The 67,135-nt window shown below is 46.3% G+C and overlaps 1 protein-coding gene across 1 annotated transcript; it reads left to right on the top strand.

The window, feature by feature from the left end:
• The first annotated feature begins 10,931 nt into the window (after positions 1-10,931).
• Positions 10,932-19,672, top strand: NRM (nurim). Its single transcript, XM_075316887.1, has 2 exons — positions 10,932-11,017; positions 17,664-19,672. Exon 2 carries the CDS (start codon positions 17,773-17,775, stop codon positions 18,634-18,636), a length of 864 nt encoding a protein of 287 aa, XP_075173002.1. The 5' UTR covers positions 10,932-11,017; positions 17,664-17,772; the 3' UTR covers positions 18,637-19,672.
• Positions 19,673-67,135: the final 47,463 nt, after the last annotated feature.

Below are 67,135 nucleotides of genomic sequence, written 5' to 3'. Positions count from 1 at the left end.
GCAGTGCCCTCTACACACAGCAGTGCCCTCTACACACAGCAGTGCCCTCTACAGACAGCAGTGCCCTCTACAGACAGCAGTGTCCTCTACAGACAGCAGTGCCCTCTACAGACAGCAGTGCCCTCTACAGACAGCAGTGCCCACTACAGACAGCAGTGTCCTCTACAGACAGCAGTGTCCTCTACAGACAGCAGTGTCCTCTACAGACAGCAGTGCCCTCTACAGACAGCAGTGTCCTCTACAGACAGCAGTGTCCTCTACAGACAGCAGTGTCCTCTACACACAGCAGTGCCCTCTACAGACAGCAGTGCCCTCTACAGACAGCAGTGTCCTCTACAGACAGCAGTGTCCTCTACACACAGCAGTGCCCTCTACAGACAGCAGTACCCTCTACAGACAGCAGTGCCCTCTACACACAGCAGTGTCCTCTACAGACAGCAGTGCCCTCTACAGACAGCAGTACCTGCTACAGACAGCAGTGCCCTTTACAGACAGCAGTGCCCTCTACAGACAGCAGTGCCCTCTACAGACAGCAGTACCTGCTACAGACAGCAGTGCCGTCTACAGACAGCAGTGTCCTCTACAGACAGCAGTGTCCTCTACAGACAGCAGTGCCCTCTACAGACAGCAGTGCCCTCTACAGACAGCAGTGTCCTCTACAGACAGCAGTGCCCTCTACAGACAGCAGTGCCCTCTACAGACAGCAGTGCCCTCTACAGACAGCAGTGTCCTCTACAGACAGCAGTGCCCTCTACAGACAGCAGTGCCCTCTACAGACAGCAGTGCCCTCTACAGACAGCAGTGTCCTCTACAGACAGCAGTGCCCTCTACAGACAGCAGTGCCCTCTACAGACAGCAGTGCCCTCTACAGACAGCAGTGCCCACTACAGACAGCAGTGTCCTCTACAGACAGCAGTGCCACTTACGTACAGCAGTGTCCTCTACAGACAGCAGTGCCACCTACGTACAGCAGTGTCCTCTACACACAGCAGTGTCCTCTACACACAGCAGTGCCCTCTACACACAGCAGTGCCATCTACACACAGCAGTGCCATCTACAGACAGCAGTGTCCTCTACAGACAGCAGTGTCCTCTACAGACAGCAGTGCCCTCTACAGACAGCAGTGCCCTCTACAGACAGCAGTGCCCTCTACAGACAGCAGTGCCCTCTACAGACAGCAGTGTCCTCTACAGACAGCAGTGTCCTCTACAGACAGCAGTGCCCTCTACAGACAGCAGTGCCCTCTACAGACAGCAGTGCCCTCTACAGACAGCAGTGCCGTCTACAGACAGCAGTGTCCTCTACAGACAGCAGTGTCCTCTACAGACAGCAGTGCCCTCTACAGACAGCAGTGTCCTCTACAGACAGCAGTGCCCTCTACAGACAGCAGTGTCCTCTACAGACAGCAGTGCCCTCTACAGACAGCAGTGCCCTCTACAGACAGCAGTGTCCTCTACAGACAGCAGTGCCCTCTACAGACAGCAGTGCCCTCTACAGACAGCAGTGCCCTCTACAGACAGCAGTGCCCACTACAGACAGCAGTGTCCTCTACAGACAGCAGTGCCATCTACAGACAGCAGTGCCCTCTACAGACAGCAGTGTCATCTACAGACAGCAGTGCCCTCTACAGACAGCAGTGCCCTCTACAGACAGCAGTGCCCTCTACAGACAGCAGTGCCCACTACAGACAGCAGTGTCCTCTACAGACAGCAGTGCCATCTACAGACAGCAGTGCCCTCTACAGACAGCAGTGCCCTCTACAGACAGCAGTGTCCTCTACAGACAGCAGTGCCCTCTACAGACAGCAGTGCCCTCTACAGACAGCAGTGCCCTCTACAGACAGCAGTATCCTCTACAGACAGCAGTGTCCTCTACAGACAGCAGTGTCCTCTACAGACAGCAGTATCCTCTACAGACAACAGTGTCCTCTACAGACAGCAGTATCCTCTACAGACAGCAGTATCCTCTACAGACAGCAGTGTCCTCTACAGACAGCAGTATCCTCTACAGACAGCAGTGTCCTCTACAGACAGCAGTATCCTCTACAGACAGCAGTATCCTCTACAGACAGCAGTGTCCTCTACAGACAGCAGTGCCCTCTACAGACAGCAGTACCTGCTACAGACAGCAGTGCCCTTTACAGACAGCAGTGCCCTCTACAGACAGCAGTACCTGCTACAGACAGCAGTGCCATCTACAGACAGCAGTGCCCTTTACAGACAGCAGTGCCCTCTACAGACAGCAGTGCCCTCTACAGACAGCAGTGTCCTCTACAGACAGCAGTGCCCTCTACAGACAGCAGTGCGCACTACAGACAGCAGTGTCCTCTACAGACAGCAGTGTCATCTACAGACAGCAGTGCCCTCTACAGACAGCAGTGTCATCTACAGACAGCAGTGCGCACTACAGACAGCAGTGTCCTCTACAGACAGCAGTGTCCTCTACAGACAGCAGTGCCCTCTACAGACAGCAGTGCCCTCTACACACAGCAGTGTCCTCTACAGACAGCAGTGCCATCTACAGACAGCAGTGCCCTCTACAGACAGCAGTGTCCTCTACAGACAGCAGTGCCCTCTACAGACAGCAGTGCGCACTACAGACAGCAGTGTCCTCTACAGACAGCAGTGTCATCTACAGACAGCAGTGTCATCTACAGACAGCAGTGCCCTCTACAGACAGCAGTGTCATCTACAGACAGCAGTGCGCACTACAGACAGCAGTGTCCTCTACAGACAGCAGTGCCCTCTACAGACAGCAGTGCCCTCTACAGACAGCAGTGCCCTCTACAGACAGCAGTGCCCACTACAGACAGCAGTGTCCTCTACAGACAGCAGTGCCCTCTACAGACAGCAGTGCCCTCTACAGACAGCAGTGTCCTCTACAGACAGCAGTGCCCTCTACAGACAGCAGTGCCCTCTACAGACAGCAGTATCCTCTACAGACAACAGTGTCCTCTACAGACAGCAGTGTCCTCTACAGACAGCAGTGCCCTCTACAGACAGCAGTACCTGCTACAGACAGCAGTGCCCTTTACAGACAGCAGTGCCCTCTACAGACAGCAGTGCCCTCTACAGACAGCAGTACCTGCTACAGACAGCAGTGCCCTTTACAGACAGCAGTGCCCTCTACAGACAGCAGTACCTGCTACAGACAGCAGTGCCATCTACAGACAGCAGTGCCCTTTACAGACAGCAGTGCCCTCTACAGACAGCAGTGCCCTCTACAGACAGCAGTGTCCTCTACAGACAGCAGTGCCCTCTACAGACAGCAGTGCGCACTACAGACAGCAGTGTCCTCTACAGACAGCAGTGTCATCTACAGACAGCAGTGCCCTCTACAGACAGCAGTGTCATCTACAGACAGCAGTGCGCACTACAGACAGCAGTGCCCTCTACAGACAGCAGTGCCCTCTACAGACAGCAGTGCCCTCTACAGACAGCAGTGCCCTCTACAGACAGCAGTGTCCTCTACACACAGCAGTGCCCTCTACAGACAGCAGTGCCACCTACGTACAGCAGTGCCCTCTACACACAGCAGTGCCCTCTACAGACAGCAGTGCCACCTACGTACAGCAGTGCCCTCTACAGACAGCAGTGCCCTCTACAGACAGCAGTGCCACCTACGTACAGCAGTGCCCTCTACAGACAGCAGTGCCCTCTACACACAGCAGTGCCCTCTACACACAGCAGTGCCCTCTACACACAGCAGTGCCCTCTACAGACAGCAGTGTCCTCTACACACAGCAGTGCCCTCTACAGACAGCAGTGCCCTCTACACACAGCAGTGCCCTCTACACACAGCAGTGCCACCTACGTACAGCAGTGCCCTCTACACACAGCAGTGCCCTCTACACACAGCAGTGCCCTCTACACACAGCAGTGCCCTCTACACACAGCAGTGCCCTCTACAGACAGCAGTGCCCTCTACACACAGCAGTGCCCTCTACACACAGCAGTGCCATCTACGTACAGCAGTGCCCTCTACAGACAGCAGTGTCCTCTACAGACAGCAGTGCCACCTACGTACAGCAGTGTCCTCTACAGACAGCAGTGCCCTCTACAGACAGCAGTGTCCTCTACAGACAGCAGTGTCCTCTACAGACAGCAGTGCCCTCTACACACAGCAGTGCCCTCTACACACAGCAGTGCCCTCTACAGACAGCAGTGCCCTCTACACACAGCAGTGCCCTCTACAGACAGCAGTGCCCTCTACAGACAGCAGTGCCCTCTACACACAGCAGTGCCCTCTACACACAGCAGTGCCCTCTACAGACAGCAGTGCCCTCTACACACAGCAGTGTCCTCTACACACAGCAGTGCCCTCTACACACAGCAGTGCCCTCTACACACAGCAGTGCCCTCTACACACAGCAGTGCCATCTACGTACAGCAGTGCCCTCTACAGACAGCAGTGTCCTCTACAGACAGCAGTGTCCTCTACACACAGCAGTGCCCTCTACACACAGCAGTGCCCTCTACACACAGCAGTGCCATCTACGTACAGCAGTGCCCTCTACAGACAGCAGTGTCCTCTACAGACAGCAGTGCCCTCTACAGACAGCAGTGCCCTCTACAGACAGCAGTGTCCTCTACAGACAGCAGTGCCACCTACGTACAGCAGTGTCCTCTACAGACAGCAGTGCCCTCTACAGACAGCAGTGCCCTCTACAGACAGCAGTGTCCTCTACAGACAGCAGTGTCCTCTACAGACAGCAGTGCCCTCTACAGACAGCAGTGCCCTCTACAGACAGCAGTGCCCTCTACACACAGCAGTGCCCTCTACACACAGCAGTGCCCTCTACACACAGCAGTGCCATCTACGTACAGCAGTGCCCTCTACAGACAGCAGTGTCCTCTACAGACAGCAGTGCCCTCTACAGACAGCAGTGCCCTCTACAGACAGCAGTGCCCTCTACAGACAGCAGTGCCCACTACAGACAGCAGTGTCCTCTACAGACAGCAGTGTCCTCTACAGACAGCAGTGCCCTCTACAGACAGCAGTGCCCTCTACACACAGCAGTGCCCTCTACAGACAGCAGTGCCCTCTACAGACAGCAGTGCCCTCTACAGACAGCAGTGTCCTCTACAGACAGCAGTGTCCTCTACAGACAGCAGTGTCCTCTACAGACAGCAGTGCCCTCTACAGACAGCAGTGCCCTCTACACACAGCAGTGCCCTCTACAAAGCAGTGCCCTCTACACACAGCAGTGTCCTCTACAGACAGCAGTGCCCTCTACAGACAGCAGTACCTGCTACAGACAGCAGTGCCCTTTACAGACAGCAGTGCCCTCTACAGACAGCAGTGCCCTCTACAGACAGCAGTACCTGCTACAGACAGCAGTGCCATCTACAGACAGCAGTGCCATCTACAGACAGCAGTGCCATCTACAGACAGCAGTGTCCTCTACAGACAGCAGTGTCCTCTACAGACAGCAGTGCCCTCTACAGACAGCAGTGTCCTCTACAGACAGCAGTGCCCTCTACAGACAGCAGTGCCCTCAACAGACAGCAGTGCCCTCTACAGACAGCAGTGCCCTCTACAGACAGCAGTGTCCTCTACAGACAGCAGTGCCCTCTACAGACAGCAGTGCCCTCTACAGACAGCAGTGCCCTCTACAGACAGCAGTGCCCACTACAGACAGCAGTGTCCTCTACAGACAGCAGTGCCATCTACAGACAGCAGTGCCCTCTACAGACAGCAGTGCCCTCTACAGACAGCAGTGTCCTCTACAGACAGCAGTGCCCTCTACAGACAGCAGTGCCCTCTACAGACAGCAGTGCCCTCTACAGACAGCAGTGCCCACTACAGACAGCAGTGTCCTCTACAGACAGCAGTGCCACCTACGTACAGCAGTGTCCTCTACAGACAGCAGTGCCACCTACGTACAGCAGTGTCCTCTACACACAGCAGTGTCCTCTACACACAGCAGTGCCCTCTACACACAGCAGTGCCATCTACACACAGCAGTGCCATCTACAGACAGCAGTGTCCTCTACAGACAGCAGTGTCCTCTACAGACAGCAGTGCCCTCTACAGACAGCAGTGCCCTCTACAGACAGCAGTGCCCTCTACAGACAGCAGTGCCCACTACAGACAGCAGTGTCCTCTACAGACAGCAGTGTCCTCTACAGACAGCAGTGCCCTCTACAGACAGCAGTGCCTTCTACAGACAGCAGTGTCCTCTACAGACAGCAGTGCCCTCTACAGACAGCAGTGCCCTCTACACACAGCAGTGTCCTCTACAGACAGCAGTGTCCTCTACAGACAGCAGTGCCCTCTACAGACAGCAGTGCCCTCTACAGACAGCAGTACCTGCTACAGACAGCAGTGCCCTTTACAGACAGCAGTGCCCTCTACAGACAGCAGTGCCCTCTACAGACAGCAGTACCTGCTACAGACAGCAGTGCCGTCTACAGACAGCAGTGTCCTCTACAGACAGCAGTGTCCTCTACAGACAGCAGTGCCCTCTACAGACAGCAGTGTCCTCTACAGACAGCAGTGCCCTCTACAGACAGCAGTGCCCTCTACAGACAGCAGTGCCCTCTACAGACAGCAGTGTCCTCTACAGACAGCAGTGCCCTCTACAGACAGCAGTGCCCTCTACAGACAGCAGTGCCCTCTACAGACAGCAGTGCCCACTACAGACAGCAGTGTCCTCTACAGACAGCAGTGCCATCTACAGACAGCAGTGCCCTCTACAGACAGCAGTGTCCTCTACAGACAGCAGTGCCCTCTACAGACAGCAGTGCCCTCTACAGACAGCAGTATCCTCTACAGACAACAGTGTCCTCTACAGACAGCAGTGTCCTCTACAGACAGCAGTGCCCTCTACAGACAGCAGTACCTGCTACAGACAGCAGTGCCCTTTACAGACAGCAGTGCCCTCTACAGACAGCAGTGCCCTCTACAGACAGCAGTGTCCTCTACAGACAGCAGTGCCCTCTACAGACAGCAGTGCGCACTACAGACAGCAGTGTCCTCTACAGACAGCAGTGTCATCTACAGACAGCAGTGCCCTCTACAGACAGCAGTGTCATCTACAGACAGCAGTGCGCACTACAGACAGCAGTGTCCTCTACAGACAGCAGTGTCCTCTACAGACAGCAGTGCCCTCTACAGACAGCAGTGCCCTCTACACACAGCAGTGTCCTCTACAGACAGCAGTGCCATCTACAGACAGCAGTGCCCTCTACAGACAGCAGTGTCCTCTACAGACAGCAGTGCCCTCTACAGACAGCAGTGCGCACTACAGACAGCAGTGTCCTCTACAGACAGCAGTGTCATCTACAGACAGCAGTGCCCTCTACAGACAGCAGTGTCATCTACAGACAGCAGTGCGCACTACAGACAGCAGTGTCCTCTACAGACAGCAGTGTCCTCTACAGACAGCAGTGCCCTCTACAGACAGCAGTGCCCTCTACAGACAGCAGTGCCCACTACAGACAGCAGTGTCCTCTACAGACAGCAGTGCCATCTACAGACAGCAGTGCCCTCTACAGACAGCAGTGTCCTCTACAGACAGCAGTGCCCTCTACAGACAGCAGTGCCCTCTACAGACAGCAGTATCCTCTACAGACAACAGTGTCCTCTACAGACAGCAGTGTCCTCTACAGACAGCAGTGCCCTCTACAGACAGCAGTACCTGCTACAGACAGCAGTGCCCTTTACAGACAGCAGTGCCCTCTACAGACAGCAGTGCCCTCTACAGACAGCAGTACCTGCTACAGACAGCAGTGCCCTTTACAGACAGCAGTGCCCTCTACAGACAGCAGTACCTGCTACAGACAGCAGTGCCATCTACAGACAGCAGTGCCCTTTACAGACAGCAGTGCCCTCTACAGACAGCAGTGCCCTCTACAGACAGCAGTGTCCTCTACAGACAGCAGTGCCCTCTACAGACAGCAGTGTCCTCTACAGACAGCAGTGTCATCTACAGACAGCAGTGCGCACTACAGACAGCAGTGTCCTCTACAGACAGCAGTGTCATCTACAGACAGCAGTGCCCTCTACAGACAGCAGTGTCATCTACAGACAGCAGTGCCCTCTACAGACAGCAGTGTCCTCTACAGACAGCAGTGTCCTCTACAGACAGCAGTGCCCTCTACAGACAGCAGTGCCCTCTACAGACAGCAGTGTCCTCTACAGACAGCAGTGTCCTCTACAGACAGCAGTTGACTGGTTGTTCTGTGAGATTTGATTGGTTGTTCTGTGAGATGACAGCTGCACTTTGATACTGTCTGCTGAGCTGTGTATCTAATCCTATCCTGTGTGATACTGTCTGCTGAGCTGTGTATCTAATCCTATCCTGTGTGATACTGTCTGCTGAGCCATGTATCTAATCCTATCCTGTGTGATACTGTCTGCTGAGCCATGTATCTAATCCTATCCTGTGTGATACTGTCTGCTGAGCCATGTATCTAATCCTATCCTGTGTGATACTGTCTGCTGAGCCATGTATCTAATCCTATCCTGTGTGATACTGTCTGCTGAGCTGTGTATCTAATCCTCTCCTGTGTGATACCGTCTGCTGAGCCATGTATCTAATCCTATCCTGTGATACTGTCTGCTGAGCCATGTATCTAATCCTATCCTGTGTGATACTGTCTGCTAAGCTGTGTATCTAATCCTCTCCTGTGTGATACAGTTTGCTGAGCTGGGTATCTAATTCTATCCCGTGTGATACTGTCTGCTGAGCTGTGTATCTAATCCTATCCCGTGTGATACTGTCTGCTGAGCTGTGTCTCTAATCCTCTCCTGTGTGATACCGTCTGCTGAGCTGTGTATCTAATCCTCTCCTGTGTGATACTGTCTGCTGAGCTGTTTCTAATCCCATCCTGTGTGATACTGTCTGCTGAGCTGTGTATCTAATCCTTTCCTGTGTGATACTGTCTGCTGAGCTGTGTATCTAATCCTATCATGTGGTATACTGTCTGCTGAGCTGTGTATCTAATCCTATCCTGAGTGATACTGTCTGCTGAGCTGTGTATCTAATCCTATCCTGTGTGATACTGTCTGCTGAGCCGTATATCTAATCTTCTCCTGTGTGATACTGTCTGCTGAGCTGTGTATCTAATCCTATCATGTGGTATACTGTCTGCTGAGCTGTGTATCTAATCCTATCCTGTGTAATACTGTCTGCTGAGCCGTATATCTAATCTTCTCCTGTGTTATACTGTCTGCTGAGCTGTGTATCTAATCCTATCCTCTGTGATGCTGTCTGCTGAGCTGTGTATCTAATCCTATCATGTGTTATACTGTATGCTGAGCTGTGTATCTAATCCTATCCTGTGTGATACTGTATGCTGAGCTGTGTATCTAATCCTATCCTGAGTGATACTGTCTGCTGAGCTGTGTATCTAATCCTCTCCTGTGTGATACTGTCTGCTGAGCTGTGCATCTAATCCTCTCCTGTGTGATACTGTCTGCTGAGCTGTGCATCTAATCCTCTCCTGTGTGATACTGTCTGTGAAGCCGTGTATCTAATCCTCTCCTGTGTGACTGTCTGTGAAGCCGTGTATCTAATCCTCTCCTGTGTTATACCGCCTGCTGAGCCATGTATCTAATCCTATCCTGAGTGATACTGTCTGCTGAGCTGTGTATCTAATCCTCTCCTGTGTGATACTGTCTGCTGAGCCATGTATCTAATCCTATCCTGAGTGATACTGTCAGCTGAGCCATGTATCTAATCCTATCCTGAGTGATACTGTCTGTGAAGCCGTGTACCTAATCCTCTCCTGTGTGATACTGTCTGCTGAGCTGTGTATCTAATCCTCTCCTATGTGATACTGTCTGCTGAGCTGTGTATCTAATCCTCTCCTGTGTGATGTCTGCTGAGCTGTGTATCTAATCCTCTCCTGTGTGATACTGTCTGCTGAGCTGTGTATCTAATCCTGTCCTGTGTGATACTGTCTGCTGAGCTGTGTATCTAATCCTCCCCTGTGTGATACTGTCTGCTGAGCCGTGTATCTAATCCTCTCCTGTGTGATACTGTCTGCTGAGCTGTGTATCTAATCCTCTCCTATGTGATACTGTCTGCTGAGCTGTGTATCTAATCCTCTCCTGTGTGATACTGTCTGCTGAGCCGTGTATCTAATCCTCTCCTGTGTGATACTGTCTGCTGAGCTGTGTATCTAATCCTCTCCTATGTGATACTGTCTGCTGAGCTGTGTATCTAATCCTCTCCTGTGTGATACTGTCTGCTGAGCTGTGTATCTAATCCTCTCCTGTGTGATACTGTCTGCTGAGCTGTGTATCTAATCCTCTCCTGTGTGATACTGTCTGCTGAGCTGTGTATCTAATCCTGTCCTGTGTGATACTGTCTGCTGAGCTGTGTATCTAATCCTCCCCTGTGTGATACTGTCTGCTGAGCCGTGTATCTAATCCTCTCCTGTGTGATACTGTCTGCTGAGCTGTGTATCTAATCCTCTCCTATGTGATACTGTCTGCTGAGCTGTGTATCTAATCCTCTCCTGTGTGATACTGTCTGCTGAGCCGTGTATCTAATCCTCTCCTGTGTGATACTGTCTGCTGAGCTGTGTATCTAATCCTCTCCTATGTGATACTGTCTGCTGAGCTGTGTATCTAATCCTCTCCTGTGTGATACTGTCTGCTGAGCTGTGTACCTAATCTAATGTGTGTCACACGGACGTGCGTGTGGCGTCCGATTTTCTCTCGCGCCCATAGACTTGCATTGGAGAGTCTCACTGACATAGGCGGCCATACTCGGAAGTGCTGCCATTTTTCCCTCAGCCATGCGATTTCTGTCACATTGCGCTCGTCCGTCTTCTTCACCAGAGGAGAGGGACCTACAACGCACGGATCTACATGTATTGCCATGGTTTCCGCAGTGTGAGCTCCCCCTACAGGCCGCTCAGGTACTTTTGTCCCTCTGCAGCTTCCGTACCTACTGTGACTCCTAAGCAGAGGTGCATTGTGGGTGGTGGAAGGAAGCCTCATTTTGCAGATTATTTTGGGCGGGAGACGCCGTCTCCTTCATCTTCTCCATTAGCAGCGCTGGTAAGAAACAGCCGAGTGTGACAGGCACCATGCCACATTGTATAAGGAGGCAGCGCAGCCGGAGGATGGGGGTGTAGTGCTCTATGCGACAAGTATCACTCAGCAGACAGTATCACACAGGAGAGGATTAGATACACGGCTCAGCAGGCAGTATCACACAGGAGAGGATTAGATACACAGCTCAGCAGACAGTATCACACAGGATAGGATTAGATACACAGCTCAGCACAGTATCACACAGGAGAGGATTAGATACACAGCTCAGCAGACACTATCACACAGGAGAGGATTAGATACACAGCTCAGCAGACAGTATCACACAGGAGAGGATTAGATACACAGCTCAGCAGACAGTATCACACAGGAGAGGATTAGATACACAGCTCAGCAGACAGTATCACACAGGAGAGGATTAGATACACAGCTCAGCAGACAGTATCACACAGGATAGGATTAGATACACGGCTCAGCAGACAGTATCACACAGGAGAGGATTAGATACACAGCTCAGTAGACAGTATCACACAGGATAGGATTAAATACACGGCTCAGCAGACAGTATCACACAGGAGAGGATTAGATACACAGCTCAGCAGACACTATCACACAGGAGAGGATTAGATACACAGCTCAGCAGACAGTATCACACAGGAGAGGATTAGATACACAGCTCAGCAGACAGTATCACACAGAGGATTAGATACACAGCTCAGCAGACAGTATCACACAGGAGAGGAATAGATAGACGGCTCAGCAGACAGTATCACACAGAGGATTAGATACACAGCTCAGCAGACAGTATCACACAGGAGAGGAATAGATAGACGGCTCAGCAGACAGTATCACACAGGAGAGGATTAGATACACAGCTCAGCAGACAGTATCACACAGGAGAGGATTAGATACACAGCTCAGCAGACAGTATCACACAGGAGAGGAATAGATACACAGCTCAGTAGACAGTATCACACAGGATAGGATTAAATACACGGCTCAGCAGACAGTATCACACAGGAGAGGATTAGATACACAGCTCAGCAGACACTATCACACAGGAGAGGATTAGATACACAGCTCAGCAGACACTATCACACAGGAGAGGATTAGATACACAGCTCAGCAGACACTATCACACAGGAGAGGATTAGATACACAGCTCAGCAGACAGTATCACACAGGAGAGGATTAGATACACAGCTCAGCAGACAGTATCACACAGAGGATTAGATACACAGCTCAGCAGACAGTATCACACAGGAGAGGAATAGATAGACGGCTCAGCAGACAGTATCACACAGGAGAGGATTAGATACACAGCTCAGCAGACAGTATCACACAGGAGAGGATTAGATACACAGCTCAGCAGACAGTATCACACAGGAGAGGAATAGATACACGGCTTAGCAGACAGTATCACCCAGAAGAGGATTAGATAAACGGCTCAGCAGACAGTATCACACAGAGGATTAGATACACAGCTCAGCAGACAGTATCACACAGGAGAGGAATAGATAGACGGCTCAGCAGACAGTATCACACAGGAGAGGATTAGATACACAGCTCAGCAGGCAGTATCACACAGAGGATTAGATACACAGCTCAGCAGACAGTATCACACAGGAGAGAAATAGATACACAGCTCAGCAGACAGTATCACACAGGACAGAAATAGATACACGGCTCAGCAGACAGTATCACTCAGAAGAGGATTAGATACACGGCTCAGCAGGCAGTATCACACAGGAGAGGATTAGATACACAGCTCAGCAGACAGTATCACACAGGATTAGATACACAGCTCAGCAGACAGTATCACACAGGAGAGGAATAGATACACGGCTCAGCAGACAGTATCACCCAGAAGAGGATAAGATACACAGCTCAGCAGACAGTATCACACAGGAGAGGATTAGATACACAGCTCAGCAGACACTATCACACAGGAGAGGATTAGATACACAGCTCAGCAGACAGTATCACACAGGAGAGGATTAGATACACAGCTCAGTAGACAGTATCACACAGGATAGGATTAAATACACGGCTCAGCAGACAGTATCACACAGGAGAGGATTAGATACACAGCTCAGCAGACAGTATCACACAGGAGAGGAATAGATACACGGCTTAGCAGACAGTATCACCCAGAAGAGGATTAGATAAACGGCTCAGCAGACAGTATCACACAGAGGATTAGATACACAGCTCAGCAGACAGTATCACACAGGAGAGGAATAGATAGACGGCTCAGCAGACAGTATCACACAGGAGAGGATTAGATACACAGCTCAGCAGACAGTATCACACAGGAGAGGAATAGATACACGGCTTAGCAGACAGTATCACCCAGAAGAGGATTAGATAAACGGCTCAGCAGACAGTATCACACAGAGGATTAGATACACAGCTCAGCAGACAGTATCACACAGGAGAGGAATAGATAGACGGCTCAGCAGACAGTATCACACAGGAGAGGATTAGATACACAGCTCAGCAGGCAGTATCACACAGAGGATTAGATACACAGCTCAGCAGACAGTATCACACAGGAGAGAAATAGATACACAGCTCAGCAGACAGTATCACACAGGACAGAAATAGATACACGGCTCAGCAGACAGTATCACTCAGAAGAGGATTAGATACACGGCTCAGCAGGCAGTATCACACAGGAGAGGATTAGATACACAGCTCAGCAGACAGTATCACACAGGATTAGATACACAGCTCAGCAGACAGTATCACACAGGAGAGGAATAGATACACGGCTCAGCAGACAGTATCACCCAGAAGAGGATAAGATACACAGCTCAGCAGACAGTATCACACAGGAGAGGATTAGATACACAGCTCAGCAGACACTATCACACAGGAGAGGATTAGATACACAGCTCAGCAGACAGTATCACACAGGAGAGGATTAGATACACAGCTCAGTAGACAGTATCACACAGGATAGGATTAAATACACGGCTCAGCAGACAGTATCACACAGGAGAGGATTAGATACACAGCTCAGCAGACAGTATCACACAGGAGAGGAATAGATACACGGCTTAGCAGACAGTATCACCCAGAAGAGGATTAGATAAACGGCTCAGCAGACAGTATCACACAGAGGATTAGATACACAGCTCAGCAGACAGTATCACACAGGAGAGGAATAGATAGACGGCTCAGCAGACAGTATCACACAGGAGAGGATTAGATACACAGCTCAGCAGGCAGTATCACACAGAGGATTAGATACACAGCTCAGCAGACAGTATCACACAGGAGAGAAATAGATACACAGCTCAGCAGACAGTATCACACAGGACAGAAATAGATACACGGCTCAGCAGACAGTATCACTCAGAAGAGGATTAGATACACGGCTCAGCAGGCAGTATCACACAGGAGAGGATTAGATACACAGCTCAGCAGACAGTATCACACAGGAGAGGAATAGATACACGGCTCAGCAGACAGTATCACCCAGAAGAGGATAAGATACACAGCTCAGCAGACAGTATCACACAGGAGAGGATTAGATACACAGCTCAGCAGACACTATCACACAGGAGAGGATTAGATACACAGCTCAGCAGACAGTATCACACAGGAGAGGATTAGATACACAGCTCAGTAGACAGTATCACACAGGATAGGATTAAATACACGGCTCAGCAGACAGTATCACACAGGAGAGGATTAGATACACAGCTCAGCAGACACTATCACACAGGAGAGGATTAGATACACAGCTCAGCAGACAGTATCACACAGGAGAGGATTAGATACACAGCTCAGCAGACAGTATCACACAGAGGATTAGATACACAGCTCAGCAGACAGTATCACACAGGAGAGGAATAGATAGACGGCTCAGCAGACAGTATCACACAGGAGAGGATTAGATACACAGCTCAGCAGGCAGTATCACACAGAGGATTAGATACACAGCTCAGCAGACAGTATCACACAGGAGAGGAATAGATACACGGCTTAGCAGACAGTATCACCCAGAAGAGGATAAGATACACAGCTCAGCAGACAGTATCACACAGGAGAGGATTAGATACACGGCTTAGCAGACAGTATCACACAGAAGAGGATTAGATAAACTGCTCAGCAGACAGTATCACACAGAGGATTAGATACACAGCTCAGCAGACAGTATCACACAGGAGAGGAATAGATAGACGGCTCAGCAGACAGTATCACACAGGAGAGGATTAGATACACAGCTCAGCAGGCAGTATCACACAGGATTAGATACACAGCTCAGCAGACAGTATCACACAGGAGAGAAATAGATACACAGCTCAGCAGACAGTATCACACAGGACAGAAATAGATACACGGCTCAGCAGACAGTATCACTCAGAAGAGGATTAGATACACGGCTCAGCAGGCAGTATCACACAGGAGAGGATTAGATACACAGCTCAGCAGACAGTATCACACAGGAGAGGAATAGATACACGGCTCAGCAGACAGTATCACCCAGAAGAGGATAAGATACACAGCTCAGCAGACAGAATCACACAGGAGAGGATTAGATACACAGCTCAGCAGACAGTATCACACAGGAGAGGATTAGATACACGGCTTAGCAGACAGTATCACACAGAAGAGGATTAGATACACGGCTCAGCAGACAGTATCACACAGAGGATTAGATACACAGCTCAGCAGACAGTATCACACAGGAGAGGAATAGATACACGGCTCAGCAGGCAGTATCACACAGAAGAGGATTAGATACACGGCTCAGCAGGCAGTATCACACAGAGGATTAGATACACGGCTCAGCAGGCAGTATCACACAGAAGAGGATTAGATACACGGCTCAGCAGGCAGTATCACACAGAGGATTAGATACACAGCTCAGCAGACAGTATCACACAGGAGAGGAATAGATACACGGCTCAGCAGACAGTATCACACAGGAGAGGATTAGATACACGGCTCAGCAGGCAGTATCACACAGGAGAGGATTAGATACACGGCTTAGCAGACAGTATCACACAGAAGAGGATTAGATACACGGCTCAGCAGACAGTATCACACAGGAGAGGATTAGATACACGGCTCAGCAGACAGTATCACACAGGAGAGGATTAGATACACGGCTCAGCAGACAGTATCACACAGAAGAGGATTAGATACACGGCTCAGCAGACAGTATCACACAGGAGAGGATTAGATACACGGCTCAGCAGACAGTATCACACAGGAGAGGATTAGATACACGGCTCAGCAGACAGTATCACACAGAAGAGGATTAGATACACAGCTCAGCAGATGGTATCACACAGAAGGGGATTAGATACAAGGCTCAGCAGACAGTATCACACAGCATAGGATTAGATGCACAGCTCAGCAGACGGTATCACACAGAAGGGGATTAGATACACGGCTCAGCAGACAGTATCACACAGGAGAGGATTAGATACACAGCTCAGCAGACAGTATCACACAGGAGAGGATTAGATACACAGCTCAGCAGACAGTATCACACAGGAGAGGATTAGATACACAGCTCAGCAGACAGTATCACACGGAAGAGGATTAGATACACAGCTCAGCAGACGGTATCACACAGAAGGGGATTAGATACACGGCTCAGCAGACAGTATCACACAGGAGAGGATTAGATACACAGCTCAGCAGACGGTATCACACAGAAGGGGATTAGATACACGGCTCAGCAGACAGTATCACACAGGAGAGGATTAGATACTCGGCTCAGCAGACAGTATCACACAGGAGAGGATTAGATACACAGCTCAGCAGACAGTATCACACAGGAGAGGATTAGATACACAGCTCAGCAGACAGTATCACACAGGAGAGGATTAGATACACAGCTCAGCAGACGGTATCACACAGAAGGGGATTAGATACACAGCTCAGCAGACAGTATCACACAGGAGAGGATTAGATACACAGCTCAGCAGACAGTATCACACAGGAGAGGATTAGATACACGGCCCCCCGAACCTATAAATGCAGTCTGTGCATCTCTGTGGGAGTAAAATATAAAATAGTGACAGTGAGGCTATGATCACATTTCCATTGTTTTGCTTCCGTCGTGTTTGAGATATGAACTGACGCAACGGATGTGTTATTTTATAGGATTCCGTTCACAGGAATCCTGTGGAAAAACTGATCCGTCGCGTCCGTTACATCCGCTGTGCGTCCGTTTTTTGACGGATCTTTCGTGATCCGTTTGTGTTTGGGACAGCCCAGTGGGTGTGCCAGACATGCTGGGCATGCTCAGTAGAGCACGACGGAATCCAGCACCATAGACAGCCATTACAGCTTGTGACGGATGGCGACGGACACCTGCGGGACACCTGATGAGCGGCGTTCATTATTGACCGCAGCATCTAGGAGGTTAAACGGCTGTGATCGGAGATGCATGTGATCGCTGACCTTGTAAGTTTTCATTTTGTCGGCTCTTCGCTGCGGTTTTTCCGCCGGTCAGTGATCGGGACGGGTGGTCTTTGGATGGTCACAAGGCTATGGACAGTCTGCTGCCTAGGAATTGGGCAATGGGAGGTGTACGGAACGGCAGCCTTTGCTGGGGGTCTGCTGCCATAACTCGAGGTAAAGGAAATTTTTGTGTTAATTGCATTCCTTTCTTATTCTCTCCTAGTTGGCCCACCCCGAAAAAACCCCAAGTTGAGGGGGTCTCTGCCTCCGCAGGGCAGTGAGGAGTGAACCCTGATGACATCCAGCCAAGCACTTCGGAGTCTACCTGAAATATGAAAATGTCGTCACTGGCCCAAGTCTCCCAGCCGGATTCCCCGGTGCCATCGAAGCCGACCTGTGTAGCCCTGGGCACAGCCTCCGTCCTCTGCTTTGTGGCCGGGTTTGGTACCGGGGCTGAGTTTGTCCGTTTTCTATCGTTCGGGGCCATTTTTAAGAACCTCAGCGGTGGGCTGGAGGACGAGCACCGCATGTTGTGGCGGGATGCCGTCGGTGACGCCGCGTTCCTGCGATCCCTTGGGATAAACGTCGCCTTGCTGGTTTTATTCGTCATCCAGCACAGCCTCATGGCCTGGCCTCTGGTAAAGGAGGCCGTTTTGAAAGTTTTCGGTGTTCTGCAAAGATCCATGTACATCCTGTGCACCGCGGCGTCCCTCCAGATCATGATGCGCTACTGGCAGCACTCCCCCCGCGGACCCTACCTCTGGAACGTCACCACCGCCCCCTGGAGCGCCTGGCTGCCCCTGCTCTGTGCCCTCCTCCATACCATATCATGGCTCCTCATATTCAGCGTCCTGCTGATCTTCGACTATGCGGAACTGATGGGGGTGAAGCAGGTGTATTACCACTGCCTGGGCATGGGCGACCCCCTGTCTCACAAGTCACCCCGCGTTGCCCGTCTCTATGCCCACCTCCGGCACCCCATCTACCTGGAGTTACTGGTCATCCTCTGGGCCGTGCCCTCCCTGCCTCCGGATCGCCTGCTCCTCTCCTCCGCCCTCACCCTTTACTTGACCCTGGTTCACCGCCTGGATGTGCAGGATTACAGCTACCTCCGCTCCCAGCTAGAAAAGAAGTTCACGCTCTTCTCTCGAGAAGAAGCCAGCGCGCAGCAAAGCGCCTCATGGAAAAATGACTGAATGTGAGCGGTTGTACCAGTGCGGCATGCTAGAGGACGGTCACTTAAGGCTGGCAATTACGAGATCGCCTTTACCTATCCAGCTACAAGTCCTATCCAGAGCAGCATTCACAATTCTGCCAGCTTCCTTGTTCCGAACTCTCGTGTCCGTCCTAGCGGCTCCTACTGGTTCAGTGTTAGCATAGAGAAATATAGATTAATGATTTTAAGGGAATCTTCACTTATGAGCTTTCCAGAAGCCAGACCAAAATAAGGCGCCACTCACATCAGCGGTATTTTGCAGGAAAGCCAAATGCATTTCAGTTCCATTCATTACAATGGAATTGCAGCAAGATGCGGTCACATGCGGTTGTGTGCATTGCCCGTGACCGCATCTTGCCGCGATTCCATAGGAAATGAATGGAGCTGAAAGGCATTTGTGCCAGATCCGGCTTTCCGGCAAAATACCGCTGATCAACTTGATGCAAAAGTACAGAAATGGAGACCGACGTACGTGGAAGAAGAGCGGACACTTATGGTCGATGGTGGAGCAGGGTCGGCGCCATCCATCGACTTCTATGGACTTCTAGCTCCCAGCAGAGGCAGACATTATATTTTTCTAACTTTTCATTTTAGCAATTTTGCGGCTTTATGCAGCAGCCGGACACTGGGGAGGGCAAAATTGGTATTTTTTAGCAAGTTTTATGGATTTTTTTTTTAATCCAAACCTTGCTGCACCCATGCTTTTTATTATGTAGTTTTTTGGGGGGTTTTTTGCAAATTTTATTTGTCTGCAACACTGCAGTTGCAGGAGAGCGTGCAAAATGTGGTATTAGATATATGACCTGGTGGAAAGGTGACAGCTTGCATTTATGGTACAGCACCATCAATTGCTTTATGCAGCAGCCTGACACTAGGGAGAGCAAAATTGGTATTTTTTTTTAGCAAGTTTTATGGATATTTTTTTTTTTTTTTTTTAATCCAAACCTTGCTGCACCCATGCTTTTTTATGTAGGTGCATCTGCATTGTTATTTTATTAAATTTTTTTAAAAGCTTTGATCATTTTTATTTTTTTTATTTGCAAATTTTATTTGTCTGAATCACTGCGGTTGCAGGAGAGCGTGCAAAATGTGGTATTAGATATGACATGGCGGATTGGTGACAGTTTGCATTTATGGTACAGCAACATCCATTGCCTCTTCACTGATCCTTCTCATCTGCTGTAGAGAATGTGACCGCTGCAGCCGATCACTGGTGTCATGAGAGATGGCAGCATTATCAGTGCATAGCCGCTGAGGCAAGTGATTGGCTGCAGCGGTGACAGCTGTATTCAGATGGATATGTGAATGCAATTTAGGTCACTCTACCACTAAGAACCACATTAAAATATTGATGTAACCAGATGCTTCCGTAATTTTAGTCTGTCCATGATGGATGTACAGTGCCTGCCAGATGCCGCTGTATATACGAGGAACCTAATCTGTGCCCCGTACACACAGTGCGGCTAATCACGTACCGCAGCGGAGGAAGAATAAATAACTTTAAAAATAGTTAAAAAAAAATTAATAAAAATAAAAAACAAATGTTGAAACCCTCCCCTCACCCCTCCACAATTGTAACCAATACAAAAATTAATATTCAGACTCCCCAAATGTGTTCAGGTCCAGTCGGAGATGGACAGAATCGTAGGTGCCTTCTGTTAACCCCTTAATGACTACCAATATGCCTTTTCGTGGTGGCCATTAAAGGGAAAAAATAGCAACATAAAGAGGAATAAAAATCCTCCAAAAATTGAGCAATTACTTACAGCAAAGAAGGGCAGCAGATGTAAACTGCCCAGGCCAAAAACAAATACTCTAGTTTTCTGCTTGGGCGGTTTACATCTGCTGCCCTTCTTTGCTGGGCCATAATCTTTAGAGATGCCTTTTTAATTGTGCTGAGGATTAAGTGTATAGCGCCGCCCAGTGGGCAAAAATGCTGCAGGTAACAGCTGACTATGTATGACAGCTGACAACGTGGAGCATCAGCAACAACCGGTATTGGATCCGATTTGAATCTGATTAACCTCCTATTAAATGCTGCTTTCACTAATGACAGAGGCGTCTAAGTGGTTAAAAGTCCTCCTTTAACATCATTGCCCTTCCACCATTGTAATTGTGGGTGGCCATGGTACCCCAAGGTCATTAGATGATATATAGGTATGGTGGCTGTTAGACCCTGCTTATAGATGTGTCTAACAGGCTGTGTCCGTGTAGAACTGACTGGTCTCTGGCACTGCAGTACACAAATGCTTGAGACCAGCGACCGAAGTAAAAGATATTCTTGTCCCACACTTTAAGTGAAAAGTAAAAAAAAGAAAAGTGAAATAAAACATGTAAATAGAAAAAACATAAGCGCACACATCACAAAAACCTGTTTTGCCACTAAATACGCAGCTTTATTGTTGACACAAACAAAAAAAAAAAAGTTCACGTAATTGGTATTTGCCGCATCCAGAATGAACCCAACTATAAAACTGTTGTTTATTTCGTACGGTGAAAACCACAAACAAAATTAAGAGGAAACGCCCCAAAAAAGTAGGGTTTTTTTTTTTATCATATTCACACACAAAATTGAATAAAAAGTGAAATTTAAAAACAAAAATGGGACACATGAAAACGCCAAATGGCCGGCAAAAAAATGAGCCCTAATATATGGCACAATCGGTAAAAAATAACTGACAGCTCTCAGAATGTAGCAATGCAAGAACAAACTAAAGTAGCAAAGCATAAAAAGCTAAAGTCTTGTATCGCTGTCACCATAGTGACCCGAACAATAAAACGTCATCGCTTTTACTGCGTGGTGAACCACACACAAAAATTATATTATATATATACCGTATTTTTCAGACTATAAGACGCACCCTGGTTTTAGAGGAGGAAAATAGGAAAATAAAATTTTAACCAAAAAATGTGGTCATGACACACTGTTAGGCTATGTCCGCACGTTGCGTCGGAGAACCTGCAGTTTATTCTGCACGTTTTCCTTCCCTTGGTTTTTGACCAAATGGCTTTTGACCATTTTTTAGCGCAAAAAACGCATGCGTTTTTACCGCGTTTTTAGTGCGTTTTTAGCGCTTTTTACCTGCGTTTGCACCTGCGTTTCTGCAGATGCGTTTTTGAGATCAAGACACTGAGAAATAAAGTTGAACTAGTCAAAAAGAATGAAAAAAGAGAAAAAAAAGTATAAAATTAACTTGTAATAAAATTATATGGGAAATTAACAATTTTAATGTAATAATAGTGGTTATGCACATTTTAACAGAAAAATAGCTAAAGTTTATTATTTATTTACATTTAAATTTTCGGTTATTGTGTGTGTGTAAAGGAACATTAGAACCCATTAATTTTTGGCCAGAAAAGCATGCGTTTTTGGAGCCAAAAACGCAGTTTAAAAGCAGATAAAAAGCATGAAAAACGCAGGAATTGTGATTTTGGTTGCTTTTTGCCATTTCTCATTGACTCCAATGTTAAGGAAACGCTGCAGAAATGGCAAAAACAACTGACATGCTGCTTCTTTTTCAGCATGGTTTTTGACCACAAATATGCAAATTAAACGCTGCAGAAAAAAAAGCAATGTGCAGATAGGATTTCTGCTTTTCCCATAGACTTTGCTGGAAATCAAAAACGCATGCGTTTTTGCCCAAAAACGCTGCTGCCAAAAACGCTGCAGAAACGCGGTAAAAAACGCAACGTGCGAACATAGCCTTATGGGGCGAGGAAATGCTGCTGACACGGTTATGGGGGTAATGTCCCCAAATTTTCTACTAAGGTACTCCATTCTGGTAAGGATCCTCCTGCTCATATACCCCCATCCATCCTGCTATATACCCCCCATCCTGCTCATAATATACCCCCATCCATCCTGCTATATACCCCCCATCCTGCTCATAATATACCCCCATCCATCCTGCTCATAATATACCCCCATCCATCCTGCTCATAATATACCCCCATCCATCCTGCTCATATACCCCCATCCTGCTCATAATATACCCCCATTCTGGTATATGGCCTGCATCCTGTGGCACAGTAAAAAAAAAAAATAAACGCTTATACTCACCTTACCTCATTCCCTGCAGCACGGATCATCTTCCTCTCTGTCTCAGCTGCAGCGCCGCTGAGTGCAGCCGTCACCATGTGTGGAGCCGTCCCCCTGCAGCATCGCGATGTCTTCCTGTCTGTGCTGGTCAGCTGATCTGTATGCAGATGCTAGTGGTGCGCACAGCGATGACGTCATCGCTGTGCTCGCCGCTCACTATACAGATCACCTGATCGGCACAGACAGGAAGACATCGCGATGCTGCAGGGGGACGGCGCCACACACGGTGACAGGTGAGTACACTGATTCACTGCACCCCGCGCTGATAATGATGCACGGGGGGCAGTGAATACAGCCAAGCATGATCAATCCAGGCTGTAGTTGCCAGGGGTGATCATGCGGGCCGGCTGTTAATTATGCGCGCACCCCCCCCCCCCGCCCATCATCCCGCCCACCTATCAGCGCTGAGATGATGTGCGGGAGGATGGGTGTGCATATGAAATGAGCGGGGTCACGGCAGCCTGCTCGTGCCCCCGATGACCCGCACCACCCTCATTACCCACAGCCACATTCAGACCATAAGACACACCCCTTCCTTTCCCCCAACATTTGGGGGGAAAAAGTACGTGTTATGGTCCGAAAAATACGGTATATGTATATCTAATATATAAAGCGGACTGTATGTGTGTCCGCTAAAGGAATCCGCACCGTCGCATTTACAATTATGAAATTTTGCACAGATGCCTCGTGGCTCAGGGAATGGCATAGACTATGTTTGGAAGGGTAAATTTAACCCCGCGCTTTAGTTACTCAATAAAAATCCTGCCTCCATTAAAGTCAATGGAACTTCGAGCTATAGGAGCTGTAATTGATTTGCTATAGGAAGAAAATAAATTGTTAGTATAAGAAGCTTATGTGTGAGGTAATAAGATGTCAGTGGGGAGACGGATAGAGACAGACAGACAGACAGGGAAAGAGACAGACACAGAGATCAAGAGAGACAGACAGACTGATACAGGGACACAGAGACTGGGAGAGAGACAGAGCGACAGTTACTATCCTGGGTAGTAGAGCTAGCATGTAATAAATTGATGGTTTTGTTTATTTTTTGTCTGAAAGATCTAAGTGATCAAAAGTACAATTTACCGCCAAAAAAAAATCTTCAACTCATGAAGCAAGAAAAAAATCCATATTGCTCTGTTCACCAAAAAGGTTCTATAATACAATGAGATATATATATTAATCTATATATATATCTTTTTTTATAAAAGTATTTTGAGCATGTGATAGTAGCAAAACATAAAAAACCTATATAAATCTGGTATTACTGGACTCACACTGACCTGAGGAATAAAGCCGTGCAAAAATTAAAATAACTTCTAGTACTGCTATCGGTTTGTTAATTTTACCTCCCAAAATCGGAGTAAGGCTCATTTTATCCTGTGCTCTCTGCTGAGCGCTTACATCAGGGTTTCCATTTAAATCCCTCAAAAATGTGATTCAGACAAATATCTCCACGGAAGCACAGACGATAATGAGACGGATGGAGACACTTTGGACTTAGTTTGGTCTTTGTTTTGTTCCCGTTAAGCGATGTCCCATTACTTTAGGCGTCTGGTCGATCATAGTTCCATGCACGCCTAAAAAGATGGACACCAGCGAAACACACGCCACGTGAGAAAACCAGAATCGCTGGAATATGTTGAAGCGTTGCAGACTTATTACCACGTAAAGTGACACTGATCAGATTTCCAAACTTGGGCTCGGCCACTAAGGTCAAAATTGTCTCTGTAATTAAGGTGTTAAAATAAGAAACACCCCATTATGCTCATGAAATCAGTAGAAACGGACAAAAAGGAATTTCAATTTAAATTTTCTCAATATCAACTAATCAGACTTTTTGAAGTTTTGTCCCCCCCCCACCCCTCCCCAAAAAAAAGCAAACTATTGAAAATATGTACAAAACTGATGGTTCCCCTTTGAAAAGATTGAAAACAATTTGACCGTTGCGACATGTGAAACAAAGGCATGTCCTGTAAATACCAGACTTGTAATCAGTCAGTTGCATATTTACAGGCTGAAAAGTAGTCCTTGTGCTGTTTGGGATCATGGTGTGTACCACTTTAAACAAGGAAAGAGTTGTCTCAGGAGACTAGAAAGGAAATTGTAGACAAACATGTTAAAGGTAAAGGCTCCACACAGCCCCATGTTCTGGTTTCTACAGCTTCAGAAGTGTCAGGTGTATGGGGATGGTCTTGGGTGTTTTGAGTCTCTGCAGGAGACAATGAAATCTTAAGATTATCAAGACATTCTGGAGAGAAATGTGCTGCAGGCTCGGTCTGAGCAGCAGGTGGAAAGTGAAAGTCCCCTTTAATTTTTCACAGCCGCTGAGCACGATTACTGTATATAACACTCAGTCTTCTTTATAGCCCCTCATTCGTTATTTCAGGACGCCTGATCCTCCACCATAAGGTCTATTTCTACCGTTTTGTGTATACAGCCCTCCTGTTGTTACATTTTACCCTTGCTTGCACAGACAGATGAATAGCGATGGCGGCTGCGGATCAGACATGTAACGATCTCGTTATATTCTTCCCTTGCGATGATTTCTTCGCTCGGCCTCTTCCCTTCATGCTCCACGTCCTGCGTTATCCTCACGACCGGATCATGTGATGCCGACTCCGGCGCTAAAGATTCTAAAAGGCTAAACGCCAGATCGGAACGCCGGAGACGATTCAGCCGTTCCTTACATTTTGCTCCACTTGTTCTCGGTTGTGGAGCAAAATTAATTTAATCTGTGTTAACCCTGAAGTATCAGAATTTTGGGAAATGCTATATAAGATCAGACAATCTTAAAAGGCATACGCTAAACGAGGGCAGCCGAAAATCTTAATGAGCACCACCTTTATAATAAAGTCTCCATGAATAAACAAATAGATGAGCCGGGCTGTGCTGCGCCCCTTGTAAAGGCTCTTTTGTTGGATAATTTTTCTATAGTGTACAATTCCAGAAGTTTTTTTTTTCTTTCTGAAGACATCTATGAACATCACCCAAAATGTAGAAGTTCAAGATAAATACTGCATTGTTCATGTTATAAGACGCTCTGGATTATAAGACTCACCCCAAATTTAGATGAGGAATATAGGAAAAAATAGTTTTTAATGTTAAAATGAGGGTCTGTCTTATAATCCTAGTGCGTCTTATAATATCTCATCGGGGGGAGCGGCTCAGGAGGGTCACAGGAGGCAGGGTCACCGATGCTGCAGGCTCGGAGGAGGGGGTGTCATGGCTCCGGAAGGTCACAAGAGGCAGGGTCGGCGATGCTGCAGGCTCGGAGGAGGGGGTGTCATAGCTCCGGAAGGTCACAGGAGGCAGGGTCGGCGATGCAGCGGGCTCGGAGGAGGGGGTGTCACGGCTCCGGAAGGTCACAGGAGGCAGGGTCGGCGATGCTGCGGGCTCGGAGGAGGGGGTGTCATGGCTCCGGAAGGTCACAGGAGGCAGGGTCACCGATGCTGCAGGCTCAGAAGAGGGGGTGTCACGGCTCCGGAAGGTCACAGGAGGCAGGGTCACCGATGCTGCAGGCTCGGAGGAGGGGGTGTCACGGCTCCGGAAGGTCACAGGAGGCAGGGTCGCCGATGCTGCGGGCTCGGAGGAGGGGCTGTCACGGCTCCGGAAGGTCACAGGAGGCAGGGTCGCCGATGCTGCGGGCTCGAAGGAGGGGGTGTCATGGCTCCGGAAGGTCACAGGAGGCAGGGTCGGCGATGCTGCGGGCTCGGAGGAGGGGGTGTCATGGCTCCGGAAGGTCACAGGAGGCAGGGTCACCGATGCTGCGGGCTCGGAGGAGGGGGTGTCATGGCTCCGGAAGGTCACAGGAGGCAGGGTCTGCGATGCTGCGGGCTCGGAGGAGGGGGTGTCATGGCTCCGGAAGGTCACAGGAGGCAGGGTCGGCGATGCTGCGGGCTCGGAGGAGGGGGTGTCATGGCTCCGGAAGGTCACAGGAGGCAGGGTCGGCGATGCTGCGGGCTTGGGGGAGGGGTGTCGTGGCTCAGAAGGGTCAGCGAACGGAGGGGGTGTCGCGGCTGCAGGCGTCATTGATCTAACGGCAGACTCCATTGAATCGCCCATTGTTGACCTGATGGACTTCAGGAAAATGGCTGTGTAGGCGGCGCATGCACAGATAGGACTCCGCCGCCATTTTTTTTAAGTCCATTACATTAATCTGCGTATGCGCGGCCATTTTCCTGAAGTCCATCACGTTAACCACGGGCGATTCAATGGCGCCCGCCGCATCGCTGACCCTCCGTCCTGTGAACCTCCTGAGCAGCTCTACTGGAGTGACACCCCCCTCCTCTGATCTCTCAGTATTGCCGGACCCCCATTTTACACCAAGTTTTGGTGGTGGAAAAAGTGCGTCTTCTAATCTGGAAAATTGATGTACACAGCAGTATAGTTGAGTGCAGCTTAGTGGTATAATAAAGGGTATTAATCAAAATTAGTGATGGGCGAACCTGTACTGTAAAATTCGGGAATCATACTGGATACCTAGTGTCCATGCACTGACCCCAAACACTGAGTTCTCGGGGAACTCCCTGTAACTATCTGGATTCGGGCACTCGGATGAAAACGAAAAAGAAAATGGGGAATAAAGCAGGAGCGTTACACTTACCAAGTCTCCCTCATTGCTATAACACTATCGTGGCCGCTCATTACCCTCATACATATTCAGTGCTTCCCCCGCCCACCGGTGTCTGTGATTGGTTGCAGTCAGACTACGCCCCCACCCTGTGTGACAACATTTGTGATTATAAAGCATACGGCTACAGGCTGCAGCCCTCAGCCGTGCGCTTACCTTCGCTCTGTTTAAAAATAAGAGGAACTGCATGCGGCTATTTTAATTATTTAAATACTTTTTAAATAAAGGCGTGCGGTTCTCCCCCACCCCAATTTTGATACCCAGCCATGATAAAGCCAACAGCTGGGGTCTGGTATTCTCAGGTTGGCAAGGACTCATAGTTTTTGGGGGCCCCCATCCTAAAAATTGCAGCAGATTCAGAATTGTCACATCCAGTAGAAGCGACAATCCTGGTACTTTAGCCGGCTCATCTCAATTGCCCTGGTGCAGTGGTGTTCGGGGTTATGTAAGGGGTTAATGACAGCTCACAGTGATGAGACCCCCCCATTACTAATCTGTAAGTGAAAGGAAATAAACACAGACACCAAAAAAAATCTACAATAAAAAATATTAATCCCAAACGCCCAGTTCCGACATTATCCACAAGAGGTTCCACGACGATTCTGGCTCTTCTACATACTGAAGTCACGGCACGCAGGCACAGAACATGTCCGCCTGCTGTGGCTTCAGGCAGAGAATGACTGAGCGCAGCTGTGATCTCACCTCAGGTGAACTGAGTACACAGACCTGCATCTCCTGGCAGAAAACTGCGTGGGGGTTTTTCCCCCAAGAGATACAGATTTGGTGCTGAAATTTATACATCATATTCCTGCACCCAATCTACACCTCCTGGCAAAAAACACATCACTGACCCTGTACTACTGACTCCTGCTCTAATCCCTCTTGCCCTTCTACTGCCATTTTAAAGTACAATATTCAGGTCCCCATAGACTTATATGGGAATCTGCATGTGGGCAGATACTCAGCATTAATTCCAGGCCCGAAAAGTTTTGTTGTTTTTTTTTTTTTAAACACGGTTGGAACCACTTATCCAAAATATCTGTGGATTAACGCATCTCTATTCAAGAAAAATACAGGATCAGTAATGTAATGTAAGTACACAGTGACTGCAACAGCAGAATAGTGAGTGCAGCTCTGGAGTATAATACAGAATGTAACTCAGGATCAGTAATGTAATGTACAGTGCCTTGCGAAAGTATTTGGGCCCCCTTGAATTTTTCAACCTTTTCCCAGATTTCAGGCTTCAAACATAAATATAAAATTGTTAATGTTCTGGTGAAGAATCAACAACAAGTGACACAATTGTGAAGGTGAAGGAAATTTATTGCTTATTTTAAACCTTTTTAAACAAAATAATAAACTGAAATTTGGGGCGTGCAATATTATTCATCCCCTTTACTTTCAGTGCAGCAAACTCACTCCAGAAGTTGATTGAGGATCTCTGAATGATCCAATGTTGTCCTAAATGACTGATGATAAATATAAGCCCCTGTGTGTAATGAAGTCTCCGTATAAATGCCCCTGCTCTGTGATAGTCTCAGGGTTCTGCGTAAAGCGCAGAGAGCATCATGAAGACCAAGGAACACAACAGGCAGGTCCGTGATACTGTTGTGGAGAAGTTTAAAGCCGGATTTGGTAACAAAAAGATTTTCAAAACTTTAAACATCCCAAGGAGCCCTGTGCAAGCGATCATATTGAAATGGAAGGAGAATCATACCACTGCAAATCTACCAAGACCCGGCCGTCCATCCAAACTATCATCTCACACAAGGAGAAGACTGATCAGAGAAGCAGCCAAGAGGCCCATGATCCCTCTGGATGATCTGCAGAGATCTACAGCTGAGGTGGAGAGTCTGTCCATAGCACAACAATCAGTCGTACACTGCACAAATCTGGCCTTTATGGAAGAGTGGCAAGAAGAAAGCCATTTCTCAAAGATATCCATAAAAAGTGTTGTTTAAGTTTGCCACAAGCCCCTGGAGACACCAAACATGTGGAAGAAGGTGCTCTGCTCAGATGAAACCAAGATCACACTATGTGGGCACAATGGCAAACGATATGTTTGGTGTAAAAACAGCACAGCTCATCACCCTGAACACACCATCCCCACTGTCAAACGTGGTGGCAGCATCATGATTTGGGCCTGCTTTTCTTCAGCAGGGACAGGGAAGATGGTTAAAATTGATGGGAAGATGGATGGAGCCAAATACAGGACCATTCTTGAAGAAAACCTGTTGGGGTCTGCAAAAGACCTGAGACTGGGACGGAGATTTGTCTTCCAACAAGACAATGATCCCAAACATAAAGCAAAATCTCCAATGGAATGGTTCACAAATAACCGCATCCAGGTGTTAGAATGGCCAAGTCACAGTCCAGACCTGAACCCAATCGAGAACCTGTGGAAAGAGCTGAAAACTGCTGTTCACAAACGCCTCCATCCAACCTCACTCAGCTCCAGCTGTTTACAAAGGAAGAATGGGCGAGAATGTCAGCCTCTCCATGTGCAAAACTGATAGACACATACCCCAAGAGACTGCAGCTGTAATCGCAGCAAAAGGGGGCGCTACAAAGGATTAACTTACAGGGGATGAATAATATTGCACACCCCAATTTTCTGTTTATTGTTTTTAATAAAAGTTTAAAATAAGCAATAAATTCTCTTCATCTTCACAATTGTGTCACTTGTTGTTGATTCTTCACCAGAACATTAACATTTTTATCTTTATGTTTGAAGCCCGAAATGTGGGAAAGGATGAAAAATTCAAGGGGGACGAATACTTTCACAAGGCACTGTATGTGCACAGTGACTGCACCAGCAGAATAGTGAGTGCAGCTCTGGGTATAATACAGGAGGTAACTCAGGATCAGTAATGTAATGTATGTACACAGTGACTGTACCAGCAGAATAGTGAGTGCAGCTCTGGAGTATAATACAGGAGATAACTCAGGATCAGTAATGTAATGTATGTACACAGTGACTGTACCAGCAGAATAGTGAGTGCAGCTCTGGAGTATAATACAGGGAAGTAACTCAGGATCAGTACAGAATCAGTAATGTAATGTATGTACACAGTGACTGCACCAGCAGAATAGTGAGTGCAGCTCTGGAGTATAATACAGGAGGTAACTCAGGATCAGTAATGTATATACACAGTGACTGCACCAGCAGAATAGTGAGTGCAGCTCTGGAGTATAATACAGGATGTAACTCAGGATCAGTAATGTAATGTATGTACACAGTGACTGCCCCAGCAGAATAGTGAATGCAGCTCTGGAGAATAATACAGGATGTAACTCAGGATCAGTAATGTAATGTATGTAAACAGTGACTGCACCAGCAGAATAGTGAGTGCAGCTCTGGAGTATAATACAGGGATGTAACGCAGGATCAGTAATGTAATGTATGTACACAGTGACTGCACCAGCAGAATAGTGAGTGCAGCTCTGGAGTATAATACAGGGATGTAACGCAGGATCAGTACAGAATCAGTAATGTAATGTATGTACACAGTGACTGCACCAGCAGAATAGTGAGTGCAGCTCTGGAGAATAATACAGGAGGTAACTCAGGATCAGTAATGTAATGTATGTACAGTGACTGCACCAGCAGAATAGTGAGTGCAGCTCTGGAGTATAATACAGGGATGTAACTCAGGATCAGTACAGAATCAGTAATGTAATGTATGTACACAGTGACTGCACCAGCAGAATAGTGAGTGCAGCTCTGGAGAATAATACAGGAGGTAACTCAGGATCAGTAATGTAATGTATGTACACAGTGACTGCACCAGCAGAATAGTGAGTGCAGCTCTGGAGTATAATACAGGAGGTAACTCATGATCAGCACGGCGCAGCATGTTCTGTTTCCCTACAGCTGTCAGCATTGTATGTTGAGCCTTTGTGCAGCTCGCTCCTTATAGATCTGTATGTAGACTCTCAATCCTGCGCTGAACCCTCCCAGGTTTCTATTGTCGTCTTGTTTACACGTTCCATTTCATTTTCTCGTACTTTTTCCTCTTGTAGATCATTTTCCTCCGTTGTATCACTCAGATTAAAAGCTACGCGGCTGGATACGGCACAGCACGCAATCCATGTTCAGTGGCAGCTATTACAGCACAATTGCTCGCATTCCAGAAAAGGCTTTCACCGTAGAAACTGCAGGAAAATAGGATTTTATGTTGTCCTAATGGTGTCGCCAGGTTTATTTACTGGTGGTAATCGAAGAGCTTCTGAAGGTGGCAGCGTTAATAAGCAATTTTATACAAGACATCCAGATCTGTTCTTTGCTGCTTTTTCTCTAATGGGAAAAATATATACATTATTTTTATGTAAAGAGGCTTTTTTCTTGTCTTCAAGAGAAAAAAAATACTTTGGTTCTTTACAGAAAAAGTATTAAGGTAAATTCTTTACAGAAAAAGCATTAGGGTAGATTCTTTACAGAAAAAGCATTAGGGTAGGTTCTTTACAGAAAAAGCATTAGGGTAGGTTCTTTACAGAAAAAGCATTGGGGTAGGTTCTTTACAGAAAAAGCATTAGGGTAGATTCTTTACAGAAAAAGCATTGGGATAGGTTCCTTACATAAAAAGCATTGGTGTAGGTTCTTTACAGAAAAAAACCATTAGGGTAGAATCTTTACAGAAAGAGCTTTAGGGTAGATTCTTTACAAAATAAGCATTATTATTTGTTTTCTAATGTTTAGTGCTGGATATCTACAGGAAAGGTTTTAGTTCTGATTCTTTACAGTAAAAGCATTAATTTTGATTCTCTACACATTATGCTTTAGTGCTGGGTCCTTGCAGAAAAGAGATTTAGGGATCGATTTATTTAGCCATTTTCCAATTTCCTGACATAAAACAGTCTTCAAATTTTTAAGCAACTCCTAATTGTGCAAAAATGTAGCAATTTTTGTCATTTTTACACAAGTCCCGGCCAAATTATTAAAAAATTGGGCAAAGCTAATCCAGAAGGGGGCATGGCAGCTAAAAAAAATGCACCATATACATTAGGAGGCGCACACTTTCATCTTTGATTAAACCAGATTTTAGGTTGGATTCTTTTTAGAAAAAGCATTGGTGCAGGTAATCTTCACAGAATGCCTTACAGTGCTGGATCTCTACAGGAAGTATTTTAGTATTGTTTTGTTTTTGTTTGTTTTTTACAGAAAATATATTGATGCTGGGTTTCTACCAAATAATCTTTAGTGCTGGTTCTTTATGGAAAAAGCGTTTGTGCTGCTTTTTTAACAAAATATTCTGTAGTACTGGAACGTTTACAGGTAATACTTTAGAGTTTGTCCCTAGTGCTAGATCATTAGAGAATAAGCTTTAATGTTATATGCCTAAAGAGAAAAAAAAAAGTTAAATGCTTAATTTATTTTTAGAAAATAAGCCAGAAAAAATATTAATGCTGGTTCCTTGCAGTAAAAGCATTCCACCTCTACACAGAAGAAGCGTTTTAGTTAGTTTTCTATGATGGTTTAAAACAGACTATCATTGTTGGAGAAGGTTCTTCACAAGAAAACTTAAGTGCTAGATCTACACTCAAAATTATTTTCAATGATTCTCTGCAGAAAAAGCAGTGTTGGTTCTCCACCAAGTGAGCTCCTGTGTTAGTTCTCTCCATAAAAGGCTGTACTGGTGTTTTACTGTTAAGAACTAGAAAAAAAACCAACACAATTCTGTGGGAAAAGCTTTATTACATAGAATGTCTCTGGTCCTGATTCTCTGCAGTAAATGTATTAGTACTGGATGCAATCAGTAGGAAAACTTCTTTTGATTGGTCTCTACAGAATACACAAGTATTAAAATAGGCATTGGTTCCTTACAGGAAAACGATTAATGCAGTCTCTGTAAAGTATCATTGCTGGTTCTCTACAGAAAAAGTTTAGATCTAGATAAAAAGAAAAATAAACGCATTCACTATGTACCAACATTGGATATTGGTTCTATACAGAGAAGATAACTTATTGTTTGTTTTAAGGGTCTAGTGGTGGATCTAAAAAAAAAAAAAAAAAAGTTTTCTGGAATTGGATTTCTAGAATAATAGGCTTTAATTCTGGTTCTCTACTGTAAAAGCGTCAAGACTGTTTATAAAAATTAACAATAAAACTAAAAATCAAATTTCACAAGAATTGAGTCACTCTACTGTAATCTGTAGTAAATGATAAATTTTGGACCCTTTAAAATTAAAACACAATAGACCCTGATGTTATCAAAACAAATAACCAAGGTTAATAACTAAAAGTGGATCAACGGTTGACATCTAAACTGCACATCTCCTGTATATAATTATATATGTACAGCTGGTATAACCTGGGCATCTCCTGTATATAATTATATATGTACAGCTGGTATAACCCGGGCATCTCCTGTATATAATTATATATGTACAGCTGGTATAACCTGGGCATCTCCTGTATATAATTATATATGTACAGCCGGTATAACCTGGGCATCTCCTGTATATAATTATATATGTACAGCTGGTATAACCTGGGCATCTCCTGTATATAATTATATATGTACAGCTGGTATAACCTGGGCATCTCCTGTATATAATTATATATGTACAGCTGGTATAACCTGGGCATCTCCTGTATATAATTATATATGTACAGCTGGTATAACCCGGGCATCTCCTGTATATAATTATCTATGTACAGCCGGTATAACCTGGGCATCTCCTGTATATAATTATATATGTACAGCCGGTATAACCCGGGCATCTCCTGAAGATAATTATATATGTACAGCTGGTATAACCCGGGCATCTCCTGTATATAATTATATATGTACAGCTGGTATAACCCGGGCATCTCCTGTATATAATTATATATGTACAGCTGGTATAACCTGGACATCTCCTGTATATAATTATATATGTACAGCCGGTATAACCTGGGCATCTCCTGAAGATAATTATATATGTACAGCTGGTATAACCCGGGCATCTCCTGTATATAATTATATATGTACAGCTGGTATAACCTGGGCATCTCCTGTATATAATTATATATGTACAGCTGGTATAACCTGGGCATCTCCTGAAGATAATTATATATGTACAGCTGGTATAACCCGGGAATCTCCTGTATATAATTATATATGTACAGCTGGTATAACCCGGGCATCTCCTGTATATAATTATATATGTACAGCTGGTATAACCTGGGCATCTCCTGAAGATAATTATATATGTACAGCCGGTATAACCCGGGCATCTTCTGTATATAATTATACATGTACAGCCGGTATAACCTGGACATCTCCTGTATATAATTATATATGTACAGCTGGTATAACCTGGACATCTCCTGTATATAATTATATATGTACAGCTGGTATAACCTGGGCATCTCCTGTATATAATTATATATGTACAGCTGGTATAACCTGGGTATCTCCTGTATATAATTATATATGTACAGCTGGTATAACCCGGGCATCTCCTGTATATAATTATATATGTACAGCTGGTATAACCTGGGCATCTCCTGAAGATAATTATACATGTACAGCCGGTATAACCTGGACATCTCCTGTATATAATTATATATGTACAGCTGGTATAACCTGGACATCTCCTGTATATAATTATATATGTACAGCTGGTATAACCTGGGCATCTCCTGTATATAATTATATATGTACAGCCGGTATAACCCGGGCATCTCCTGTATATAATTATATATGTACAGCTGGTATAACCTGGGCATCTCCTGTATATAATTATATATGTACAGCTGGTATAACCTGGGCATCTCCTGTATATAATTATATATGTACAGCTGGTATAACCTGGGCATCTCCTGTATATAATTATATATGTACAGCCGGTATAACCTGGGCATCTCCTGTATATAATTATATATGTACAGCTGGTATAACCTGGGCATCACCTGTATATAATTATATATGTACAGCCGGTATAACCTGGGCATCTCCTGTATATAATTATATATGTACAGCTGGTATAACCTGCACATCTCCTGAAGATAATTATATATGTACAGCTGGTATAACCCGGGCATCTCCTGTATATAATTATACATGTACAGCCGGTATAACCTGGACATCTCCTGTATATAATTATATATGTACAGCCAGTATAACCTGGACATCTCCTGTATATAATTATATATGTACAGCCGGTATAACCTGGACATCTCCTTTATATAATTATATATGTACAGCTGGTATAACCTGGATATCTCCTGTATATAATTATATATGTACAGCTGGTATAACCTGGGCATCTCCTGTATATAATTATATATGTACAGCTGGTATAACCTGGGCATCTCCTGTATATAATTATATATGTACAGCTGGTATAACCTGGGCATCACCTGTATATAATTATATATGTACAGCCGGTATAACCTGGGCATCTCCTGTATATAATTATATATGTACAGCCGGTATAACCTGGACATCTCCTGTATATAATTATATATGTACAGCCGGTATAACCTGGACATCTCCTGTATATAATTATATATGTACAGCCGGTATAACCTGGACATCTCCTGTATATAATTATATATGTACAGCCGGTATAACCTGGGCATCTCCTGTATATAATTATATATGTACGACCGGTATAACCTGGGCATCTCCTGTATATAATTATATATGTACGACCGGTATAACCTGGACATCTCCTGTATATAATTATATATGTACGACCGGTATAACCTGGGCATCTCCTGTATATAATTATATATGTACAGCCGGTATAACCTGGGCATCTCCTGTATATAATTATATATGCACGACCGGTATAACCTGGGCATCTCCTGTATATAATTATATATGTACAGCCGATATAACCTGGGTATCTCCTGTATATAATTATATATGTACAGCCGGTATAACCTGGGCATCTCCTGTATATAATTATATATGTACAGCCGGTATAACCTGGGCATCTCCTGTATATAATTATATATGTACAGCTGGTATAACCTGGACATCTCCTGTATATAATTATATATGTACAGCCGATATAACCTGGGCATCTCGTGTATATAATTATATATGTACAGCTGGTATAACCTGGGCATCTCTTGTGTATAATTATATATGTACAGCTGGTATAACCTGGGCATCTCGTGTATATAATTATATATGTACAGCTGGTATAACCTGGGCATCTCCTGTATATAATTATATATGTACAGCTGGTATAACCTGGGCATCTCCTGTATATAATTTTATATGTACAGCCGGTATAACCTGGGCATCTCCTGTATATAATTATATATGTACAGCCGGTATAACCTGGGCATCTCCTGTATATAATTTTATATGTACAGCTGGTATAACCTGGGCATCTCCTGTATATAATTATATATGTACAGCTGGTATAACCTGGACATCTCCTGTATATAATTATATATGTACAGCCGGTATAACCTGGGCATCTCCTGTATATAATTATATATGTACAGCTGGTATAACCTGGGCATCTCCTGTATATAATTATATATGTACAGCCGGTATAACCTGGGCATCTGATGGTTAACTCTGCAGTTAGACTGATCGCAGCGACACTGCCATAAAGCATTTCTCCACCCGCTGAGAACGCCTGGATAGCAGTACCCTATAATTAGACTCTTCTCTCATCGATTACATTAGGAAACATTGGGTTTTATTCTCCAGTGTTTTGTATCGCTCACTCTGTGGATTCCAGTAATGCGGATTTCTAAAATTGACAATTTTCTGGCACAAAAACAGTTGCACATTTTAGATCCTGGCCTTATGGAAAAAAAATACATTTATATGTTTCTTTTTTGTCTGAGGGATCGAAGTGGTACTTTATATCCCAAGATGAACCCTGTCATTGCTATAATTCTATGTTCCTGAAGCCACCACTAGAGGGAACTCAATAAGAGCAAACAGATCTTGAGATCCCCCTAGTGGTGGGTGCAGGAACACAATTGATATAATTCTATATTCCTGCAGCCACCACTAGGTGGAGCTCAGGAGCTGTTTGCTCTTATTGAGTTCATTGCATTCAGTAGGCTCTTGAGCTCTTTCTAGTGGTCACCACAGAAACACATAATTATGACAATTATGTGTTCCTGCAGCCACCACTAGAGGGAGCACAAGAGCCTACTGCATGCAATGAACTCAATAGGAGCAAACAGATCTTGAGCTCCCCCTGGTGGTGGGTGCAGGAACACATAATTGATATAATTCTATGTTCATGCAGCCACCACTAGGTGGAGCTCAGGAGCTGTTTGCTCTTATTGAGTTCATTGCATGCAGTAGGCTCTTGAGCTCCCTCTAGTGGTGACCACAGAAACACATAATTATAATAATTATGTGTTCCTGCAGTCACCACTAGAGGGAGCTCAAAATCTGACTGCTCTTATTGAGTTCATTGCGTGCAGTAGGCTATTGAGCTCCCTCTATTGCTCCCTGCAGGAACACATAATAGGATTCAATTTTCTTGCAGCCACCACTAGAGGGAGCTCAGGAGCTGACTGCTCTTATTGAGGTAATTGAATGCAGTAGACTCTTGAGCTCCCTCTAGTGCCGGCTGCAGGAACACATTGATATAATTCTTTGTTCCTGCAGCCACCACTAGAGGGAGCTCAGAAGCTGTTTGCTCTTATTGAGTTCATTGCGTGCAGTAGACTCTTGAGCTCCCTCTAGTGCTGGCTGCAGGAACACATTGATATAATTCTTTGTTCCTGCAGCCACCACTAGAGGGAGCTCAGAAGCTGTTTGCTCTTATTGAGTTCATTGCGTGCAGTAGGCTATTGAGCTCCCTCTAGTGCTGGCTGCAGGAACACATAATTTATATAATTCTTTGTTCCTGCAGCCACCACTAGAGGGAGCTTAAGAGCCTACTGCACACAATGAACTCAATAAGAGCAAACAGTCAGATCTTTAGCTCCCTCCAATGGTGGGTGCGGGAACACATAATAGATAGAATTCTATGTTCCTGCAATCACCACTAGAGGAAGCTCAAGAGCTGACTGTTTACTCCTATTGAGTTCATTGCATGCAGTAGGCTCTTGAGCTCCCTCTAGTGGTGGCTGCAGGAACACATAATACATAGAATTCTATATTCTTGCAGCCACCACTACATGGAGCTCAGAAGCTGTTTGCTCTTATTGAGTTCATTGCATGCAGTAGACTCTTGAGCTCAACCTAGTGCCAGCTGCAGAAACACATTGATATAATTCTTTGTTCCTGCAGCCACCACTAGAGGGAGCTCAGAAGCTGTTTGCTCTTATTGAGTTCATTGCGTGCAGTTTACTCTTGAGCTCCCTCCAGTGGCCACTGCAGGAACATAGAATTTTACCATGTTCCTTTATTAGTTCCCTGTAGAGGATTTCAAGCTTCCTATTAGAAAATGTGTGGCCTTGAACCTTTGCGAATATATGAGAAAATGAATCAGTGCATAATGTTGTATTTATAAAATATGTGGACATTTGCTTTAAAGGCCTCATTCTGTTCACGCTTCTCATTTCATACCAGGATTGTTTGTTTCGATCATCGGGTGATTTACACATTTCATCCAGGTGACTCCAGCCGCTCATCTCCTGTACAATCTATAATTTACTCTTCAAATGCGACATGGCCCTGAGCGCCAATATTCTCTGTACGTGTGGGGGGAGGGGAGGAGACGAGCGGCATTGATGCAAGCAATTTCCTGCAGCGACTCCATCAGAATAATAACCTTTTGTCTTGTGTAATCTTTCCTCTTGATCCCGGAGATACATTATAACCATTAACGTATATTCTTTGTCATAATAATTACACCGTTGCGCACCCGCCGAGCACCGCCGCCGCAGATCTGGATGTGACTCACGATAATACGACAGGAGGTTTTATGTTTTTCCTGGAAAATAAACAAGTCGTGTTAGAAAATATTATGGTCTTGGACTTGTTCATTGGATGATTTCTCCACCTTGAAGGATTGATGAAGATCAATAACCCTTGGGATCGAGCCGACGCGTTTCACCCAAAATATTTAGCCAGACGTCATTTAAACCAGATTCATATAATTAGTGGATCTGCAGTACCCAGCGCGGCCACTAATAAGTTGGTGGCGCTCATGTGTTTTAGCTGGCACTGACAACAGCTGACTGTCAGGAGTCAAAGCCATCGCACCCCCACCGATCAGATATTGATGACCAATCCTAACAATAGAATATGAATAAAAGAAGTAGTGGTGTGACGGGGTATGCGGCAGAGCAGTAAAGGACGCCAGGCCAAGGAACAATCCAAAGGGCTTTATTGGAACCACAAAGATAAAGCACCAAACATAAATATAGATCCTTAAAGTCTGCAAGGAGTCCAAAACAAAAGATCCAGGGCACCTCCCGGTATTCCGATGCCAGGGAAAATAGGGCAATGGTCCTTATATGAGTTCCTTGAGTCCAACAGGGGGAACAACAAAACACAATACCACGTGGCCACTGATCTCCAGTCTGTAACAGTCCATACACAGGCTCTAGGATCCAGCCTCAGCTATAGATCCTAGTCCTTCTCCAGCCGAGATCCAACTAACTGACTAACATCGGTCTCATTGTTCTCTCCTCCTGAAATGAGGAACAAATTTTCGGTAATAACTGGCAGTGCCTAAGAAAGCCATAACTTGTTTCTTGGTTTGGGGTACAGGCCAGTCTCTAATAGCCTGGATTTTGGCGGGTTCAGGACGTAACTTCCCTCCTGCTACTCGATGCCCTAGGTATTGGACTTCACGCATCCCCAATTGGCATTTATCAGGTCGAATGGTTAGGCCTGCTGCGAGAATCCGGTCAAGAACAACAGCTACTTGATTCAGATGTTCCTCCCATGTGTGGCTGAAGATGGCGATATCATCCAGGTAGGCACAAGCGAAGTCGCCACATCCCCGGAGGATCTGGGCCACCATTCTCTGAAAGGTTGCAGGGGCGTTTTTCATTCCGAAAGGCATGTTTAGAAATTCATACAGACCAAAGGAAGTTATAAAAGCCGACCTTTCTCTACCTTCCTCCGTTAGGGGAATTTGCTAGTATTCCTTACTGAGATCCAAGGTGGTGAAGTATCGTGCCCCAGCTAGCTGGTCTAGAAGTTCATCAATGCGGGGCATTGGGTAAGCATCACTGATGGTATGGTCATTTAGTTGTCTGTAGTCCACACAAAATCGAGTACTCCCATCTTTCTTGGGTACTAACACAACAGGAGAGGCCCAAGGGCTATGGGAGGCCTGAATCACCCCCAGCTGTAACATCTCCTCCAGCTCATGCTGCATGGTGTTTCTAACTGATTCTGGTACCCGGTAGGGAGCCTGTTGTATGGGATGGATGCCCTGAGTGTCCACATGATGTTGGGTTACTGTGGTTCCACCTGGTCGGGATGAGAAAGCAGCCTGTCTCTGATGGAGCACTCCCAGCATTTGTTTTTTCTGTAAGTAATCTAAGTGATCTCTCAGAGGAACCTGTTCCACAGTGGATGGGGCTCTCGCTGCTTCAACAACAGGTAATGGCTCCTCATCCTCCTGACCATCTTCTGAAGCCAGCCGACAGCTTGCTATCATAGGTAATGTCCGATCATGGTACTACTTAATCATATTCACATGGACAGTCCTTTGTCTTAGACCCTGATCATCTAGAGCAATAAGGTAATTGGTGTCATTTAGTTTTATGAGAACCCGGAAGGGACCCTCCCATGTTGTCTGGAGTTTATTTTGCCGATGGGGGAACAATCATTAAGACTTGTTGTCTCTCTACAAATTCTCGATAGCGTGCTTTGCGGTCATACCATGTCTTTTGTCTGGTTTGAGCCATCCGCACATGATCCTTAGCCAAACTAGCAAGTTGAGCCAGGGTTTCCCGAAGCTTGAGGACATATGGAACAACAGGGGTTCCTGTATCTTCAATTTGCCCCTCCCAATATTCCTTTAGCAGAGTTAAGGGTCCTCTGACCTTTCTTCCATAGAGTTGTTCAAAGGGGGAAAACCCAGTGGACTCCTGGGGAACTTCCCGATAGGCGAACAGGAGATGGGGTAGGTACTTCTCCCAGTCGGAATCACTGTCACTGAAGGCCCTTAGCATATTTTTCAGTGTTTGATTAAACCGTTCACAAAGTCCATTGGTTTGAGGATGGTATGTTGTAGTTCGAATTGCTCGTACTCCACAGGTGCGCCACAGACACTGCACCAACTCTGACATAAACTGGGAGCCTTGGTCCGATAAGATCTCACTTGGGAATCCTACTCGGGTGAAAATGGTAACAAGGGCCTCGGCCACCTTGGCTGCAGAAATACTTGACAAGGCCACGGCTTCTGGATATCGGGTGGTGTAGTCCACAACAGTGAGAATGTACTGCTTTCCAGATTTACTTGGTTTAGCCAGAGGTCCAATGATATCGACAACTACTCTTTGAAAGGGTTCTTCTATGATAGGGAGTGGTTGCAGGGGTGCCTTTGGGTGATCTCCGGGTCGCCCTCTATGCTGACATATGTCGCAGGTTCGGCAGAAATGCGTCACTGCTTGAGAAATTCCAGGCAAATAGAAAATTTGAGTCAATCGTCTGTCGGTGCGGGTTTTCCCTTGATGGCCGGCAGGAGGAATGTCATGAGCCAGGTGTAATAGGGAAATTCTGTATTTCTGAGGAACAATCAGCTGTTTGCTATAAGTCCAGGGCTTATCTAAGGAGTCAGCGTTGGTAACCCGATATAGAAGTCCATTTTCTCTGATAATTTTTTCCCCATTTTCTCCTAATTGCCCTACTTCAGCCCAAGCTCTAAAGCTAGCCAGGGTGGGGTCAGTCTCTACCTCTTGTCTAAACTTTATCCCAAGTGACATTCATATGAGACCCACAAGAAGAATCACTCACCGGCTGTGACGGCAGTTCAGGTGGCCTCATTTCCATTGATGGGTTGAACATGTCCACATCTGATGCTCTCTTTGCTTGACTTCTGGTTATCGCACCGACAAAGTAGCATTGAAGATTCCCCACCTCATTCCCTAGAAGAATGTCTGCAGGAAGGCCGCTCATCACACCAATCATGCATTGTTTTGCCCCAAAGCCATAATCCAGGGTCACACTCTGTCTTGGAATGTATCTTTGAGTACCTCCAGCCAATTCAATGGCAATTACTGGTCCCTTTTGCATTGCTTCTGGTTGAATTACTCGGGGATCTGCGATGGTGAGAAAAGCCCCAGTGTCACGAAAGCCAACAACTTTTTGGCCATCCAGCACGACCTTCTGTAGATGTTTATGCTGAAGATCAGAAGAACGGGTGGCTGTGGCTCGCACCCCATAGACTCCTGGTAGGGAAGTCAACCTATCAGAGTCACTTGGCAAATCATCAGGGCCAGAATCCAGCTCTTCTACTGAGTGAGTCTGTAGATAATGGACAGGCAAAGGTGGTCTGCAGCTGTTCTGCCTCTGAACACCTGGACAGTGAGCTTGCAGATGACCAGGCTGCCCACATCCATAACATCTGCGCTGTGTCTCACTCCTTCCAGTTTGCCTTCTAGAGAAGTAGGTAGGAGACCTTGGTGACCGATATTGAGGTGCACGTGCTGGAGATGGTTGTCGATTTGAAGGATGACTCTGCTGGATAGATGGGCATGTGGCCCGCAGATGCCCGGGATGCCCACAGCTATAACATCTTCTCTCTTTTACTTTCTCTCCTCGTTGTATTCCAAAAAATGTGGTAGAAACAACTGGAGGCACATTCACACTGGTATCCACATGAGGTGGTGATCTAGGAGGTCGAGGAACATTGGGCACCTAAGAACAAGGAACCTCTGGTGTTGGGGTGCTGGTCATTTTTTCTCCCTCCACTAGCAGCTTCTTCCACTGAGGTTTGATAGTGAGCACTTAATCAGCTAGAGCGGCAGCTTGTTCCACTGTCTCTGGTCTCGTCTCGCGCACCCATTCCCGGATCTCAGTAGGACACTTGGCATAAAACTGTTCTTTTAGGATGACCTGGACGAACGTCTCCCAAGTTAAGGCCCCCTCTCCCTCCAGCCAGCGATGGCATACTTGTTTCAGTCTGTTGGCAAACATCTTCAAAGACACTTCCCCATCACAGGCTAAAGTACAGAACTGAGTCCTATAAGTATCTGGGGTCACGGCATAATGTTCTAGAATGGTCTGGTTTATCTCCCATTACTCACAATTCCACTGAGGGTCCATAGTTCTATAGGCGTCGGCAGCTCCACCCTCCAAGAGGCCCACCAGGTGTCTGAGCATCAGTGCTGATTAATGGAAGTCCCAGAAAGAGAGCGAGTCAAAGTCCTGGAAGAAGCCCTCAAGGTCGCCTGCAGCTTCATTAAATGGCTTAAAGTCCTTGCGGAACACTCTGGAGAATTCCCTCATAGTTGGTGCTGTGGTTACAGTTTGTCTGGAGCCTCTAGTGGCTTCCACAGCAAATCTCCTCTCCAGCAATGCTGCTCTCTCTTGAGCTCTGTGAATGGCATCCCTCTTATCTTCTATGGTGGCCTCATCTCCAAGCATTGCCATCTCCTCCTCATACCATACAACCCATTGACCTTTTTGGGCATTTACCTCCAGCTCCAGTCTTTCCTCCCCTTGCTGTGGAAATTGTTCCTCGGTGCCATCTTGCAGGCAAGCGTTTTCCAATGCCTCAATTAGTTGCTCCTTGGAGAGTCCTTTGTAGCCGACTCCTAATTCACGGGCCTTTGTTTGTAGGTTCACCACAGTCCAGTTCCTGTATCCTGAGGTTCTGACTCCAGATGTTAATGGGCCATTGTCCTTCATTCTTTCTGCTCTGATCCCGCCGCTGTCAACCAGTTTGTGACAGGGTATGCGGCAGAGCAGTAAGGGACGCCAGGCCAAGGATCAATCCAAAGGGCTTTATTGGAACCACAAAGATAAAGCACCAAACATGAATTTTAATCCTTAAAGTCTCCAAGGAGTCCACAACAAAACAAAAGATCCAGGGGCACCGCCCGGTATTCCGATTCCAGGGAAAATATGGCAATGGTCCTTATATGAGTTGCTTGAGTCCAACAGGGTGAACAACAAAACACAATCCAACATGGCCACTGATCACCAATCTGTAACAGTCCATACACAGGCACTAGGATCCAGCCTCAGCTATAGATCCTAGTCCTTCTCCAGCCGAGATCCAACTAACTGACCTAACATGGGTCTCATTGATCTCTCCTCCTGGGATCAGCCAGGGATTAGGTGGGCAGAAGAGTCCAACTCTGCCTGGACACTTGATACATGAATAAACTTTAGACTCCAGGCTCTGTTCTGTTTACCAAGTTGTGGATTGGAGAAGTCCCATGCTGAGAAGAACAAACAATCCCCCACCAGTAGTACATACAAGACACTCAAGGAGAGACAGACTATTACAACATGAGCACAGGCGGGGGAGGGACACTCTGTTACAACCGGTCAATCCCTTTAAATTGTATTTGCTCATGTACATTTAAAAGGTTAATATATAACATTGAAATCCCCATGGACTTAAAATACAAATACAAGGATGAATAAAGGAACAAAAATCAGATGAGTTTTTTGGATGAAAATCATAATTTTTGGGCTGTTGGTTAAATCTCGGCGTTAGGTGCTCAAAGAAATGTCGCCTTGTGGTGGTTGGTGAGCGCACACGGATTGTCCACATGAGCGAGGCAGAATGAAGAAATACACCGCAGTAGAGGAATAGTTCTTATTTTATTTTTATTTTTGCACAGTTCATCGTGTGGTATTAGTTATAGGACGGATTTATTCTGTGAGTCATTACGGTTACAGTGATACCAGGTAAAAAATATACCAAAAAACTGAGCTGTAACTGTCGCGGGTGGAGGAGGGGACGCTGCGCTCTCCCACTGCTCGGGTCGGGCTGCAGCTGCTGCTGCGGCCGCTGCTGCTCGGTGGCTCGAGCGATGGGCCGGATCCCAGGGACTCGAGCGGCGCTCCTCGCCCGTGAGTGAAAAGGGGATTGGTTTTGGGGATTTATTGTCCGTGACGCCACCCACGGTTGTGGTGATTTTTGGTGACACCACCGCTGCTCTGTATGGGGATCCCAGGAGCGGTGACAGGGAGCAGCAGAGTTGTTAGTTCTCCCCTCCGTGGGTAGGGGTTGGTTGTCCCGGGGCCCAGTGATGGCGTGGAGGATGAGGGATGGCAGGCCAGGTGCGGGGCCTGGTGAGGTGCAGGGTCGCGGGGGCAGCGCTGTGCCTCACGGCACGGTGGTACTCACTCAGCCTGAGACGATGACACAGTTCTCGGTAAAACACACGGCTGGAAAGACGGTTCCCACGGACGGCTGCTGTTGCTTTTCCCCGGTAGTTAACGGTGACTGTCTCTTTCCCTGCACCTATGTTCACTGTTGGTAGCGATGGATTCCCACCGGTAACCCACTCCCCGACTTGGATATGAGCTGGAGGAGCCCCTCTTTGCCCGCAGGCGCTGGCCCGGAGAAACTGGTGCCTTGGCATTGGCGGTGTCTCTCTCATACGGTTGGACTGTTGCCTTCAATCGGGACTTAGTTGTTTGGAGACCCGGGGGTCCCCTTCACTGACGGATTTGGCAAATTCATGGCGACTCCAAGCCTTGCCGGGATCCGAAAGGCCCCTGCCAATGGTGCTGGCTTCTCCTTGTGTACCGGTTCGGTACCGCCGGCCCACCACCCGTCCACGGTCCTTACGGCACCTCAGATAGGCCACTCCTGCAGACGGTCACCGCCGTCTGCTAACCTTGCTGTCTCTGTCCGGGGCACACACCCGGACGCTCTCAGGCTCTTTAGCTGTCACTTTTCTCCTCTCACTTGCTCCTCTACCACTCAACTCTTCTCACTTCCTCCTCCAAACTCTAACTTCAACTGCCTGGTTTTCCCGCCTCCAGGACTGTGAACTCCTCGGTGGGTGGAGCCAACCGCCTGGCCCACCCCCTGGTGTGGACATCAGCCCCTGGAGGAAGGCAACAAGGATTTCTGGTTTAGCTTAGGTGTACCTATCCGGGGTGTAGGGTGTGGTGATGTCATTACCTGTGACCCCTGGCTTGCCCAGGGCGTCACATAACAAAAAAAAACACAAAACAATAAACATGCAATGTTCCAAGCATGTAAATGTCAGCCTCTAGACAAGAAAAAAAAAACAAAGAAAAATTGTATGAAAAATACCCTGAATAATTCTATATAATAATTATAATAAAATGCAAGTGCTTAATAATAGGGTACTTAGTATATACATTTTTGCAAAAAGGTAAGAAGCCGTCCCACCTCGTCAAGGTGTACCCATGGGTCATTAAGCACTTGCATTTTATTCATAATTATTCAGGGTATTTTTCATACAATTTTTCTGTTTTTTTCAGATAAAAAATATGTATAATGCTTTGCTACTTTTCACATTAAAATCTATACTTAGTATATGACATATGTCATATGGTCATATGCTTAGTATACTAAAAATGAATTTGTTCTTGCATCGCCATATTCTGAAAACTAACTTTTTATTTTTTTTTTTTTTCCCCCCAATTAGCCATAATTAGGGTTTGCTTTTTTGAGGGACGGTTTATCGTTTTCATTCATTTTATTTTTTGGGTTTTTTTTTTCTTGTTATATGTAACGTTTTGATCTTTTTATTCAATTTATTGTGTCTGCATGATGAAAAAGCGATTTTTTTTTTACTTTTTCCTAATTCCATTTTTTTTACATGGACCATTTTATAGATCAGGTTACTCTGGATGCCGCAATGCCAATTGTGAACTTTTTTAGTTTTCGTGGCAAAATAGGTTCTCGTGTGTTATGTGTTTTGTTTTAAAAAAATTTTACACACATTTTTTTTTTTTTTTACTTTTCGTCTTAGTTGCACCGTGGGACATAAATATCTTTTTAGTTTGATCGCCTCATGTAATACTGTACTGCAGTTTGAGACCTGTCACTGACTATGCCTGTTAGACTCTGCTTATAGCAGTATCTAACAGGTCACTGTACCCTGGGGTCATAAAATCACCTCAGGGTTCCATGACAACAATTGGCACCCGCGATTATGATAATTAGGGGCCAATCCTGTCAAATGGGGTCTTTTAACCCTCTTTGAACCTTCTTCCTGACAGCAGTGTTTAAAGGGTTAATCAGCTCCGACCAACTTCAAAACCGGTCAGGGCCAAACCCTGCTGGTGTCAGCGTCATATACAGCTATCATCTATAGGATTTTTGCCCTTGGTGTGCGGGGGGTGGCGCATTAGTCACTACAGCCCTTTAACAGTTGCCTTTTGAATGCGTCTTGACGACCGCTAAGGGGCTAAGACGACATATGAAATATAAGTTTGGATAAATTCCCCCCCATAAACGTCAATGAAACTATTCTTATGACCTGCAGCCACCACTAGGGGGAGCTCCCTGTATACAGAGATACATGATAAGATCCTGTCTGCAGCCACCACTAGAGGGAGCTCCCTGTATACAGAGATACATGAGAAGATCCTGTCTGCAGCCACCACTAGGGGGAGCTCCCTGTATACAGAGATACATGATAAGATTCTGTCTGCAGCCACCACTAGGGGGAGCTCCCTGTATACAGAGATACATGATAAGATCCTGTCTGCAGCCACCACTAGGGGGAGCTCGCTGTATACAGAGATACATGATAAGATCCTGTCTGCAGCCACCACTAGAGGGAGCTCCCTGTATACAGAGATACATGAGAAGATCCTGTCTGCAGCCACCACTAGGGGGAGCTCCCTGTATACAGAGACACATGATAAGATCCTGTCTGCAGTCACCACTAGGGGGAACTCCCTGTATACAGAGATACATGATAAGATCCTGTCTGCAGCCACCACTAGGGGAAGCTCCCTGTATACAGAGATACATGAGAAGATCCTGTCTGCAGCCACCACTAGGGGGAGCTCCCTGTATACAGAGATACATGATAAGATCCTGTCTGCAGCCACCACTAGGAGGAGCTCCCTGTATACAGAGATACATGATAAGATCCTGTCTGCAGTCACCACTAGGGGGAGCTCCCTGTATACAGAGATACATGATAAGATCCTGTCTGTAGCCACCACTAGGGGGAGCTCCCTGTATACAGAGATACATGATAAGATCCTGTCTGCAGTCACCACTAGGGGGAGCTCCCGGTATACAGAGATACATGATAAGATCCTGTCTGCAGCCACCACTAGAGGGAGCTCCCTGTATACAGAGATACATGATAAGATCCTGTCTGCAGCCACCACTAGGAGGAGCTGCCTGTATACAGAGATACATGATAAGATCATGTCTGCAGTCACCACTAGGGGGAGCTCCCTGTATACAGAGATACATGATAAGATCCTGTCTGTAGCCACCACTAGGGGGAGCTCCCTGTATACAGAGATACATGATAAGATCCTGTCTGCAGTCACCACTAGGGGGAGCTCCCGGTATACAGAGATACATGATAAGATCCTGTCTGCAGCCACCACTAGAGGGAGCTCCCTGTATACAGAGATACATGATAAGATCCTGTCTGCAGCCACCACTAGAGGGAGCTCCCTGTATACAGAGATACATGATAAGATCCTGTCTGCAGTCATCACTAGGGGGAGCTCCCTGTATACAGAGATAAATGATAAGATCCTGTCTGCAGCCACCACTAGGGGGAGCTCCCTGTATACAGAGATACATGATAAGATTCTGTCTGCAGCCACCACTAGGGGGAGCTCCCTGTATACAGAGATACATGATAAGACCCTGTCTGCAGTCACCACTAGGGGAAGCTCCCTGTATACAGAGATACATGATAAGACCCTGTCTGCAGTCACCACTAGGGGGAGCTCCCTGTATACAGAGATACATGATAAGATCCTGTCTGCAGCCACCACTAGGGGGAGCTCCCTGTATACAGAGATACATGATAAGATCCTGTCTGCAGCCACCACTAGGGGGAGCTCCCTGTATACAGAGATACATGATAAGACCCTGTCTGCAGTCACCACTAGGGGGAGCTCCCTGTATACAGAGATACATGATAAGACCCTGTCTGCAGTCACCACTAGGGGGAGCTCCCTGTATACAGAGATACATGATAAGATCCTGTCTGCAGCCACCACTAGGGGGAGCTCCCTGTATACAGAGATACATGATAAGACCCTGTCTGCAGTCACCACTAGGGGGAGCTCCCTGTATACAGAGATACATGATAAGATCCTGTCTGCAGTCACCACTAGGGGGAGCTCCCTGTATACAGAGATACATGATAAGATTCTGTCTGCAGCCACCACTAGGGGGAGCTCATTGTATAGTTATTCCTGAGCTTGGAGCAGCAGTGTTCAGTGGGCGCCCTCTAGTGGTCGCTGCAGCCAGAGGATTATGTAACTTTAGGCTGATGCAGTAGATTTGAGGCTATGCAAAAGGGAAATGCAGCTCTGCTATAACGTCACAATAAGTAATGAACGTGTGGACCAAACAAGTGGCATTCAGGGGCGGCCGAACAGTTTACACTACAAACATCACTTATTGTTCAAAAAAGGACTTTGCCTGTAAATAAATGATTGCAGGAGAGGACGGTGATGAAACGCGCTGAGTCCTCTCTTCTGTGTAATGACCTCTCGCTGTTCCCCTGAACTCACTAAAATATTTACTCAGTGGAACATCTGTTAATACTAAACCGCGCGCAGCGGAGAAATCAGGTTCTGTTCCTGCGGCACCGAACAAAGCGCGGCATGTATAATTCACACGGAGAACAATGGCCGCACAATTCTCCAGTTTCATGGGCCGGCTCCTGCGTATGTGGGGACTGGCAGGGTCAAATGTCTCCTCAGGGTCCCCAGTGAAAGTCTCCGGCCTCAGTGCAAAAACCTGTACCAGGACCCTCAACTGCCATGTGCTGTGTATAATACAGGGGTCTTCTTCACTGCTAGAGGGAGGAATTAATCTGCCAGCAGGTATACGCTATGCAATCTGACAGCAGAGTGATCTAGGGGCAGAGACCCTGATTCCATCGATGTGTCACTTTCCTTACTGAGTGCTGCAAATGTGATACAATCACAGTTTTCTCTGCTGCAGATCTAGCAGAGCTCAGAATGCTGAGCTGTGTATAACACCACCCTATGTGGGGCCAGTATACTGTATGGAGGGCTATGAGAAGTGTCATTATACTGTTTGCAGAGCTTTTTGGGGGCCATTATTCTGTATGGAGGGCTATGTGGGGGCCATTATTCTGTATGGAGGGCTATGTGGGGCCCATTATTCTATATGGAGGGCTATGTGGGGGCAATTATACTGTATGGAGGGCTATGTGGGGGCCATTATTCTGTATGGAGAACTATGTGGGGCCCATTATTCTATATGGAGGGCTATGTGGGGGCAATTATACTGTATGGAGGGCTATGTGGGGGCAATTATACTGTATGGAGGGCTATGTGGGGGAAGTTATACTGTATAGAGGGCTATGTGGGGGCAATTATACTGTATAGAGGGCTATGAAGGGCTATGTGGGGGCAATTATATTGTATGCAGGGCTATGTGGGGGCAGTTATACTGTATGCAGGGCTATGTGGCGGTAATTATACTGTATGCAGGACTATGTGGGGCCCATTATACTGTATGGAGGGCTATATGGGGCAATTTTACTGTTTGGTGGGCTATGTGGGGGCCATTATACTGTTTGTAGGGTTAGTGGTGGGCCACTATACTGTATGCATGTAACTATACAGTGTGGAGGGTTGTGGGGGTGCCAATAGCCTGTTTGGAGGGCTATGTGGGGCCATTGTACTGATTGCATGACTATGTGGGGGCAACTATACAGTGTGGATGGATGTGGGGGCAATTATATTGTTTGTAGAGAGATTTGTTGGCGCTTGTTCTGTTTAGAGGGTAATGCAGGGCCCATCACTGTTTGTATGGCTATGTGGGGGCAATTATACTGTTTGGAGGGCTATGTGGGGGCCATTGTACTGTTTGGAAGACTATGTGGGGGCAATTACACTGTATGCAGGCAAATATACAGTGTGGAGGGCTATGTGGTGGCCATTAAACTGTTTTGATGGCTATATGGGAGCTATTATACTATATGAAGTGCTACTGGTGGCCCTTATATTGTATGCAGGCAATTCTACAGTGCGGAGGGTTCTTTGGGGGCTAATATGCTATTTGGAGGGATATGTGGGGGTCATTACACTGGAGTGTCATGTATGGAGCATCATACTGTGTGGAGGGCTGAGTGGGGGCCATCATATTGTGTAGAGGGCAATGTTGGGTGTCACCATACTTTGCACTGGAGGAGGGGTACAGTAGGGTCATCATACTGTGCGTGTGGGGGGGACTGTGGAGGAATTTGGCGTGGGGGTATCATACTCTATTTGGGGGTCACTTGTTGCCATCATACTTTGTGGGGGCAATGATAGGGGATTTTTATGAGTGGGCACAGTAGGGGACCGTGTGGACAGAAGCTGGAGAGTGACTCTGGTTAGTGTCAGACCCTAAACCCCTCCCGCAGGAAACATTGTAACGATCTGATCTATTAGTAACAGAATATGTCAAGATTTTCTGTTACAGGAAAACAGAAGTGATATATGTAAAGCGGGGAGCGCAGCATCTGCCACCATCTGCGCCTCGCGCTCAGCGCCGGGTACACCGGGAGCAGATCAGAATCTGTCACAGTATAACAAAGGATACAGAACCCCCCGCACCATCACTAACGAGGAAGAGATACATTGTACAAATCTATTATTCCCATCCACAGAACAATAAAGGCACAATCACTCCACCCGCAACCCTGGAACCATGCTCTGCTGTACAATCAGGTGCGACAACCTGCGTCTCCAGCTGCAAGAAATACCCCTGCATCACAATCAAGGTGCACTAACATTTCTGCAGTTTCATAGCTGAAATCCCCCAGCATCCCCTGCATATTCAGTGTCTAATCATTAGCATTCTAGGAATTGTTGTCTTCACTCCAAGGGATAAGTGTGCAAGAAACTAACTGCTCTATGCATAATAAAAGCCAATGACGCTGTCTGCCTACAGTGTTCTATAACAATTAGCTGAATAGTGAGTGCAGCTCTGGAGTACATTACAGAAGGTAACTCAGGATCAGTACAGGATAAGTAATGTAATGTATGTAGACAGTGACGGCACCAGCAGAATAGTGAGTGCAGCTCTGGAGTATAATACAGGATGTAACTCAGGATCAGTAACAATGTTTGTACACAGTGACTGCACCAGCAGAATAGTGAGTGCAGCTCTGGAGTATAATACAGGATGTCACTCAGGATTCATATAGGATAAGTAATGTATGTACAGAGTGACTCCACCAGCAGAATAGTGAGTGCAGCTCTGGAGTATAATACAGGATGTCACTCAGGATTCATATAGGATAAGTAATGTATGTACAGAGTGACTCCACCAGCAGAATAGTGAGTGCAGCTCTGGAGTATAATACAGGATGTCCCTCAGGATCCATATAGGATAAGGAATGTATGTACACAGTGACTGCAGCAGCAGAATAGTGAGTGCAGCTCTGGAGTATAGTACAGGAGGTAACTTAGGTTCAGTACAGGATAAGTAATGAAATGTATATACACAGTGACTGCACCAGCAGAATAGTGAGTGCAGCTCTGGAGTATAATACAGGATGTATCTCACGATCTGTATAGCATTAGTAATGTAATGTATGTACACAGTGACTGCACCAGGAGAATAATGAGTGTGGCTCTGGAGTATAATACAGGAGGTAACTGGGGATCAGTACAGCACAAGTAATGTATGTACACGGTGACTGCACCAGCAGAAAAGTGAGTACAGCTCTGGAGTATAATACAGAATATAAGTTAGAATCAGTACAGGATCAGTAATGTAATATATATACACAGTGACTGCACCAGCAGAATAGTGAGTGCAGCTCTGGAGTAATGTAATGCATTTAGAAAGAACTTTCTACATAGTTTATGCATGAACTGTAAAATGTTCTTTAGTGCTATACTATGCACACTCCTATATGGATGAAACTACATATTGCAGCCATATTAGTTGTCACCTCGCTTTCCTATATAGGTTGTCTAATGAGGGCCACACCAATACTGATCTGTAGACAGGCAGTTTACCACACAATACCTGTAACCAACTCTTCTAGAAACAAAAAATATGTTCATATCCAAGATTTTTTGTTTTAGGTGGAAATTCCCTTTAAAAAAAAAAAATCCACCCAGCATAGTTTGTGGGTAACGTACAGTAAACACCCATGCTCGTGTCATAATTGATGGCGACCACTGTGGGCGTTATCGGTCCGATAAGCATGGAATGTGTTTTTGTGCATTTTTACATGGAGGAGAAGAATGCTGCGGCTCTGGGGGTGTGCGGCGCCTCCGTGTGAATGGTGAGTGTTTTCCTACTGGTGGTGATTCTGCCCCAGTATTGTCTACTGGAGAAATGGATGCACATCAGTAGGTGCGAATCCGTCCCTCAGCGGCACACACTCCTACAGATCATCTCACATTCTTTTCTTATCAAAGCCATATTTCTCATCTATAGAAATTGCATACTGGAAATGTTTGATGTAGCAGAGCTGAATGTGCCTATTCTCTCTTATGCATCATAACAATTCAAAGTTCTGATAATGGAGAAGGTTTCCCTGCAGTTTTATGTGACACTTTAGAAAATGGGACTTGCGACCTCTTCAGCTCTGCTACATCTTTTATTTGAAGACAATATTTCACAATTGCAGCTGTATATGGCTTTCAGCAGTAATTTTCAAGTTTTTTTTTTTAAGTTACAGTGCCTTGCGAAAGTATTCAGCCCCTTGAATTTTTCAACCTTTTCCAACATTTCAGGCTTCAAACATAAAGATAAAAATGTTAATGTTCTGGTGAAGAATCAACAACAAGTGACACAATTGTGAAGTGGAATGAAATTTATTGCTTATTTTAAACCTTTTTAAACAAAATAATAAACTGAAAATTGGTGCGTGCAATATTATTCATCCTCTTTACTTTCAGTGCAGCAAACTCACTCCAGAAGTTGATTGCGGATCTCTGAATGATGCAATGTTGTCCTAAATGACTGATGATGATAAATATAAGCCCCTGTGTGTAATCAAGTCTCCGTATAACGCCCCTGCTCTGTGATAGTCTCATGTTCTGTGTAAAGCGCAGAGAGCATCATGAAGACCAAGGAACACAACAGGCAGGTCCAGGATACTGTTGTGGAGACGTTTAAAGCCGGATTTGGTTACAAAAAGATTTCCAAAACTTTAAACATCCCAAGAAGCCCTGTGCAAGCGATCATATTGAAATGGAAGGAGCATCATACCACTGCAAATCTACCAAGACCCGGCCGTCCATCCAAACTGTCATCTCACACAAGGAGAAGACTGATCAGAGATGCAGCCAAGAGGCCCATGATCCCTCTGGATGATCTGCAGAGATCTACAGCTGAGGTGAGAGAGTCTGTCCATAGGACAACAATCAGCCGTACACTGCACAAATCTGGCCTTTATGGAAGAGTGGCAAGAAGAAAGCCATTTCTCAAAGATATCCATAAAAAGTGTTGTTTAAAGTTTGCCACAAGCCACCTGGAGACACCAAACATGTGGAGGAAGGTGCTCTGCTCAGATGAAACCAAAATCACACTATTTGGGCACAATGCAAACGATATGTTTGGCGTAAAAGCAACACAGCTCATCACCCTGAGCACACCATCCCCACTGTCAAACATGGTGGTGGCAGCATCATGGTTTGGGCCTGCTTTTCTTCAACAGGGACAGGGAAGATGGTTAAAATTGATGGGAAGATGGATGGAGCCAAATACAGGCCCATTCTTGAAGAAAACCTGTTGGAGTCTGCAAAAGACCTAAGACTGGGACGGAGATTTGTCTTCCAACAAGACAATGATCCCAAACATAAAGCAAAATCTACAATGGAATGGTTCACAAATAACCGCATCCAGGTGTTAGAATGGCCAAGTCACAGTCCAGACCTGAACCCAATCGAGAATCTGTGGAAAGAGCTGAAAACTGCTGTTCACAAACGCCTCCATCCAACCTCACTCAGCTCCAGCTGTTTACAAAGGAAGAACGGGCGAGAATTTCAGCCTCTCCATGTGCAAAACTGATAGACACATACCCCAAGAGACTGCAGCTGTAATCGCAGCAAAAGGGGGCGCTACAAAGTATTAACTTACAGGGGATGAATAATATTGCACACCCCAATTTTCAGTTATTTTTTTAAAAAGTTAAAAATAAGCAATAAATTTCCTTCACATTCACAATTGTGTCACTTGTTGTTGATTCTTCACCAGAACATTAGCATTTTTATCTTTATGTTTGAAGCCTGAAATGTGGGAAAAGGTTGAAAAATTCAAAGGGACTGAATACTTTCGCAAGGCACTGTAACATAGCTTTCTATCTAAATGCAAACTCATTTTCAGCCTTTGATGTAGCAGAGGTAGATGTGTATTTTTTCCTTTGTGCATCTAATGCAGTGTTTTTCCTGCATTCTTGCATAAAATATAAAATTAACCATCAAGTCTGAATTTTAGTATGTCACAGATCACACAGGAAAAACTGTTGGAACCCAAAGCCAAGCACATTACTGGTTGAAACAAGTGACAAAAGGTCTAAATTTATAAATAAATTTATTAAATCACAAATTATTAACAGAATTAGATACAATAAAGGTGCTTCAAAAAGAATAATACAAAAGGGACTGGTGGGCTTATACAGTGGACAAAAATACACTTGGTATAACTAATTTACAGCTGGATTATAAATAGCTGTATATATCCTGCCTAAAAAGGCGGATCCAACATAATGCATATGATAACAAGTGATGTTGATCTAGGATCTATAACCGCCACTAGGAGGGGAGGGAAAGGCACCTACCCCTGATGCCATCCAGCCTAAGAAATAAGAACACCTGTGGTGAATATTTTTTATTTTTTTTATTTGCAGAAAAATAATCAGGAGAGAAGAAATACACAAACCTCACATCCAGCCTATATTACTGTGAGAGACCCACAGACCTCACCTCCAGCCTATATTACTGGGAGAGACACACAGAGCTCACATCCAGCCTATATTACTGTGAGAGACACACAGATCTCACATCCAGCCTATATTACTGGGAGAGACACACAGAGCTCACATCCAGCCTATATTACTGGGAGAGACGTACAGAGCTCCCATCCAGCCTATAATACTGTGAGAGACACACAGACCTCACATCCAGCCTATATTACTGGGAGACACACACAGACCTCACATCCAGCCTATATTACTGGGAGAGACACACAGACCTCACATCCAGCCTATATTACTGGGAGAGACACACAGAGCTCACATCCAGCCTATATTACTGGGAGAGACACACAGAGCTCACATCCAGCCTATATTACTGGGAGAGACGTACAGAGCTCCCATCCAGCCTATAATACTGTGAGAGACACACAGACCTCACATCCAGCCTATATTACTGGGAGACACACACAGACCTCACATCCAGCCTATATTATTGGGAGAGACACACAGACCTCACATCCAGCCTATATTACTGGGAGAGACACACAGAGCTCACATCCAGCCTATATTACTGGGAGAGACACACAGAGCTCACATCCAGCCTATATTACTGGGAGACACACAGACCTCACATCCAGCCTATATTACTGGAAGAGACACACAGACCTCACATCCAGCCTATATTACTGGGAGAGACACACAGAGCTCACATCCAGCCTATATTACTGGGAGAGACACACAGAGCTCACATCCAGCCTATATTACTGTGAGAGTTACACTGAGCTCACATCCAGCCTATATTACTGGGAGACACACAGACCTCACATCCAGCCTATATTACTGGAAGAGACACACAGACCTCACATCCAGCCTATATTACTGGGAGAGACACACAGAGCTCACATCCAGCCTATATTACTGGGAGAGACACACAGAGCTCACATCCAGCCTATATTACTGTGAGAGTTACACTGAGCTCACATCCAGCCTATATTACTGGGAGACACACAGACCTCACATCCAGCCTATATTACTGGAAGAGACACACAGAGCTCACATCCAGCCTATATTACTGGGAGAGACACACAGACCTCACATCCAGCCTATATTACTGGGAGAGACACACAGAGCTCACATCCAGCCTATATTACTGGAAGAGACACAGACCTCACATCCAGCCTATATTACTGGGAGACACACAGACCTCACATCCAGCCTATATTACTGGGAGACACACAGAGCTCACATCCAGCCTATATTACTGGGAGAGACACACAGAGCTCACATCCAGCCTATATTACCGGGAGAGACACACAGAGCTCACATCCAGCCTATATTACTGGAAGAGACATACAGAGCTCACATCCAGCCTATATTACTAAGAGAGACACACAGACCTCACATCCAGCCTATATTACTGGGAGAGACACAGACCTCACATCCAGCCTATATTACTGGGAGACACACAGAGCTCACATCCAGCCTATATTACTGGAAGAGACACACAGACCTCACATCCAGCCTACATTACTGGGAGAGACACACACAGATCTCACATCCAGCCTATATTACTGGGAGAGACACACACACCTCACATCCAGCCTATATTACTGGGAGAGACACTTGGCTCACATCCAGCCTATATTACTGGGAGAGACACACAGAGCTCACATCCAGCCTGTATTATTGGGAGAGACACACAATGCTCACATCCAGCCTATATTACTGGGGGAGACACACAGAGCTCACCTCCAGCCTATATTACTGGGAGAAACACACAGAGCTCACATCCAGCCTATATTACTGGGAAAGACACACAGACCTCACATCCAGCCTATATTACTGGGAGAGACACAGAGCTCACATCCATCCTATATTACTGGGTGTGACACACACCTCACATCCAGCCTATATTACTGGGAGAAACACACAGACCTCACATCCAGCCTATATTACTGGGAGAGACACAGACATTTTTACCTCCTCTCTGTATACTCTTTGCTCCTCTGCTCTCTTCTGCCTCCTGTCTGTATATTCCTTGCTCCTCTGCTCTCTTCTGCCTCCTCTCTGTATATTCCTTGCTCCTCTGCTCTCTTATGCCTCCTCTCTGTATACTCCTTGCTCCTCTGCTCTCTTATGCCTCCTCTCTGTATACTCCTTGCTCCTCTGCTCTATTCTCTTTGCTCTTCTGCTCTCCTTCCTCCTTTCTGTTTACTCTTTGCTCCTCTGCTCTCTTCTGCCTCCTCTCTATATACTCTGTGCTCCTTTGCTCTCTTCTGCCTCCTCTGCTCTATTCTGCCTCCTCTCTGTATACGTTTTGCTCCTCTGCTCTCTTCTTCCTTCTGTCTGTATACTCTTTGCTCCTCTGCTGTCTTCTGCCTCATCTCTGTATACTCCTTGCTCCTCTTCTCTCTTTTGCCTCCTCTCTGTATACTCCTGCTCCTCTGCTCTCTTCTGCCTCCTCTCTGTATACTCCTTGCTCCTCTGCTCTATTCTCTTTGCTCTTCTGCTCTCCTTCCTCCTTTCTGTTTACTCTTTGCTCCTCTGCTCTCTTCTGCCTCCTCTCTATATACTCTGTGCTCCTTTGCTCTCTTCTGCCTCCTCTGCTCTATTCTGCCTCCTCTCTGTATACTTTTTGCTCCTCTGCTCTCTTCTTCCTTCTGTCTGTATACTCTTTGCTCCTCTGCTCTCTTCTGCCTCATCTCTGTATACTCCTTGCTCCTCTTCTCTCTTTTGCCTCCTCTCTGTATACTCCTGCTCCTCTGCTCTCTTCTGCCTCCTCTCTGTATACTCCTGCTCCTCTGCTCTCTTCTGCCTCCTCTCTGTATACTCCTTGCTCCTTTGCTCTCTTCTGCCTCCTCTCTATAGGCTCCTTGCTCCTCTGCTCTCTTCTGCCTCCTCTGTATACTCCCTGCTCCTCTGCTCTCTTCTGCCTCCTCTCTGTTGGCTCCTTGCTCCTCTGCTCTCTTTTGCCTCCTCTCTGTATACTCCTGCTCCTCTGCTCTCTTCTGCCTCCTCTCTGTATACTCCTGCTCCTCTGCTCTCTTCTGCCTCCTCTCTGTATACTCCTTGCTCCTTTGTTCTCTTCTGCCTCCTCTCTATAGGCTCCTTGCTCCTCTGCTCTTTTCTGCCTCCTCTGTATACTCCCTGCTCCTCTGCTCTCTTCTGCCTCCTCTCTGTAGGCTCCTTGCTCCTCTGCTCTCTTTTGCCTCCTCTCTGTATACTCCTGCTCCTCTGCTCTCTTCTGCCTCCTCTCTGTATACTCCTTGCTCCTTTGCTTTCTTCTGCCTCCTCTCTGTACACTCTTTGCTCCTCTGCTCTCTTCTGCCTCCTCACCTCACCTCCAGCCTATATTACTGGGAGAGACACACAGAGCTCACATCCAGCCTATATTACTGTGAGAGTTACACTGAGCTCACCTCCAGCCTATATTACTGGGAGAGACACACAGAGCTCACATCCAGCCTATATTACTGGGAGACACACAGACCTCACATCCAGCCTATATTACTGGGAGAGACACAGACCTCACATCCAGCCTATATTACTGGGAGAGACACACAGAGCTCACATCCAGCCTATATTACTGGGAGAGATACACAGAGCTCACATCCAGCCTATATTACTGGGAGACACACAGACCTCACATCCAGCCTATATTACTGGGAGAGACACAGACCTCACATCCAGCCTATATTACTGGGAGAGACACACAGAGCTCACATCCAGCCTATATTACTGGGAGAGACACACAGAGCTCACATCCAGCCTATATTACTGGGAGAGACACACAGAGCTCACATCCAGCCTATATTACTGGAAGAGACACAGACCTCACATCCAGCCTATATTACTGGGAGACACACAGACCTCACATCCAGCCTATATTACTGGGAGACACACAGAGCTCACATCCAGCCTATATTACTGGGAGAGACACACAGAGCTCACATCCAGCCTATATTACCGGGAGAGACACACAGAGCTCACATCCAGTCTATATTACTGGAAGAGACATACAGAGCTCACATCCAGCCTATATTACTAGGAGAGACACACAGACCTCACATCCAGCCTATATTACTGGGAGAGACACAGACCTCACATCCAGCCTATATTACTGGGAGACACACAGAGCTCACATCCAGCCTATATTACTGGAAGAGACACACAGACCTCACATCCAGCCTACATTACTGGGAGAGACACACACAGATCTCACATCCAGCCTATATTACTGGGAGAGACACACACACCTCACATCCAGCCTATATTACTGGGAGAGACACTTGGCTCACATCCAGCCTATATTACTGGGAGAGACACACAGAGCTCACATCCAGCCTGTATTATTGGGAGAGACACACAATGCTCACATCCAGCCTATATTACTGGGGGAGACACACAGAGCTCACCTCCAGCCTATATTACTGGGAGAAACACACAGAGCTCACATCCAGCCTATATTACTGGGAAAGACACACAGACCTCACATCCAGCCTATATTACTGGGAGAGACACAGAGCTCACATCCATCCTATATTACTGGGTGTGACACACACCTCACATCCAGCCTATATTACTGGGAGAGACACAGAGCTCACATCCAGCCTATATTACTGGGAGAGACACAGAGCTCACATCCAGCCTATATTACTGGGAGAAACACACAGACCTCACATCCAGCCTATATTACTGGGAGAGACACAGACATTTTTACCTCCTCTCTGTATACTCTTTGCTCCTCTGCTCTCTTCTGCCTCCTGTCTGTATATTCCTTGCTCCTCTGCTCTCTTCTGCCTCCTCTCTGTATATTCCTTGCTCCTCTGCTCTCTTATGCCTCCTCTCTGTATACTCCTTGCTCCTCTGCTCTCTTATGCCTCCTCTCTGTATACTCCTTGCTCCTCTGCTCTATTCTCTTTGCTCTTCTGCTCTCCTTCCTCCTTTCTGTTTACTCTTTGCTCCTCTGCTCTCTTCTGCCTCCTCTCTATATACTCTGTGCTCCTTTGCTCTCTTCTGCCTCCTCTGCTCTATTCTGCCTCCTCTCTGTATACTTTTTGCTCCTCTGCTCTCTTCTTCCTTCTGTCTGTATACTCTTTGCTCCTCTGCTCTCTTCTGCCTCATCTCTGTATACTCCTTGCTCCTCTTCTCTCTTTTGCCTCCTCTCTGTATACTCCTGCTCCTCTGCTCTCTTCTGCCTCCTCTCTGTATACTCCTGCTCCTCTGCTCTCTTCTGCCTCCTCTCTGTATACTCCTTGCTCCTTTGCTCTCTTCTGCCTCCTCTCTATAGGCTCCTTGCTCCTCTGCTCTCTTCTGCCTCCTCTGTATACTCCCTGCTCCTCTGCTCTCTTCTGCCTCCTCTCTGTTGGCTCCTTGCTCCTCTGCTCTCTTTTGCCTCCTCTCTGTATACTCCTGCTCCTCTGCTCTCTTCTGCCTCCTCTCTGTATACTCCTGCTCCTCTGCTCTCTTCTGCCTCCTCTCTGTATACTCCTTGCTCCTTTGCTCTCTTCTGCCTCCTCTCTATAGGCTCCTTGCTCCTCTGCTCTTTTCTGCCTCCTCTGTATACTCCCTGCTCCTCTGCTCTCTTCTGCCTCCTCTCTGTAGGCTCCTTGCTCCTCTGCTCTCTTTTGCCTCCTCTCTGTATACTCCTGCTCCTCTGCTCTCTTCTGCCTCCTCTCTGTATACTCCTGCTCCTCTGCTCTCTTCTGCCTCCTCTCTGTATACTCCTTTGCTTTCTTCTGCCTCCTCTCTGTACACTCTTTGCTCCTCTGCTCTCTTCTGCCTCCTCTCTGTATACTCCTTGCTTCTTTGCTCTCTTCTGCCTCCTCTCTGTATACTCCTTGCTCCTCTGCTCTTTTCTGCCTCCTCTCTGTAGGCTCCTTGCTCCTCTGCTCTCTTCTGCCTCCTCTCTGTATACTCCCTGCTCCTCTGCTCTCTTCTGCCTCCTCTCTGTATACTCCCTGCTCCTCTGCTCTCTTCTGCCTCCTCTCTGTATACTCCCTGGTCCTCTGCTCTCTTCTGCCTCCTCTCTGTATACTCTTTGCTCCTCTGCTCTCTTCTGCCTCCTCTCTATACTCCTTGCTCCTCTGCTCTCTTCTGCCTCCTCTCTGTATACTCCTTGCTCCTCTGCTCTCTTCTGCCTCCTCTCTGTATACTCCTTGCTCCTCTGCTCTCTTCTGCCTCCTCTCTGTATACTCCCTGCTCCTCTGCTCTCTTCTGCCTCCTCTCTGTATACTCCCTGCTCCTCTGCTCTCTTCTGCCTCCTCTCTGTATTCTGTATACTCCCTGCTCCTCTGCTCTCTTCTGCCTCCTCTGTATACTCCTTGCTCCTCTGCTCTCTTCTGCCTCATCTCTGTATACTCCTTGTTCCTCTGCTCTCTTCTGCCTCCTCTCTGTATACTCCTTGCTCATCTGCTCTCTTCTGCCTCCTCTCTGTATACTCCTTGCTCCTCTGCTCTCTTCTGCCTCCTCTCTGTATACTCCCTGCTCCTCTGCTCTCTTCTGCCTCCTCTCTGTATACTCCCTGCTCCTCTGCTCTCTTCTGCCTCCTCTCTGTATACTCCCTGCTCCTCTGCTCTCTTCTGCCTCCTCTCTGTATACTCCCTGCTCCTCTGCTCTCTTCTGCATCCTCTCTGTATACTCTTTGCTCCTCTGCTCTCTTCTGCCTCATCTCTGTATACTCCTTGGACCTCTGCTCTCTTCTGCCTCCTCTCTGTATACTCCTTGCTCCTCTGCTCTCTTCTGCCTCCTCTCTGTATACTCCTTGCTCCTCTGCCTCCTCTCTGTATACTCTTTGCTCCTCTGCTCTCTTCTGCCTCATCTCTGTATACTCCTTGCTCCTCTGCTCTCTTCTTCCTCATCTCTGTATACTCCTTGCTCCTCTGCTCTCGTCTGCCTCCTCTCTGTATACTCCTTGCTCCTCTGCTCTCTTCTGCTTCATCTCTGTATACTCCTTGCTACTCTGCTCTCTTCTGCCTCCTCTCTGTATACTCCTTGCTCCTCTTCCTCTTCTGTATACTTCTTGCTCCTCTGCTCTTTTGCCTCCTCTCTGTATACTCTTTGCTCCTCTGCTCTCGTCTGCCTCCTCTCTGTATACTCCTTGCTCCTTTGCTCTCTTCTGCCTCCTCTCTGTATACTCCTTGCTCCTCTGCTCTCTTCTGCCTCCTCTGTATACTCCTTGCTCCTCTGCTCTCTTCTGCCTCCTCTCTGTAGGCTCCTTGCTCCTCTGCTCTCTTCTGCCTCCTCTGTATACTCCCTGCTCCTCTGCTCTCTTCTGCCTCCCCTCTGTATACTCCCTGCTCCTCTGCTCTCTTCTGCCTCCTCTCTGTATACTCCCTGGTCCTCTGCTCTCTTCTGCCTCCTCTCTGTATACTCTTTGCTCCTCTGCTCTCTTCTGCCTCCTCTCTATACTCCTTGCTCCTCTGCTCTCTTCTGCCTCCTCTCTGTATACTCCTTGCTCCTCTGCTCTCTTCTGCCTCCTCTCTGTATACTCCTTGCTCCTCTGCTCTCTTCTGCCCCTCTCTATACTCCTTGCTCCTCTGCTCTCTTCTGCCTCCTCTCTGTATACTCCTTGCTCCTCTGCTCTCTTCTGCCTCCTCTCTGTATACTCCTTGCTCCTCTGCTCTCTTCTGCCTCATCTCTGTATACTCCTTGCTACTCTGCTCTCTTCTGCCTCCTCTCTGTATACTCCTTGCTCCTCTTCCTCTTCTGTATACTTCTTGCTCCTCTGCTCTTTTGCCTCCTCTCTGTATACTCTTTGCTCCTCTGCTCTCGTCTGCCTCCTCTCTGTATACTCCTTGCTCCTTTGCTCTCTTCTGCCTCCTCTCTGTATACTCCTTGCTCCTCTGCTCTTTTCTGCCTCCTCTGTATACTCCTTGCTCCTCTGCTCTCTTCTGCCTCCTCTCTGTAGGCTCCTTGCTCCTCTGCTCTCTTCTGCCTCCTCTGTATACTCCTTGCTCCTCTGCTCTCTTCTGCCTCCTCTCTATACTCCTTGCTCCTCTGCTCTCGTCTGCCTCCTCTCTGTATACTCTTTGCTCCTCTGCTCTCTTCTGCCTCCTCTCTGTATACTCTTTGCTCCTCTGCTCTCTTCTGCCTCATCTCTGTATACGCCCTGCTCCTTTGTTCTCTTCTGCCTCCTCTCTGTATACTCTTTGCTCCTCTGCTCTCTTCTGCCTCCTCTGTATACTCCTTGCTCCTCTGCTCTCTTCTGCCTCCTCTCTATACTCCTTGCTCCTCTGCTCTCTTCTGCCTCCTCTCTGTATACTCTTTGCTCCTCTGCTCTCTTCTGCCTCCTCTCTGTAGGCTCCTTGCTCCTCTGCTCTCTTCTGCCTCCTCTGTATACTCCTTGCTCCTCTGCTCTCTTCTGCCTCCTCTCTATACTCCTTGCTCCTCTGCTCTCTTCTGCCTCCTCTCTGTATACTCTTTGCTCCTCTGCTCTCTTCTGCCTCCTCTCTGTATACTGTTTGCTCCTTTGCTCTCTTCTGCCTCATCTCTGTATACTCCCTGCTCCTCTGTTCTCTTCTGCCTCCTCTCTGTATACTCCTTGCTCCTCTGCTCTCTTCTGCCTCCTCTCTGTATACTCCTTGCTCCTCTGCTCTCTTCTGCCTCCTCTCTGTATACTCTTTCTGCCTCTGCTCTCTGTTGTCTGCTCTGTCCTGTGTTGACCTTGCACTCACAAGATCTCCAGCAAATTTTAAAATAGCTTTTGCAATGTGAGACCGGCACATTAGTGAAGACGAGCGTCACAGTTCATTAAAATAAAAACATGGCCACTGCGGGATTATCATGTAATGTCCTGAGATGGACGCCCACTGGGGGGTAAATATAGCCTGGCCAGCAATGTCCACACGTCTGTCCGGCTGTACAAGGGTATTTGTTGGATGGCAATGCTTAGTGATGGTCACAGGGGGCAGTGGATGGACTCGCACCCAGCACTGGTTCTGTGGGGACCGCAGCTGCTGCAGAACAGCTTCCATCATATGTAATAAACATCATAAATCTTGTATCATCTCTTACAGATGACGATACATAAATATATACACTGTATCATCGCCAAAATAAATAGTAAGCGAATATGTTCTCTATTATATAAGACGAGGAATGTACAGAGATACGAAATATGTTCCTGGGCGTCCGCTGTGCCGAGTCCATTCACTGCCGATAAATCAATCACCAATATGTAACCGCTGAATTACATCCACTTAAAAGTAGATACATTGTGAATTACAGGATTATCATCTCATCCCGGGAAAATCTCCAATTATCATTGTTATAGCAACAATCTCAATCACTGCAAACAGAACCGAGACACTGTGCAACGACTGCCGGAGCCAAAGCTAAACAGCACCAGCTTACAAATGTCCAGAGCCCACATTACCTCACTGACCGGAGCATAGGACTTGTATTCTGGCACATAGGGGCAGTATTATAGTAGTTATATTCTTGTACATAGGGGTAGTATTATAGTAGTTATATTCTCGTACATAGGGGGCAGTATTATAGTAGTTATATTCTTGTACATAGGAGCAGTATTATAGTAGTTATATTCTTGTATATAGGGGCAGTATTATAGCAGTTATATTCTTGTACATAGGGGCAGTATTATAGTAGTTATATTCTTGTATATAGGGGCAGTATTATAGTAGTTATATTCTTGTACATAGGGGCAGTATTATAGTAGTTATATTCTCGTACATAGGGGGCTGTATTATAGTAGTTATATTCTTGTACATAGGAGCAGTATTATAGTAGTTATATTCTTGTATATAGGGGCAGTATTATAGCAGTTATATTCTTGTACATAGGGGCAGTATTATAGTAGTTATATTCTTGTATATAGGGGCAGTATTATAGTAGTTATATTCTTGTATATAGGGGCAGTATTATAGTAGTTCTATTCTTGTACATAGGAGGCAGTATTATAGTAGTTATATTCTTGTACATAAGAGCACTATTATAGTAGTTATATTCTTGTACACAGGGGCAGTATTATAGTAGTTATATTCTTGTACATAGGGGGGGCAGTATTATAGTAGTTATATTCTTGTATATAGAGGCAGTATTATAGTAGTTATATTCTTGTACATAGGGGCAGTATTATAGTAGTTCTATTCTTGTACATAGCGGCAGTATTATAGTAGTTATATTCTTCTACATAGGGGGCAGTATTATAGTAGTTATATTCTTGTACATAGGGGGCAGTATTATAGTAGTTATATTCTTGTATATAGGGGCAGTATTATAGTAGATATATTCTTATACATAAGAGGCAGTATTATAGTAGTTATATTCTTGTATATAGGGGCAGTATTATAGTAGTTATATTTTTGTACATAGGAGCAGTATTATAGTAGTTATATTCTTGTATAAAGGGGCAGTATTATAGTAGTTATATTCTTGTATATAGGGGCAGTATTATAGTACTTATATTCTTGTACATAGGGGCAGTATTATAGTAGTTATATTCTTGTATATAGGGGCAGTATTATAGTAGTTATATTCTTGTACATAGGGGCAGTATTATAGTAGTTATATTCTTGTACATAGGGGCAGTATTATAGTAGTTATATTCTTGTACATAGGGGCAGTATTATAGTAGTTATATTCTTGTACATAGGGGGCAGTATTATAGTAGTTATATTCCTGTACATAGGAGCAGTATTATAGTAGTTATATTCTTGTACATAGGGGCAGTATTATAGTAGTTATATTCTTGTACATAGGGGCAGTATTATAGTAGTTATATTCTTGTACATAGGGGCAGTATTATAGTAGTTATATTCTTGTACATAGGGGCAGTATTATAGTAGTTATATTCT

The sequence above is a fragment of the Anomaloglossus baeobatrachus genome, chromosome 6, assembly GCF_048569485.1.
Source record: "Anomaloglossus baeobatrachus isolate aAnoBae1 chromosome 6, aAnoBae1.hap1, whole genome shotgun sequence".
In the NCBI taxonomy this organism is placed as follows: domain Eukaryota; kingdom Metazoa; phylum Chordata; class Amphibia; order Anura; family Aromobatidae; genus Anomaloglossus; species Anomaloglossus baeobatrachus.
The sequence above is the reverse complement of the archived record's forward strand: the minus strand, read 5'-3'. Positions and strand labels throughout refer to the sequence as shown.

Excerpts from the sequence above, each read along its gene's own strand:
- NRM (XM_075316887.1), top strand. The coding sequence starts at position 17,773 with ATGAAAATGTCGTCACTGGCCCAAGTCTCCCAGCCGGATTCCCCGGTG.